Genomic DNA, 72,089 nt, shown 5'->3' with positions numbered 1-72,089 from the left:
GTCAACTTAAATCAACAAACCATCTATGATCCAATATAATCCTTAAGCCATCAAATAAAAAATTCAAGAAAATATCACTAATACCTCATAAATCTTAAAATCTAGGTTTTTTCTACCAAAAAGAGTGCAATAAAGCATACATATATTAATACCAGACCAACAACATCATACAAGACTTACACGATTAAATGTAGCAAATAATGTTTCAAAGCCACCGAATATTATCCACATAGGCCCTTACACGGACACATAAATAACCTAAACATATTTTTTATGATACAACTGCATATCCATAGTATGCTTTTACATTATTATTAACTACCCAAGTCAGTCTGAAGAAATTTATGCCATAACCTACCTCAAATATAAAAATCGAAACAATTAAGCCTTTATCACCAAGCTTTCACCTTATGCGTAGACTCAAAATTAGATAAAACACACAAATATAAAATCTACATGTCAAAAAAAATCAATGACACCCATATCTCCTGCTTTCAAATTGAGGTCAAAACGAACCCCCAAAATAGAATTTTTGAAAAAGAAAGAAGAACTGGAATTTTTATTCAAAAATATTTTTCTCAAGATTAAAGGAACTCATAGGATAAAAAACAAGTGAAAATGGGTAAAAAATGGAGTTTGAATTGACAAAATGCTAATTTGGGCCTCCCGGGCCAAAATCCCCAAATTCCACCTTTAAATCTGAGTTGAAACAAGATTTAAATGAAAGGACCAAAGAAAAGTAGTTGAAATAGGAGTTTGAGCTTACCCAAGCTTGGAAATGGAGTAAATCATATAAAAACCATAAAATTCAAAGCTCCAAGTCTCAAGAATGGTGAAGAAAATGAGAAGAATATATATACCCAGGTGCCAGGTTTTGCTAAGAGGTCAATTGACCGCTAAAGTGTCACTGCTTTAGCAATGCCTGGCAATGCGTGCCAGTGCACTAAAGCAGACAAAGGAGCACTAAATATGATAGCACATTGCAAAAATGCCCATAACTAGCTAGAGCCAACTGCTAAAGTGGTCCAACTGGCACTTTAGCGGCTAGACCAGTTGAGTGGTTTTCCAGCTGTAGAATTACAAGTCTCCATGGACCTCTCGGGATTCATATGAAGTCCTGAGAACACAAATAAACTATGATACCCTATAAAATTTAAAGCTTCATCTCAATGGCAATATTATATTTTTGAAAAAAATATTATTTTCACAAAATTAACCCCAAGACCTATATTCATAACTTTCCAAATGGAGGGTGGAAATGAAATGTAAAAGACGTAAAACCACACCAACTATTATACCAACCTAAAATATATATTCTGGATCTGCTGGTATAGTCCGTTGGTAACTCGATTCACCGATCAAAATATATTGACCAAAGTTAACTAATAAGCATTTAAGACCACCAAGAACCACAATCTTGCACGAACCACATCAAAATACATTGGGAATCATGCCAATCATTCCCACACCCAAGAAACACCACAATGCAACCACTGAAAAGGGTAAAATGGTCAAATTACACAAAAATAAATACATCACACAAATCACCAAAAATTCTGTCATTATAGTTCTAGTGGTTCGAGAGGGTTCTCTAGACTTCATCAAATGGACCATCTAATGGTTCATTGGATACTCTTATGGCTTTTAAGGTGTTTGATCACTTTTAGGATTTTTTGTTTTCTCTATAGATGAGCATATAGGATGTATCATCCTAAGAACCAATGGTTCGTTGTATGCATCATTGTCTCTGAAAGCTTGAAAGTGTTTTACTAAAATGGCCAAAACTTCTATTTAAGAAATTAAATGGATGAGCAATTAGTAGCATTGGATAAAAGACTCAAAAACCTTTAATTTGGTGGGTTTAGATGTACGACTCTTTATATTTTAGGATTTATGCTCATTTGAATTTGACCCTAATAAAATCATATACGAAATTCAATCGGTAAAGAAACTTTTACCTTAAATTTGGATAGAAGTTCCTTATGACCTTAATTCATATCTAAAGCATTTCCCATACTAATAAATCATTGGTATTGGTTCCATACACTTTTAAAGAATGGTTTTAATCTTATTTCAAGAATTTGAGGTGTTATATAAATCTTATGAAACCTTTTCATGGCCCACACGAGCTAGACAATTACAAGAAGAGATTTGGGAGTCAAAATGCAGTTGCTAATTATTTTTCTAATATCTAGAAATTTTGGAATAGTGGTTGGACTAGAAATATGGTGAAGAATAGTTTTCAGCATCTATAATTAAAATTCAAAAATTATAATGAGGAACTAATGATCATTGCAGTGTATGTCAGATGCAATGCTTTAGAAAGGTTGGGTTATGGGATAATCTAGAAGAAATGTAGAAGATCCTTAGATTCCATAGATTATATGAGAAAACTTTATTGTTATCCTCAATGTTGAAGAAAAGTTAGGAGGCTCCCATTTATTTAGTTTGAGGCAATGTATTTTGCCCAGTGCAAAAATAATTATGTTATCATATAAGTGAAAGTAGAAAGTAATATGTTTACTTTGTGTAATGGAAGAATTTAAGAATATAATATATTTATAAGGTCGAATAAAGTCTTTGGGAATTAGGAATTAATGAATCTCTTCCCCCCTAGTGAAGTGCAACACTTAGTAAGATAAGGCCCAGGTCATGCCTATTTTCACGTGGTTTGGAGTTCTGATGAAGAGCCATTGATTGGAATTTTTAAATTTCTTAATTTCTAGACCAAACATCACTAATTCAAAATCCTAATGTAGGATTATCAGAAAGCTGAATTCATAGGAAATCCTTTTATTGAATTCCAAGTAAAGATAAAAAAAAATTAAAAAACACTGGCAACATGGAGTGAAGATAATCTTGGAAATGTCTTTCGATAGATTTATATGTTGGAAGACAAAATAGAGGTCAAGTATATACAATTGGAAATTCAACTATTTACTAAAAATAGAGCCTCACTTAGTAAAGCAAAAGCAGATCTGAAGAGATACATGCATATAGAGGAGGAGTACTGGAAGTAGAAGTTAGGAATGAGATGGTTCAGTAATGGGGGGATAGAAATACTAATTTTCTCATTCATTTGTTGTGGGAAAATAAAATAAGTTGCACATTACTAAGATTCAAACTGCATATGGAAACTAGTGAGCACTAATAGAATATAGGGGATGAAGCTGTCTCCTTTTTAAAAAATTAGTTCAGGGAAGAAGACACAGTGGATAACTTTGATATTCTTAATATTATTCCACATTTGATCAGTTATTCAAAAAAATAAGACTTGGTGAATTTACAAACATGAAAGAAGTCAAGATGGTAATTTTTTATTCAATCAGAGATAATACTAGTGGGCCAGATATACTTTCAAGCTTATTCTTTTAAAGTTGTTGGGATATAATTGGGGAAGATATTGCAAAGAAGGTGAGAGCATTTTTCTGTGTACATGAAATTCTTAAGCTCATAACCTTTACAAATTTGAAACTTCTTTACAAAAAGGAACATATGAACAGCTTTGTAGATCTTAAGCCTATAAGTTTTAAGTACAGTTGCTAATAAATCCTGTCTAAAATGCTCTATGAAAGAATAATAGGTTTGTTGTGAACTATTATTTCTAAATATTAGGTAGTATTTGTGAAAGGTAAAAGTATCACTAAAAATGTATTACTAGCACAAGAGATTATTGGAGACATTAACAAAAGGAATGAGTTCCATAATAGTGTGATGAAGTTGGATATGGCTAAAGCATATGGCAAGGTTTCTGGGATTTTCCTAACAAAGGTTCCTAGAAGGTTTGGTTTATCTGAAATAATCGTAGACATGGTGTAGATATTGGTATCTAATAATTGGTACTCTATTTTAGTTATTGGATGGTTCTATGATTTCTTTCAATCTTCTAGGGGTTTAAAATAAGGAAATCCTCTTTCACTAATATTATTCATCATTATTGTTGAAGTCTTTCCAAGAGGTTTGAACAAATTGCTTGAAGATCTAGATTTTAAAAGGTATGGGTTACCAAAGTGGAGTTCGTATATGTAGATGATACAATACTCTTTTACTCAGGAAATAGGGCTTCAATTGTAAAATTAAAGTGGGTCCAAAAGAAACATGAAGTTATGTCAGTATAAATGATTAACCAAGTAAAACGTTTTTTCTATATGTATGAGAAAATACCTCTGATGTTGGCTAGAATATTATGAAGAATCACTAGATAAGTCAAGGTTTATTTTAATTTACCAACTTGGGTGTCTATTTTTCTATGGAAGGAATTATAAATCTCATTGTGAGGAGTTACTAACAAATGTATCAAAAAGAGTAATGTCATGGCAGAATAAAATACTAAATATTAGAGGAAGATACATCTAATTATGCTAGGCTACAATCTATGCATGTATACCTATTATTAGCCATGAATCCTCCTAAGACAATAATATATTAGTTGCATCAGATCTTTGGTAAATTATTTTGGTGTAAGACTGGAGGTGTTAAAGGCAAACATTTGGTGGCTTGGGATGACATTTGTTATCCCTAAAATAAAGGTGCATTGAGTTTAACATTACTTCATATTGTATCAAAAACGTAGTCTGCAAGGCTATAGTGGAATCTCATAGTGTGTACCACTTCTTTTTGTAGCTTATTTATGTGTAAAAAAAGTATTGTTAGAAATTACATTCTTTTATTATTAAGGGTCCGAAGTTTCTCGGGTATGGAGTAAAATGATTAAAGTTAGAGATGAGGTGGAACATGAGATTTTGTGGAAACTCAAATATGGAAATTCAACCTTCTGATATGATAATTTGACCAGACAAGTTGCATTATACTTTATCGAAGGAAATTGTTTAGGAAAAGAAGAAATAGAAATCAAAGAGTTCAGTCAAAATGGGGATTAGAATATGGAATGGTTGATACAAAAGTTTTTTGAGAAAATGAATGTTCATATTGTAGAGACCATAAGCCTTGTTTTGAAAATGGAGAAGAATTACAAACCACGGTAGATAGGGAACACCAGAGGCACTTTCAGTGTCAAGTTAGCATATGCATTGTTAAGACAAAAGAAAGGCGAGCATAGTTGGTTGAGTAACATATGGAAAAAATGGTCCCTTTTAAGATCATTTTTCTTATGAAGTATGTAGCCATGTAGAATTTCCACAAATGATAACCTAAGAGGATGAGGGTGAATGTAGTCTACTGATATTATAGTTGTGACAACCATTCTTAAAAGAAAATATCCTACTCTTTTCTAATAGCTCCCACAACCCAAAAGCTATGGAAATTCTTTACTACTTATGATGGTATGAACATTAATGGATTGCATATCTAATAACTAATCATTAGATTGTGGGATGTCTTAATACCTCCAAAATTGAAGGGCACTTTTAAAGCCATCCCAGCCATACTTATATGGAAGCTATGGAAGATAAGGAATGTAAAGAGGTATGGTGATGATATTACATAGCAAATGATGGTTCAACTTAGTCAGTAAATAGTTTACCAGTTTATTAGACTAAACTATCCATGGATGAAGGTCCCAAAAAAGTAGGGGAAAAGGGTGGTGTACTTACAGAATTATAAGCATGGACTTCACTATAGGTGTAAAGATCAAAACTATGAAAACAAGAATTAGAATACGTAAAGAAAAAATAGAATCAAGATAGACGAAAAATTAGACACAAGAAGAAGAAGTAACCAATAACGAAAGGATATATTAAACCCTAATATTCTCAATTAAAAACTTAATTTCACATCTAACCCCTATGGTGACTAAGAGGAAATTCATCTCTCTTAAAATCACTCTTTTGTAAGCCCTGAAGTTCAACAAAATTTCACCAAATTCTCTCACTAGAGAAGTGTCCATAAGCAATCAAGAAAAAACTAAAGAAAATAAAGCATGGATTGGGTATTTATACCCTTAGTCTAATTATTACAAACTTGGGCCCAAAAGAGACCTATTTTTACTTAAAATAGACCGTGCAACTGATTTGTCCCATCTTCTCGCACAGATGAGTATCTGCTCATGCATTTCATGGTCGCAGGTGTTACTATTTTCATTTCTGCATGCATAAGGCTCATCTATGGCCGCAGGTGAGCTCATAGGTGCCTCCAGTGGACTTTTTAGCTCTGTCTCACACTCCTTTGACCCCTTAAGGCCCCTTGATTCATAGTAGATACAATCAAAAGCACATAGCACCCTTGTGACGGTAATAGGATGTCTTCAAGTCCCTTTTGCTTTATGAAAACTCCTTGGAGTAGTTGAAGTTTCTATGCTCGACTTCTGGTGAAAATTTTGAGCACAAACAGATTGTAGCATCCTCTTTATCTTGAGAAAAATTTGAACTCAAATTTGTGGGGTTATTATCTTCTATCATGTCAAAAACTAAAAGATCACACATGTTGAAGGTATTGTGCACTTGGTATTCTGGAGGTATATCAACCTTGTAGGCATTATCATTTATCCTCTAAAGTACTTGAAATGCACCATCAACTTGAGGAATCACCTTGGCTTTTCTTTGGGTTGGAAACCTATCTTTCCTGAGGTGGACCTATACTCAATCACCCAGTTCAGGTACAAGTCATTTCTGTCCCTTGTTCACTGTTTTGGCCAACTTTTCGTTGTTCTTCTCAAGTTAAATCTCTCCTTATCATGCATCTTTTTCATTACCTCTATACTCTTATTCCCATCTAAGCTAATCATAACATCACTAGACAAAAAGAGTGAAATCTAAAGGGGTAAAGGGGTTGAAACAATAAACACATTCAAAGGGTATAAAAATAGTCGAGTGGATAACACGATTATAAGAAAAGTCAAATAAGGGTAGGTGTTCCTCCCAAGACTCTATTTTTTCTTTAACTAAGGTGTGTAGCATCAAACCTAAGGTCCTATTTAACACCTTAATTTTCCCATCGATTTGTGGGTGGCAAGACATTGAGAAAAGTAAATTGGTGTCAAGACTGCCTCACAATATCTCCAAAAGTCACTAAGGAACAAAGTGTAACTATCACTAATAATGGTCTGAGGGATTTCATGTATTTTGAAAACATGCGTTAGAAACAAAGAAGCAATATTTGGAGAATCATTACTTTTATGACATGGAATGAAGTGGGACATTTTAGAAAACTGATCAACTACTACAAAGATACTATATCTACCTCTCTTTATCCCAGGCAAACCCAAAATAAAATCCATTGAAATTTTAATTCGTGGGCGTAGGGAATGGGTAATGGGGTATATAATACTTGAGTGAGAAGGTGAGATTTATACTTCTAGAATCTATAAATTGACCATGAATTCTAGTAACAACTTGATGTATCTTGGGACAATAGAATTGTTCCTCTAGAATTCGAAGGGTCTTTTAATTCCAAAGTGAGCTATCATACCACCATTGAGTGCCTCTCTTACTAACAACTCTCTCCATAAACTATAGGGCATATACAACCTCTTTTCTTTAAATAAGAAACTATCAAACTTAGAATAGAGTGCAGAATTTCGATCCCTAATCCATCTTCCCTATCCCATTCCTTCAGTCATTAAAAATTAGAGCAAAAGTTGGGGTCCTTGGGGTACAAGGTTTTCAAGCATTCAAAACCAATCAATTTAGAAGACAAAGTAGAAATCAAAACATGCTTTTGAGATAAGGCATCCGCTACTACATTCTCATTTCCTTTATTGTATTGAATTACATAAGAAAAAGTCTCTAGGAATTTAATTCACTTGGAATGCCTCTTGTTCAACTTGAATTAGGCCCTAAGGTGTTTTAAAGACTCATGATTGGTTCGAATCACAAACTCTTTAAGAAAAAGTAGTGTTTCCAATTGCCCAAAGCTCTAACCAAGGTATACAAGTCACGATCATACGTGGAGTAGTTCAAGGTTTAACCTTTGATATTTTCACTAAAGTATGCAATGGCTTTTTGATATTGTATTAAGAAGACCCCAATTCCTACTTTTCTAGCATTATATTCTACTTTAAACATTTTTACAAAGTCGAGTAATTGCAATAAAAGGGCAGAGCAAAGTATTAGTTTCAAAGTTTCAAATGCCTTTTCTTGCTCTTCACCCTATTTAAAGGTCTTATCTTTTCATATTACTTTAATAAATGGGGCGTCTATGGTGTTAAGTCCTTTAATAACCCTTTTATAAGAACTATTCAATCCATGAAAACTTCTTACATCGCCAATGGATTATGGAGTTAGCCAATTTTATGTATTATCTCTCTTAGATTAATTGACTTTAACACCCCAAGAGATATTAACAAAGTCTAAGAAAATAACTTCATTCACAAACAAAGAGCATTTATTAGCAAATAATTTCTCCTTCCTGAGCACCTAAAAAACGTACCTCAAATGTGTAGCATGATCATCCAGGGACTTGCTATAAACTAAGATATCATCACAATACACAAAAATAAATTTCCCTTTAAATAGTTTAATCACATGATTCATTCACTACATAAAGGTAGTAGAAGCATTGGAGAGCCTAAATGGGATAACCATTTATTCATAGATACGAAATTTGGTCTTGAAGGCGGTTTTTCATTCATCCTAGTTTGATGATATCCACTTCTAAAGGTCAACATTTGAAAAAATATAAGAACTATTCAATTCATATAATATCCCAACAATCAACACATATGTGCCATGTCCCATCTTTATTTGGCACAAATAATAGCAAGACCATACATAAACTCATGCTTTCTTGATGTATCCTTTGTTAAGGAGTTCTTCAATTTGCCTTTGGAGCTCTTTGATGTCTGTTGGATTAGTTTGGTAAGATGGTTTGTTGGTCAACTGAGAACCCGACACAAATTCTATTTGATGCTCAATTACCCAAAGTGAGGGTAATCCTTGTGGTATTTCCTTTGGAAATACATCCTCAAATTCCTACAAAACAAAATAAATAGAATGGGAAAGAGGAAAAGTAGAGTGGTTAGTATGAAAATTATGGGATAGGAGAAACATGTGCGCTTCAACATCATGTTTGTTGAAGATATACTTGTTCCTAGAAAACATCACCATAGGACTCTTCCCTTTCAACCTCTTTTTGTCCTCTTCTTCATCCTTCTTCGTTTGGGTCTCTAACTCGCCGTCTTTCTTACCTTTTTTTCAACTCTCTTACTCATTACTGAACCTCATTTACTTGAGATGGTGAGAGTGGATGGATTTTGAACTTCCAACCATTCAACTCAAAAGAATACCGATTAGTCCTTCCATCAAGCTTGGTTGAACGATCATATTGTCAAGGACACCCAAGAAAGATATGATAAGCTTGCATAGGTATCATATTATAAAGTACCTTATCATGATAATTTCCAATCTTAAATTTAATCACCACTTGTTTAGTCACCTTTAACAATCCACATTCATTTAAACATTTGAGCTTATATATTGTGGCATGTTTGGTAGTGGGTAAATTTAAGAAATCAACTATTGTAGGACTAGCCATATTAGGACAAATCATACTATTAGCGACAAATAAGTAGACATTCTCTTTGATAAAACATTTAGTATGGAATAGATTATCTTTCTAAATAGGATTATCTAATGCCTTACTAATCAATTTTTGTCTCACAACAAAGTTTGGGACTTCAAACTCTCTGTCTTGAGACCAAGCAACCTTATTATTTTTCTCTACTTGCTCATCTCCTTCAAATGTTTTTCCATCTTGGGCATTTTATTATTCTCATTCTCTTGCCCTACCTCCTCTCTAAGGTAATACAACCTCCCTTATCTAATAGTCATATTCCTTTGGTTAGGATATTCACTTTCTTTGTGTTCCCACCCTTGATATTTAGGACATTAAAAGCCATTTGGATTGGGATTTGGATATTTGTTACCTTCAATTTTTGGTGGGTACTTTTGAGTAGTCTTTTCCATGGGTTTTTTGTCATAGTACTTGTTTATATCCTTGCCTTTATTCCACTCAGTTGATGGTTGAGCGACCTCTTTGTTCTTAATCCATAGATTAGTGAATAAATACCCTTTGTATTTACATGATGACCTCTCCTTGATATCTCTCTCAACCTTTAAAACCGCTTGAAAGATGCCTTTGAGTGTGGGAAACCTATTACAAGTAATGTACGAGGCAATCTCCTTGTTTAAACCAAACGTAAATTGGATGATGGCATGTTCCATGGTCTCATGATACTAAAGCTTCAAGATTAATTATCATAATTCATTATGGTAGGTCATTAAATCCTTCTCTCCTTTCCTTAGATTGTACAATTTGGCAGTAAATCATGCTTATACCTTTTTGAAACATACTTTTATGTCATGAGTCCCTTCAAAGCATCCCATGGTGGTGGTTGTCCCTTATTCAACATATTTCGAAACCTCTTGGCATAGTCTCACTATGTGTTAGCAAATCCCTCAAATTGGGCTATATCATAGCAACTCTTCTTGGCATTGATAAGATCATTGAATGGAAAGATCCTATCACAAGTGGACTCTCATGCTATATAGGCCTTGGGATCACTTTCTCCCTTACAAGTTGGAAGACTAGTCTTGATTGAGTTGATCCCAAGATCTCGATCACTATTGCCATATTAGTTTTTATTATAGTTCCATCCGTCATTGTTGGAACCGTTAGGGGTTACACCATAAAGTGGGGGACTAGGTCCCTTAGAGTCAATCATAAGTGATAGAACAGAAAAACAACTATGAGGTTTAAAAAAGCAACGCAACGTAGGAAAGTAAAGACACAAGATTTTTACGTGGAAACCCAGGAAGGGAAAAACTATGACTTTCCTCACAAGCACCAAAGAAATCCACTATAATCAACCTCTTAATTATAGTATAGATTTTAGCCTACCTCTAGGATCCTTTTTCTAGTAGTAACTCTATTACAAGCTTATCTTGGTAAATCTACCAAGGACACTCTTTACTGACTAACTCAAATCAACAACAATCTTAGGTAACTCTACCTAAGCACCTCTCTCAATAATAAAACACTACTCTTATAACATGAGTAGTTCTTTAAAAATCAACACTCAAGAACAACTTCAATTTAAGTTCACATAAATAACTAAGAACTTGAGCAATTTTGGAACTGGGATTTTGCTGCCTCACTTCAATCTTTGGAATTGCAAAAACCCATTTGATGAAGAGTCATATCTTCCCTTTTATAGCTTAGTGATGATTTAGGCTGAAAGATCATTGGACCAGTTGTCCAAGTCAGTACAAAATAGGACATGCAAGTTTATTACATAAGAGGACAAAACTATTCAGATGACACATGCTAGCTGTATTGTACCATGCACGTCCAGGGACCTATTCCCTTGCAGTTTAGCTGTTCATCATAAAAAATACATATAGAAAATTTCCCCTTTTTGATGATGACAAAACAAACCATACAATTTGAGCATCAGTATACATTTATCATATTTAATCAGTTTGATTACCACCTGAAGATGAATGTTCTCCCTATCATCATGCTTTCTCCATAATACAACACATGGACCTGGTACCTTGTTGTCATCTTGTAGAAAAACTTCTAAGAAATACTGAGCATATTTTCACACTTCCCTTATCAACATTACTCAATATCCTTATTCATTTATTCAACATCTATTCCTCTTGTCAGCATGCCATTAAAGTCTGCAACTCAATTACTAGACCTTCTTGATACCTATTACATGAACTTAGTATTCCCCCTTTTGGCATCATTGAAAAGGATTAATAGTAACCACAGGTTAGTTAACTTATAGCCACTAGGGAAATACTAACATGAAGAATATCTTTAAGATAGAACTAGATATAGGGCACAAAAGCAGAAAGACATTCATATATTATTTCAGTGCAAGAATTATATATCAAGTTCCATAAAAAAAACCATAGAAGTTGGGAAAAAGTGAAGGATTGTGAGAGAAGGTTTGGAGACATGAGGTCATCTAAGGAGAGAAGCCTCATCTTGAGTTCATCACTTTTCTGATTTTGCACCAGCACTCATCAATTTTTGCTTTTCAAGCATTTATATTTTATTTTACATGTTTTGAAAGCTCTTCTAGGTTTATAATCATGATTTTCTTCTTCTTGGGATTGGTCTTTTTAGAAATCTAGAGTTTTTTAGTAGACGTTTTCTTATTTCTGGCAGAGTAAGTGAGGGAAAGGATTTGTCTTTGGATGTCTGAATTGAGAAGGATTCATAGGGTTAATGCAAAGATGAAAATAATTTTAGTTTTTTCTTAGAAAAGTTTTATGAACATGGGGAGAGAGAATGTGGCCTTTTATAATAGAACAAGAAGAACAACATGCATATTCATGATACTAACTTGAGAGATGGGACCAGGTCCCTCTCTTTCTTTAAGTAATTTCTCATATTTGTTCATACTTCATACGTTTTCTTCCAAGGTTATTCTCGTGGGTGTATACCTAAAAAGGTATGATACTAAGTTAGATTAACAACTACCTACTTTACCAAGGATACCTATCTCCTGATCATAGCCAATTTTGTGGAGAACTGCTGATTCACATGGCAGATTAGGTCATTTTGATTAGGCCTAAGCTCATACTATACTTAAAATATTATTCTTTATGAAGTGCCTTAGTAAAGATATCTACTATCTAATCCTCAATCTTGTAGAACTTCATGTAGATTGCCTCTTTCTCAACATTATCTCTCAAGAAGTGATGCCTCGTATTAATGTGCTTAGTCTTTTTATGTTGCACCAGATTCTTGGCCATGTTTAGAGCACTTGTATTGTCATACAATAGAGGGATGGTATCTGAGATAATATCAAAGTATTTCAATTGCTACTTGATCAATAGCAGTTGATCAAAACAAGAAGTTGCAGCAATATATTCAACCTCAGTAGTAGATAGAGCAACTAAATTTTGCTTCTTTGAACCCTAGAAAATTAAGGATGAGCCAAGAAAATGTGCCATTCCTGAAGTGCTTTTTATATCTACTAAATATCCAACATAGTAAGTATTAGCATAGCCTACTAAGTCAAAACTGTCTCTTGATGGACAGTATAGGACCAGGTCCCTTATCCCATTCAGATACCTAAGAATTCTTTTTGTAGCTTTCAGATAGGACACCTTTGGGCATGCTCGAAATATAACACATATTCCACACTGAAAACAATGTCAGGCCTACTTTCAGTGAGATATAGCAAGGATCCAATAATCCCTCTATACATTATTTCATTCCCTGAATGACCTAACTTATCATTGTCCATTTTTGAGCTGGTTCTAATTAGGGTGTCAATTGGCTTGGCATCTCTCATGTTATATTTCTTTAGTAGCTCCTTGATGTACTTCTCCAAAAAAATCATTGTCCCTTGAGAAGTTTGCTTATCTGGAGACCTAAAAGTAAGCTTAATTCGCCTATCATACTCATTTCAAATTCACTTCCCATTAGTTTAGCAAATTATTCACATAGGGATTCAGAAATAGCTTCAAAGATTATGTCATCAACATATATCTGAACAATTAATAGACAGCTACCTCTGGTTTTTAAGAATAGAGTATGGTCTATTTTTCCTCTTTTGAAGCCATTTTTCCAGGAGAAACTTTGAGAGTCTCTCATATCAGGCCCTCGGTGCTTTCTTTAACCCATAAAGAGCTTTGTCCAATTTAAGTACACGATGAGGAAAATCTTTATCTTTAAAACTTGGAGGTTGTTTGACATATACTTTTTCTTTTAGGTTTCCATTCAGGAAAGCACTTTTGACATCAATCTGAAATAGTTTGAATCCCATATATACAATAAATACAACAAGAATTTTGATTGTCGCTATTCTTGCTATAGAGGCAAAGGTCTCATCATAGTTAATCCCTTCTTCCTAGTTATAACCTTGAACAATCAACCTTTCTTTGTTTATATTGATAGTTCCATCTTTATCTTTCTTATTTCCTTACACCTATTTGGTTCCAATAAATGTTCTGTAAATAGGCCTTGGGATTTGTCAACAGGCCTAGGGACCAGATGCCATACTTTTCTTCTTTTAAATTGATGTGGTTCTTCTGGCATTCCTTTAATCTAATCAACATCTTTCAGGGCCTCTTTTACATTCTTAGGCTCAATTTGGGATAAGTAGGCTGAAAATGTCATAGTATTCCTGGCTTGAGAACTTTTTTAGGCTCCTTTTTACAAGGGTGTAGTCAGGTTCTCTAGGGGGTGAGAGGACTTATGTCTCCGATTTTGACTTTTGAGATTGATACCACTGGGACTAGGTCCCTGTGAATTTTAACTAGCTTCCTCTGGTTGTTCTTCTAGTGGAGCTGCAATTTATAGCTGAGATCCTGGATCATCATTACTGTCATCCCTTTTATCTGCATCATTGATCCTTCAATCATCATCTTTAGTAACACCCTTTTGAACAGGAATGAGTTCTTCTTCTTTTAAGATTCCACCATCTTCAGTGTTTATTTGACTTCAAAACTCATCAAAGATCACATGAATACTTTCTTCAACACACAGAGTTCTTTTGTTGAATACTCTGTAGTCCTTGCTAGTTGAGGAGTAGCCTACAAGCACAACTTCATCATTCTTGTAATCAAATTTTTTCAATTCTCTTTTACCATTGTTTAGCACAAAACATTTGCATCCAAAAGGTCTGAAATAGTCTATCCTAGGCTTTCTATTGAATAGTAGCTCATATGGGGTTTTATTTAGAAGTGATCTAATCAAACACCTATTAGTCACATAACAAGCAGTATTCACTACTTCAGCTCAGAATTCTTTGGAAGACCACTATCAATTAGCTAGTCCTTGCAATCTCTATGAGAGTTGTATTTTTTCTTTCAACAACTAAATTTTGTTGTAGAGTTCTGGGAAAGAAAAGTTGTGACTTATTCCATGCTCAGTATAGAATTCATCAAATTTAGAATTCTCAAATTCATTTCCATGATTTGACCTAAATTCAACAATTTAGCCTTACTTGGATTTTCTTGACAAAAGCCACAAGAACCCCATATGTTTCATCCTTGGTTCTTATAAACATTGTCCAGGTGAACTTGGAATAGTCATCTATAATGACCAACATATATTTCTTCCCTCCTCTACTTTGGACTTTGATGGGTTCGAATAAATCCATATGAAGTATTTCAAGGGGTCTAAAAGTACTTACTTGCTTCTTTAATTTGAAGGAGGATCTGGTTTATTTGTCTTTAACACACGCATCACAGACTTTGTTGTCTGGGAATTTCACCTTTGATAGGCCACGGACCAGGTCTGAAATCAACTTGTTCAACAAGAAGGATCTCATATGTTCTAATCTTCTGTGCCGTAGATTTGCATCTTCACTTTGTGCACTTAAACACATTAATTCACCATCAGCCAGAGACTTTAGATGAGCTACGTACATGTTCTTCATCCTTTTAGATTTGAGAATAATTTTTCCAGATTTCATGTTTGATATAGTGTATCTATCAAATGAGAATTTAACCTTATTTCCTTTGTCACAGATTTTAGATACACTTAGAAGACTATACTTTAGCTTATTTACATAGTACATTTCTTCTATTGCATGATGAGGTGATTTCCCAATTTTTCCAACACCTTGGATATAACCCTTTTTGCCATTTCCAAAGGAAAGACCTCCCCCTTGAAGTTCCTTGAGAGTAAGAAAACAATTAACCCTCTCAGTCATTTGCCTAAAACAACCCTATCCATAAACCCATTTAGGTTGTCATTCTTTTTTCTATCATATTTTCTTCTCTATCTTCAATAGTGACAATTAGAGAGATACAAGAACCTAAGATTATCATCTTATCACCATATTTTAGCATGAAATGATCTCCATTCTTCTTGTCTTTATGAGATTTATTTGAGGAGTCTTCCCATGCAGCCAATAACTTCTTTATTATATCACTAACTAAATCTTTTTTTCTTGATTGTTTAGGATTTTGATCATTCTTTTTGCTAAGCTGACCAACCTTTTTTATAGATCTAATAATCTTCATTGTCAGAAGTGCAACTTTAGTGTCTTCTTCACCTATGTTTGATTCTATAGCCTTTAAGGTCAGTAATCTCTTTCTTCTTACTTCTTTTCTTTCCACCCCTAGTTTAGTTATAGCAACCATGATGACTAGAACACTATCGGTATGAACCTTTTAGAGTGAGCCTGCTCTGATACCAATTGTTGGAACTCTTGGGGGTTGCACTACACAGTGAGGGACAGGTCCCTTAGAATCAATCACAAAAGATAGAACAAAAAAACAACTATGAGGTACAAAAAAGCAAGGCAGTGCAGGAAAGTAAAGACACAAGATTTTTACTTTGAAACCCAGGAAGGGAAAAACCATGACTTGCCCTCACAAGCACCAAGGAAATCCACTATAATCAACCTCTTGATTACAGTCTAGATTTTAGCCTACCTCTGGGCTTCTTTCGCTAGTAGTAACTCTACTACAAGCTTATCTTGGTAACTCTACCAAGGACTCTCTTTACTGATTAACTCTAACCAAAAATAAGCTTAGGTAACTCTACCTAAGCATCTCTCTCAATAAGAAAACACTAATATTATAACAAGAGTAGTTCTTTCAAAAATCAGCACTCAAGAACAGTTTCAATTTAAACTCATATAAATAGCTAAGAACCTAAGTAGTTTTGGAACTGGGTTTTTACTGTCTCACTTCACTCTTTGGAATTGCAAAAAAAAACATTCAAGGAAGAAGCATCTTTTCTCTTTTATAATTAAGTGATGATTAGGGCTGAAAGATCATTGGACCAACTGTTCAAGTCAGTACAAAATAGCACCAGCAAGTTTGTTACATAAGAGGACAAAACTGTGTAGATGATGCATGCCAGCTGTACTGTACCTTGCACATTCAGGGACGTCGTCCCGTGTAGTTTAACTGCTCATGATTAAAATAACATATCGTAGTCATCACCTTGGGGATGATTTCCCAAGTTTTCTCTCTCATAAGGCACTATATCAAACCTTCGTCCTCGACCTCTATGACCTTCTTGACCCATTTGTCCATTTCTCTTGTTCTCCATCCACACATCCACTTCATCATTGGTGATGTCTAAGCTACACCTCCTCTTAAAAGATGATATGGTAGTTGCCAAATATAGTAATCCAACAAAGGTTGGGGTCAAATCCCAAGGGAATATGTGGAATCATGGATCTCGATTATAATAATTAATGAACAAAACTGGAAAAGTAAATAGGAGGTTTTGAGTATCAAATTCAGATAGTAGATAATATCAATATCGGTTGTAATCAGTCATAAGTGAACACTAGGGAAGTGTTCTCCCAGGCTTCCTAACTTCATAGGATTTTTGTGCTTTGTTGAACCAACCTGATATCTTGCATGCAAAATTATGTATGTTTTACAATATTTTGGATGAGTATAAGGATTTTACCCTTTACCTTTTAAGTCTCAGGATGTCACCTTACTAACCCTTATATTGATCCTAGTTAACTATTACCTTTTGAGTTTCTAGTTATTAGATGAAATCTAACCATCTTAGTAAGATAAAACATAGAAGTGTGGATCGACAATTAAATTCCAAATTACTGGTGTCTTTATCTTTTCCTAGTCACTGGTTCTCTTTGGGAGTAAGTAGCAATAATCTAAGTGGGACCCTAAACTGTGCACCCATTTAGAAAACTATTATATTGAAGATAAAGCAATGCATGCATGGGTATCGATTCAGAACAACCATATCACTTCCCCTACTTTGTCAATATACCAAAGTTTTCCCAACCCTTGCTATGGGTTTTTAGCCGCTCATACTTATGAAGTAATCAACAACATTCATGATCGAAAGCACAGATGGAATCATAATGATAAGAAGTAGAAAACGCACAACTGCAGTTAATACAAGAGAATCCCAAGATCAAAATCTAATCTTGGAATCAAAATATATTTGTGAATTTCAAAAGTGCATAACTTCTACTAAAAAATACATAAAAGGTAATTTATAGTACATGAGAAAACCCTTAAATCAAAGCCCGAATAAAATAGGAGAAAAAAGATTTGGTGGCCACTTATGATCGCGCCTTGTCCTTGGGCGTAGGTAGTACTTACAGCCAATAGGAAAGGCGTAAGTGGCAACCACAAGTGCTAGAGAAAAATTTCCTATAAGTCAGCTCTCAAAATTTTGGACTTTTGGCATTTACTTTGCCCATATGTGGTCCATAAGTACTACTTGTGGTCCACATATTGACTTAGCAAGTGCTGGGTGTTATCTTTTCAGCTCTTCTTCAATTTTCGCTCATGGTTTTATCGTGAACAAGACGAAAAGTGTTCCAAACATCCATAATTGCTCCAATAAGTAGCCAAAACACCTTTTTTAATCCTTTTTAATAAACTTAGTATCCAAAACATGATTTCCTACAAAACATACCCAAAACGCATCATATCTAACAAAACAACCTCAGAAACTTGTATATTTTCATATTTTTAAGTGTCAAAAGTTCTACATTTCAATAGCACATCAACTCTCTTAACTTAAAACATTTGCATTTCCTCAGGCAACAAAACACAAAAAAACAAAAATGATGCATAACTAAGAGAATCTAAGTTATTCAAGGCAGTCAATCAACAATTTAAGCTCAAAACATAACACCCCCTCCAATCTTACTTTTCTAAACTGACTGGTATGAACATGAAGCACAACTATGTGACAATATGGGATCAAGGTAGGGCATTACATTAGCAATAGACAACCATGCATATGTACAAGTTACATTATCCAAAACAAGCAAATAACTAGCATTATGACTCATGTGCCCTCACAACAAAGAGGTCCTAACTCACTCATATGAAATAATACATGTTAATAAAATGACAGTCAAGAGACACTCGCACTCAAAAGAGAAGTTCCAATCAATATGCATCAAATACCATAGTCTTGCCCTTATTTTCTTTACCTTAGTTTTCAGATAGTCTAGTTAGGATCACTATAGGATTTTTCTCGGCTTGTAATGTAGCTAAGAGGGGGGGTCTATTATGGTACATATGGACATATTAAGTGACTAAGCCTACTTGGAACTACACTAACCTTGGGGTCTCACTTATTATCTAATTTCTTTTTTATTCCACCCTTATTTCTCCCTTTTTATTCTTTGTTGCACATTCCGGTTGGGTGTGGTTGTTTATTCTTTCTTTTTTACTATTTTTTCTTTTTATTTTTCATATTTTTTCTATCATACCCAGCCCTACTAACTTTTTCTCTTATTTTACCCTTCTACATACCCATTTTACACTATGCACCCCTATGATAGTTACTCTCAACTTAGGTATTTTACTTGAGTTAAGGTGCATAATATCCAAGGAGGACCAGGGCCAAAATAGGTTCATTGTAATCTAAATAGGAAGTGAATAGTTGAAATATGAAAAATAGGTTATGAGGCTCAAAACAGGAATCAAGGGATATAATTCACACATGGAAGGTCATTTAGGGTAAAAGTGGACCAAAATAAAAAACGGCCTATGATCCTTTCCTAGCTGACTATTCTTCAACCTAAGCAAGACTAACTAGTCAAGTTTTGAATTCAACATACAAAGAGAACTAAGTAGCATCTCACACACATGGCACAAAGTTAATATTACCAACTACTACCTATCCGGTTCATGCAATTGTTAGCAAGTGATTATCATGTCCCTAATCCTAATGCCATAACAAGTTCCACAATGTTCACACATATGTACATTCACATAGAATTTTTTGAGGGGTATCATTTTTCTCAAAAATCAATAAAAATATAATAACTACCCTAAATACTTAAAAATCTCCAAATTACAAACAATATAACACAATACAAAATAAAATACAATACGACACAAATTATCCTAGACATGTCAGTTTTAAAACCATACCGAGGTCGATAGGAAAAGAAGCACGACAATAAAAACTCACGGTGGCTATGGTACATTTTACCCCCAGCTAAAAAAATATGCATTATTATCAATGCGCTAAAATAATACAAGACAACGGGAAGTGAGAACAAACCTGGGACACAGTAGGAGTCTATATCATAAGCATCCCCAGATGGGGGCATATCGATTATAGGAGGTGGTGGTGGTGGCGGTGTACCACTAGATAATGCACCAACTTCTGGCCCTATATGCGTCTATTTGTTAACCATTGCAATCTCCATCAAATCATGTCTGGCCCTTTTAACGGCTTGGTCATATGGCATATTAGGATTTTGTAAGTCTCCTATGTGACCTATCTTAGTCCCAACTGCTAGGACCTTCTCATCATCCTCCATGAAGAAATCAAACTATCTCGATGTGTGCAGAGGTGATATCTGAACTATTGAGGGGTATAATTAAGTGGCTTCTACATGGATTTTTATGAGAGAGCATACCTTTGATCTTAATATATCAAAATCCTTCCTCATTTGGGCTAGATCTGGCACATCTGTCTTTTTGAATCGGGTTGTAACCCATCTATCAAACTCATCAAGATATGCCTTGAAGTTATAATGTAACTTAGATAGTTCAGCTCTCTGTGCAGCCTCTCATTTGGCCTCTGCCTACTTAAATATGGTTTGAACCCCTAATATTATTTGCTCATAGATGGAAGTCATCTTGATCTGAAAAACCCTTAATGGAGAACCAGTGTCCCTCTGATTATCCACTAAGCTCTGCAAGAACTCTTAAGATATAGTGATCTCACCTATAGTAGGAGCAGTAGTGAATGGGTGAGTAGGCTCTAAAGATACTTCAACCGACTCTGAGATTAAAGCCGAGGCTGATAAAGAAGTAGCTAGTGTCCTCTTGCCCTGCGTACTTAAATCTGGAGCCTCTCTCTTCTCTTTTATATCTATATCAACACTGATACCAACATTGCCTCTATGTGTATCACCGAGCTCTGTGGAAATTGTTGGGCTTTTAGTTTGGGACCCAGGTACTGCATCTAGCTCTATAGATCTCCTAGGAAGACCTGGGCATGCCTGATCCTTTATACTCTTTGTCTATGTAGTAGATGTCATACGTACCCTCTCATATACTCCCAGTATCTCAGGTACATTGGCCTCATCGCATAATCTCAGAATCATGCAAAGGAATGGCAGTTTAGTTAGCTCCCCAAATGCTCTATCATAGATCTCTTGCCGGAGGATGGCTGCAAAATCAATAGCATATCCGGCCATTATAGTAGCAACCAGGGTGGCTTTCTCCCAAGTCAACAAAATATTTGAAGCTATAGGGAACAATCGATATCTGATTAGCAACTACCAAAATGTGGCCTCATATGTCAGCAGGACTTTCTTGATCACACAATAACCCTTAATCCATAGGGTCGCATCACCTAAAGGTAAAATATAGCCGGTTATCCACCTAGCCATCATGCCCTCTCTCGTCTGTGCTCAGACTCTTGTATAATATTTTGATCATGTGTGACTCTCAGTATGTAGCTATAATAAGCTGTAGATGTGGGAGTAATATAATCAAGACCAAAAATGACCTAACGAATAGTCTCTGCAAACTAATTAACTCTGACCCCTCTCACAAATGTATTATCAAGTTATGGCTGCTCTATGACTCTTATTGGGCCTGGCAACCCACGCATGGAAATATCTACTATGGCACGATATTATGCATAAAACTCAGGTACCATGGTCGGGCTGTAAAAATCGAGTGGTCTGATCATCCACTCTTGATATCAATCAAATGCAGCCCATAACTATCGTACTCACTTCATTCTAGATAGAGAGATCCATCGCCCCTCATAAATAAACCTCTTAGGCCTGCCAGTATCTGAGATACGACTGTCTATATCATAGAGATCCAACGCTCCTTATAAATAAGCCTCTTAGGACTGCCAGTATGTGAGATACGACTATCTATATTATAAACCTACCGCATATCCTCTACACACCACTTCGGAGGTGCCTTCATGGCATGTATGGGTGTAGGACTCTGCTCCTACTATACTGGTGCCTCAAGGAAAGCCTTCTTTATACCCTTCTCAGACTGGGGTACATTTGACAGCTATACATGTGTGGTGGTTCCCTCCACAAACTAGGGTATGTTGGCGTAGTCCATTTTGCCATATGATGCACAGAACAATAAATGTTGGTCAAAGTCAATTATAAGACTTTTTTACCATCTAAGAACCACAAACACACACAAATCATTCTGAATCACATTGGAAACTGTGTTAATCATTCCCATGCCCTAAAATATCACGTAGCAATCACGGGGAGGAGTATAATGGTCAAAATACATAAAAATAAAAAATTCATAGAATTAAGCTCTTATAGGATATTAAAAGTCCAAAGCAATTAAATAAGGTAAAATACAATGCTAGAAACGCTAATAATTGTTGAATTAGTAATTTTCATTGATGAATTTTAATAACCAGAATAATATTTAGAAAAGGGAAAATTTAGTCCCTAAAAAGGTATATAATGATCGGAGTCTATGTCATTGCTAGAGAGTTTTTAATGACCGATTTGAAAATCCCGATTGTTAACTTTTAACGTCAAAGCTTTTAGTGACAGGTGACTATCAATTTTTTCTAATCGTTATAAACCTCTAGCGACCATATTTGGACTTATAACGATCTAATTTTTTTCTTGCTAAAACCCTTTTTCCTTGTAGTGATATCTGTTGTGGTAGGTAGGGGTGTTCATGGATCGATTTGGGTCTGTTATAGGTTAAAACCATAACCAAACCAACTTAGTCAGTTTTTAAATTTCTAAAACCAAACCATTACAAGAAAATAACCATCGATTTAGTTCGGTCTCGGTTTATAAATTTAGCTAATGATACATATTAAATTTAAAAAAAAAATCCAATACAATATATGAGATGCCAACCAAGTATTATTCCTTAACCTTGAAACTAAAATGTCAATTCATTGTTATACTTAGGCAACGCCATGAACAACACCATATGAACGCTTCTACAAAAAATATTTAGAAGCTACATATAAGTGTATGATATGTGAACTCCCCAAACGGTGAACACATATTTTTTTCTCAATAGGGACCAAAAAGAAAGTTCAAAACTAGCGATTATCTATAGTCTAATGAAACTTACCTGTAAAATCTCATAGACAACAAGATAATTTTCACAATTACTATCATATGTCATTCAACGTGCAAAAATTATTTTGAATCTCATAAAGTACTGTCAATTAGATGGAGACATATGACTAAAGTGCTACGGCTAAATTTAAATTCATGATTAAAATTTAAAATGTAACAAATATTTATATTTTATTCATGAATAATATATATATATATATAAATTATCGGTTCAATTTGGTTATTTTATCGATTATTTTAGAGTAAAACCAAAACCAAACTACGTAAGTATCTCTTTTTAAAATCTAAAACCAAATCAAACCAAATGTCATTTTTTTTATCGATTTGGTTTGGTTCGTGGTTTGGTTTAGTTTTTAACCAAACCGTGAACATCCCTAGTTGTAGGAGGTGAGACGTATCTTATAAAATTAGTTGGGTGTGCACAGTGGATTCAAACAACATAGTTATTGATATATATAAGGAAAAGAGCTTGATATATCCCTCAACTTTACAATTTAGAGTTGATATATCCTTCATTTAAAAAGTGATTCATATATACCCATATTGTCACCCAAATGGCCAGATATACCTTTTTGGTTGATGACGTGAAAAAGTCAATTTTAAATTTATATTTTAAAATTTTTTATTAAAATAAGAGAAAATAGCCAAAGACACCCCCAACCTATATTCGGATTTCCAACTACACACTTACTTCATGGGAGTCCTATCACCCTCCTGGACTATTTAAAATTATAATTATTTTCTCCCTGAATGTTTATGTGGCATAGTGAGTGTATTTCCCTCTCTCAAAGACAGTGAAAATCAAAAAACAAATATTAAAACTATATTTTTTATTACTTTTTTTTCTCTAATTTCTTTTCTTCTTCTTAGCAACTTAATGTTCATCCATGGCATCTACTAAAATTCACCATCATTCTCTATGAAAATACAGTCGCCATAGCCGATCAAAACAACACAACTCATTGACAATAGTTTACCCAACAATTTCACTCTTTATAATCAAAATCTATGAACTCAAAATCTTTCAAATCAAAGCAAATTTAAGCTTGAATAAGCTTAATATAGTGACACCCAATTAATTTTTGTCAATAAATTTTTTATACTAGAAAAAAATTTGGTTCTATATCAATATCCGGCCCAACCCATTAGAAGTTTTGTTAATTGCATGTGTTGTGATGTAATTTCTCTCGGATTTGAAGCTCAAGCTCCTTCAATAGTGTTTTACAGAAGTTCTTCAAGTTTCACCTAACTAATTTAGTGGATAAACTTAAATTCAACTCCAAATAATATTCTCAACTATTTTTTACAACTCTTCATTTTCCTGTAAATATGAAATTGTAGAGGACTTACTTGTTTATTTTATATGTTTTTTCTGAAAAATTTGATGCAAAATTATCCCAATTCCTTTTCAAATCATTCCAGATTTTTATATGAACTTCCCTCAATATTTCAATTCTATTGATATATTATCCACTTAAAATGGAGCTCATTGTGACAAGTCAAAATTGAAATTCAAGCTTTAGAAGAAGCTTTAATGGTGATTTTCAATTGGCCTTCATATTTTCAACCTCAAGCTTCACTTTCAGTCCACAAAGAGCTCTAAACAATGATATGCTTTTCAAACCATCAACCAACTCATTTGCTCCCAATTCATGAATATAGATTCGAAAATTGCACATTAAAGCTCGTCGATTTCTATGGAGTTCCAACATTCTTCAGATCCCAAAATTGTTGCTATATTTTCGAACTCACTCAACTCAGTGTTTTCATCTTCAAGTAATTACCAACCAACAATGTAATCAAGAATTCTCAAATTTGAAGATCTAAAACTTCCATCAACAAATTTTTATATTTTGACCTTTAGTGGAGTATTAAAAATAATAAATTAAAAGGGAGAAAGAATAAAAAATATTTTAAATAAAATTTACATGTGGTAAATACGTGTCAAGCAAGTGGGTTTCACCAGACAATGTAAATGTGGTTGTGACTTTTTAAGAAAGTAATAATTTCAATTTTAAATAGCTTGAGGGGGTAATAGAACTCCCGTAAAGTATAAGTGTGTAATTGGAAATTTGGATATAGATTGGGAATGTTTTTGGCTATTTTCTCTTAAAATAAATCATATAGGGTATATTTGATTTTTCTTGCAACTTTCAGAGGTATATTTGATCCTTTGAATTTATGATTTGCATGATCAAATTTATTTTTTGACTATCTTCTTGTAAAATCTACCATAAATGCCCCAATATGTTTTACAGATACAAAAAATAAATTATACTTTTTTCTCTTTTATTCTTTTAACACTTTTTTCTTTTATTTATCTTATTTTTACACTAAAGATTAAAAGAAAAATAATAAAATAAGAATAAGAAATTCAGATAATGATAAGTAAATACATCTATGTGGAGATATCCAAATTAGCCGTTTGAATCAAAGACGTCAAAAAAAAGGTCCCGTATGAGAATGACCAATTATACCCAAGACCCATGAACTTTGTAAGAAGGCATAATACACAAATATCTTTTAACTTGAAATCAAATTATAATTATGTTCTTTAACTTTGTCAGTACACAAGTAGACCCTTTAACTATATAAAAGCTGAACAAAAAAATACTTTAATTCTGCAACTTACATGCGTGAAACTGATCACTCGTACGTGATTTATTAATCCACTCAGATGCTACCACGTAATAAAAAAGATACATTATAACTATGCCGTTTAACTTTGCCAGTATACAAGTAGGTCCTTTAACTATATATAAGTTGAACAAAAAACACTTCAATTCTAACTCTAACGTGCGTGGTTTTGAGTGTATACACACATTTTGTTAGGTAGGATTGAAGTATTTTTTTGTTTAGCTTTTGTAAATTTGAAGGACCTACTTGTGCACTAGTAAAGTTAAAGATCATAATTATAATTTGGTATCATTCTTTTTATGTATTATACCCTATAAATATATTATCCCTCGTAAGAATGATAAAATATACCCTATATGAATTTTATTTTAATTTAACTTAAAAAAATTTAATTGAAAATTAATTTTTTCAGAGGTTTTTTCTATTAGAGTGCCGTGAGCTAGTAAAATAACTAGGTCCCAATTTGGTGTGTTGTTATTATCTACAACTTGTGGAGGAGACCAACCACTGTCCAAATAATAAGTACTCCCTTTATATCATTTTATACGTCGTTATTTAATCGGGCATAAAATTTAAAAAGTAAAAAAAAAATTTAATAATATTTATTAAATTGTTCTTTATTAAAAAATATACTACTATCTTTTTTTAGTTAAGTGGAATAAATAAAAATAAAAAGGTAATTATATTTTTAAATAATTACTAAATAAGAAATAATGATAATTTTTTAAAAATAAATAAATAAAAAAACGATCACACATGGAACGAGGAGCAATACTTATTTTCAAAACAAAAACAAAACCAAAACAAATCAAATTATCAGTTGGTCAAGTTTTCAGGAAGCATTTCATAGGCAATTCTCCCCCTAGGACTGACTAGTCAGCAATGGTGATTATCTGCCGTGAAATATCTCCTTTGCCGGCGAACTGCATATCGTATTCACCTTTTGTTCAAGTGGATAGTTGTTTACCCAGTGCTGCTTCTTGTTTAAGGTTCCCACCCAAGAATTATTCACTAGTAGCTAGATGCTCCTTGAAACCATCTATAATGCGTGGAGCATTGGTCACTTCTACGCCTCAACAAGTGGAGGTCTCCACATATCCTGTTATTGGTGAAGCCAAAATTGGTGTTTTGTTGCTTAATCTTGGTGGTCCTGAAACTCTTGAAGATGTCCAGCCCTTTTTATTCAATCTTTTTGCTGATCCAGTAAGTTAGTTAAATCTTGTTTTTGAGTTAGTAGTATCCTTTCGAGCACATCCAATGATACAATTTAATCATGTCCAATTTAAAAGGAAAATGAAAGGCTTGAATTGAAATTACTAGTGATTCTAAAGGCATATTCAAAGGCAAATTAGAGTGGAAGCATCCTTTTTGTGATTTGGAAATAACACCTCCCACTCTTTGTTTAATGGTTCTTATAACTTGGATGTTTGGTTTAAATAGGATATTATTCGACTGCCAAGATTGTTTCGGTTTCTGCAAAGACCACTGGCCCAATTCTTATCTGTTGCTAGAGCACCCAAGAGCAAAGAAGGTTATGCTTCAATTGGTGGTGGTTCTCCTCTTCGACGGATAACTGATGCTCAGGCATGAATTTATATGGTTTGATGATTGTTGATTAATGGTGTGGTATTTAATAAGTAGGAATAAATGTTGATCCTGCAGATGCTTATGATGGTAGATTTCTAGATTTTCTTTTGTTAAGTGACAGTGTTTTACCTTAATGGTGAAATGTTTTGGACAGTGCTGAGTTCCAGTGCTTAATGATGGAAACACTTGCTAAGGCTATTCTTAATATGACTTTTGCCATTTATGTTTTACTGAGAGAAATCTTTTGCTGTTGGTGCTGTTTCCTGTGGTTGATTTGTATTTGAGCTGTACAATGTTTTTCTACATTTATTTTCATGGCTCCTGCATTAAATTCTGCCTTTTTAATAATTTAGGCTGAAGCCTTGAGAAAAGCTCTGTGGGAAAAGAATATGCCTGCAAAGGTGTATGTTGGTATGCGCTACTGGCATCCATTCACAGAAGAAGCCATTGAACAGGTTTCTTGTTTCTTTTATTTTCATTTGTAAACTTTTCCATTGACTTTTATGGTTGATTATATGATTTGTGGTACAATTAGCTGTTTTCTTGAGTCTACCATAGTCTCGTTGAGCAAAATAAGTGGTAGCATTTACACTTTCAACACTCTTGTCCCCTGATTTTGAAGTATAAGCTTGCTACAACTTTGCATAACCCCTTTGCCCCATGGGGGTTTACTGTAGGAGCTGTGTTTACACTACTACAGAATCATATCATATTAGGGGTTAGATGATGGATTCACGGTCATCAAATTTTTCCAACAACTATATCATAGGATCTGTAGAATCTTTTGGAGGATTATAATTCTAAAGCTAATTAATAAATAGGCTGATATTGGCCAGGCATGCATTCATGATCGAGTGTAATCAACAACAAATAATAACTACAAAGTTCTTAAGTGGAGCTTACGGTGGTACTAAGAAGTAAGAATGGTGGGGAACCGGGAAAAGATGGTTGAGGGTGTGTATGGCTGGGAGAAGAGGCTCGTATCTTCCTGAAAGGGATTAGGCCAGCTAGCCGTATCTCCCTCTGGAATTGTCCCAAGTTGAAGCGTACCAAGTGGGAAAGCTACTTAGGCCTCTCTTGTTTTTATTAAGATAAATACTATGTTTGTCTGTATCTAAATACATATTTGTGTGAAATAATGGAGAAAAATATTTTGCTGTCCTTGGGCTAGGCCATTGTGTGCTTTATATCGGCCTCAGTGTATTCTCACCTTGACCCTTAGTTCTGTATATATTTATTTCTTTATTTTTCTAGCATCTGGTGAGCTTGAATTCTGCTTGCATTTTGTGCTTTGAGTGTGCCTTTTATTGTTACTAACTTATTGCTGTTAGTAGCCTCCGCTGTACTTTGGGGTTGAGTAGTGGCTTAGGTGGCTCATGGTGGAATAGGGTCATGTCTTGGGGTTCCTAAGGGTCATGGGGGGCGGGGGTGGGATCGGGGGCTGGTGTTGGGGTAGGTCTGAAATACAGAGTGCGAGGTATAAAAGGAGGGGATAAGAGAGTTGATAGTCTGAGGATAGGGTCGTGGAACATAGGCACCCTTCAGGGTAAGTCCATAGAACTGGTTAAGATTCTTAGGAAGAGAAGGATTAATATTGCGTGTGTCCAAGAGACTAAGTGGGTAGGTTCCAAGACTAGGGATGTAGACGGATACAAGTTGTGGTATTCAGGTAGTGATAGACATAGGAATGATGTAGGTATCTTAGTGGACGAAGAGCTTCGGAAGCAGGTAGTAGAGGTTAAAAGGGTTAGTGATAGGGTTATGACTATCAAGTTGATCCTTGGGGGGTCACTTGGAACTTATGTAGTGCATATGCGCCACAGGTGGGCCTGGACGAGGAAGAGAAGAAGAGTTTTTGGGAGGTTTTGGATGAGGTGGTTAGAGGCGTGCCTAGTTCGGAGAAACTTTTCATAGGTGGTAATTTCAATGGGCACATCGGGTCTTTGCCGTTAGGGTACAATGATGTGCATGGAGGCTTTGGGTTCGGGGTTAGGAATGCTGAGGGAGCTGGTCTTTTGGATTTTGCGAGGTTGGTGGTAGTGAATTCCAGCTTTCCGAAGAAGGAAGAGCATTTGGTCACTTTTCGCAGTAGGATAGCCAAGACTCAGATCGACTTTTTACTGCTTAGGAAGGGGGATAGAGCTTTGTGTAAGGATTGTAAGGTAATCCTGAGTGAGAACCTTGCGACCTAGCATAGACTACTGGTGATGGACTTGTTATCCTAAAAGGCAGGATGAGGCGGGGTGGGAAGGGTCGGCCTAGGTAGGTGGGGCAGCCTGACTCCGGTTAATACTTTGGAGATTGGGGTGAAGTTGGAGGGGATGGGAGTGTGGGAGTGCAGAGGCGACGTGGATAGTATGTGGGATAAGGTTGCTGGTTGCATCAGGGCGTCTGCTAGAGAGGTGTTGGGTGTTTCGAGGGGCGGTTCTGGCCGGTATCGGGGGGATTGGTGGTGGAATGAGGAGGTTAAGAAGAAGGTCGAGACGAAGAAGGCGGCTTATGTTAAGTTGGTTGAGAGTAAGGATGAAGAAGAGAAGTGGATGAGTAGAGAAGAGTACAAGTTAGCAAAAAAGGAGGCTAAGTTAGCAGTCACGGCTGCTAAGACAATAGCTTTTGAAAGTTTGTATAAGGGGTTAGAGGAGAAAGGCGGGGAGAAGAGGATGTTTAGACTTGCCAAGGTTAGGGAGCAGAAGGATCGTGATCTCGACCAGGTGAAATACCTTAAGGGGGAGGATGGCAGAGTTTTGGTGGAGGACCACCTCATTAAGAAAAGATGGCAGTCCTATTTTCATAGGATCTTGAATGATGAGAGGGATAGAGGTGTTGTGTTAGGGGAGTTGGAGGATTTTGGGGAGGGTCGTAACTTTGGTTTTTGTCGGCGTTTTAAGGTAGATGAGGTCAGTGAGGCCATTCGCAAGATGCGGAGGGGCAGGGCGATGGGGCCCGACGAGATACTGGTAGATTTTTGGAAGTTCTCTGTCGGGTCAGGGTTGAAGTGGCTGACCAACTTATTTAACAATATTTTCAAGTCAGCAAAGATGCCTGAGGTGTGGAGATGGAGCACGATGATCCCTGTTTATAAGAACAAGGGTGACATTCAGAGTTGCAACAACTATCGGGGTATTAAGTTGTTGAGTCACACGATGAAGATTTGGGAGAGGGTGGTGGAGTGGAGGTTGAGGAAGATTGTGTTTATCTCAGCGAATCAGTTTGGTTTTATGCCTGGTCGCTCCACGACTGAGGCAATTCACTTTGTGCGGAGACTGATAGAGCAGTATAGAGAAAGGAAGAGGGATCTTCACTTGGTGTTTATTGACTTAGAAAAAGCGTATGACAAGGTCCCTAGGGAGGTTCTTTGGAGATGCATGGAGGCGAGAGGTGTCCCGGTGGCGTACATCAGAGCGAGAAAGGACATGTATGAGGGAGTGAAGACTCGGGTAAGGACAGTGGGAGGAGATTTTGAGCATTTCCCGATTTTGACAGGGTTGCACCAGGGATCAACTCTTAGTCCGTTTTTATTCGCTTTGGTGATGGATGTGTTGACGCGAAAAATACAAGGTGAGGTGCCTTGGTGTATGCTTTTCGCAGATGATGTAGTTTTGATTGATGAGTCGCGACAAGGGGTTAATGATAAACTGGAGGTTTGGAGGCAAGCCTTGGAGTCTAAAGGTTTCAAATTGAGTAGGACCAAGACGGAGTACTTGGAGTGCAAGTTTAGTGACTCGAGGCAAGAGCAGAAGGTGTTAGTGAAGTTGGATTCCCAAGCGGTTTGCAAGAGGGAGAGTTTTAAGTATCTCGGGTCTACGATTCAGGGAAACAGAGAGATAGATGAGGATGTCTCCCACCGTATTGGGGCTGGTTGGTTGAAATGGAGGCTCGCTTCAGGAATTCTATGCGATAAGAAGGTGCCCCTCAAGCTGAAAGGCAAAATTCTTTAGAGTTGCAGTCCGGCTTGCTATGTTGTATGGAGCGGAGTGTTGGCCAGTTAAGAATTCTCATATACAAAAGCTAAAGGTGGCAGAAATGAGGATGTTGCGTTGGATGTGTGGATTCACTAGAGTTGACAAGGTTAGGAATTCACTAGAGTTGACAAGGTTAGGAATGATATTATTGGGGAGAAGGTGGGAGTGGTGTCAGTGGAGGAAAAGATGCTGGAAGTGAGGTTGAGATGGTTTGGTCATGTGATGAGGAGGGGCACGGATGCCCCAGTTCGTAGGTGTGAGCGGTTGGCCTTGGATGGCTTCAAGCGGGGTAGGGGTAGGCCGAAGAAATACTCGAGAGAAGTGATTAAACGTGACATGGAGCAGTTACAGTTGACTAAGGACATGACCCTGGATAGGAAGATATGGAGGAATAGCATTAGGATAGAGGGTTAAGGGTGTGGTTGAGGCGTTGTCAGTATTTAGGTGGACTTTGGGGTCTTGTGTTTGGCAACGTGCAATTTTCTGTGGATGTCGTACCGTTGTTATTTTATTGTGTTCTAGGATTTTCATGCTTTTGTATGCTGTCTTCTAACTTGAGCTGGGGGTCTATCGGAAACAGCCTCTCTACCTCTTTAGAGTTAGTGGTATGGACTGCGTACACTCTACCCTCCCCAGACCCCACTATGTGGGAATATACTGGGTATGCTGTTGTTGTTATTGTTTACATAATTACATTGAGACCATATTTAGGGACACTGCATTACAATCCTTTTCCTAGTAGGATTTTATATACTATTTTTATTCCTACTCATATTCTGACACTCCCCCTCAAGCTGGTGCATACAAGTCATATGTACCTAGCTTGTTACAAATGTAATTAATACGAGGACTAGTGAGGGACTTGGTGAAGATATCTGCAAGTTGATCACTTGACTTCACTAATTTTGTAACAGTATCTCTCGAGAGTATCTTTTCTCTGTTAAAGTGACAATCAATCTCTATGTGTTTTGTCCTCTCATGAAACGGTAGATTTGATGTGATATGAAGGGTTGCTTGATTATCACATACAAGTTCCATCTTATCGGTTTCTCTAAATTTTAGTTCTCGCAGCAACTGTTTTATTTAAACTGGCTCACAAGTTGCTATATCCATTGCTCGATATTCTGCTTCCGCAGTAGATCGAGCAACCACTCTGTTTCTTACTCTTACAGTACACCAAATTACCTTCTACTAAAACATAATATTCGAATGTAGAACATCTATCAGTGCGTGATTCTCCTCAATCAGCATTTGTATGTATATCCAATGATATGCTCATGACTTCAATCCTCGAAGAGTAGTCCTTCACCTGGAGCTGACTTTACATATTATAGAATACAAACAACTGCATCCCAGTAACTATCATAGGGGAAGTCATAAACTGACTTACAACACTCACAGAAAAGGATATGTCAGGTCTAGTCACTATGAGATAATTCAATTTTCCAACCAACCGCTTATACCTTCCAGGATCACTGTGTGGTTTCCCTTGTCCTGGCATAAGTTTAGTATTTGGATCCATAGAAGTGTCAATGGGTCTACATCCCGATCATTTTTATCTCCTCAAGAATGTCTAAGGCATATTTGCATTGAGAAATAACAATACCTGATCTGGACTGAGCAACCTCAAAACCTAGAAAATAATTCAGTCCGCCGAGGTCTTTGTAAAGAATGAATCTTGCGCCTAACTCAACCTCAAACGCTAGTTCATGAGGGGAGGATTGCCTAAGTCCATATAAGGAGACCAATTACCTATCCCTTTTTCGATGTGGGATACTTAACACTCTCCCGCACGCTCAGGCCTCGTTAAGTAGAGCGTGGACAATATAATATGGGGGGCCCAACATTCGTGAATTAAGATTTGGGATGAGCCTAACTCTGATACCATCTTGATCATTGCCGGTGATAACAATATCCTCAACATAAACCACCAAATAAATACACAGATTTGGTTCAGAATGGCGATAAAACACTGAATGATCAGCTCCACTACGAATCATGCCAAACTCCTGAATCACTTTGCTAAACTTTCCGAACCAGGCTCGAGGGGACTGTTTCAGACCATAGAGTGACTTGCGCAATCGACATACAAGGCTACTAGACTCCCTTAAGCAACAAAACCGGGTGGTTGCTCCATATAGACTTCTTCCTCAAGATCATCATGCAGAAAAACATTCTTAATGTCCAACTGATAAAGAGGCCAATGACGAATAACAACCATAGAGAGAAAAAGACGGACTGATGCTAGTTTAGCCACGGGAGAGAAAGTGTCACTATAATCAAGCCCTAATATCTGTGTATACCCTTTGGCAACAAGGCGAGCCTTCAGTTGATCAACCTAACCATCTGGACCAGCATCTTTGACTGTATAAACCCAACGGCAACCAATAGTAGATTTACCTGCAGGAAGGGAAACAAGCTCCCAATTACCACTAGTATGTAAAGCAGACATCTCTTCAATCATAGTCTGTTTCTATCCTGAATAGGAAAGTGCTTCACCTGTAGTCTTAGGGATGGAAATGGAGGACAAAGATGATACAAAAGCATAATGGGGTGATGACAAACGATGATAACTCAAGAAAGTATAATATGAGTTAGCATTACGATTGGATCTTATACCCTTTTGAAGTGCAACTGATTGGCTAGAAGGAGGCAGGTCCGCAGTAGGGGAAGTGTCAGGTGCATGACATGAATTATATGGGACTGATGCTGGATGTTGGCAGCGGTGATAAGTCAAAAGTGGTGGCACTGTAGTTGGAGATGGAGAAGTAACCGTAGATTCCTCAAAGAATGGTATGGGGTTAGACTGGAGGTATGGACAAAACCTTAGAGATATTAAGATGATCAGAAGACGTATAGTAAGGTTCAGATTTAAAGAATGTGACATCAGCGAACATAAGGTAGCGACCCAGATATGGTGAATAACATCGATACCCTTTTTGAACTCGAGAGTAACCAAGGAAGACACATTTGAGAGCACGAGGGGCTTAATTTATCTTTTCCTTGGGCTAAGTTATGAGCAAAACATGTGCTCCCAAAAGCACGAGGGGGGATAAAGTAGAGATATGACTGAGGAAATAGTATGGAATGGGGAACCTGATTCTGGATTGAAGATAATGGCATTCTATTAATGAGATAGCAAGATGCGAGGACTACATCGCCCTAAAAATACAGCAGAACATGGGATTTAATGAGAAGAGTGCGAGCAGTCTCAATGAGATGCCTATTTCTGAGGGGTGTATGGACATGATGTCTGGTGAATGATTTCTTAATGAGTCAAACTCGTGAAACTGGGAGGATAAGTATTCTAAGGCATTATCATTACGAAAAGCACGAATAGAAACACCAAATTAATTTTGTATTTCAGCACAAAAACCTTTGAATATAAAGAAAAACTCGGAATGATCTTTCATCAAGTAAACCCAAGTACATCTTGAAAAATCATCGACGAAAGTAACAAAGTAATGAAATCCTAAGGGTGAACTGACTCTATTAGGACCCCAAATATCAGAATGAACTAATGAAAAAATAGACTCTGAACGACTCTCAATACTACGTGAAAATGCATCACAGGTGTGTTTCCCAAGTTGACACGACTCATACTCTAATGTGGATAGACTAGACAAACTAGGCACCATCTTTTATAGCTTGGATAGACTCAGATGTCTTAAATGTTTGTGAATAAGGTCGGAAGGATCTGTAGCAGAGCATGCTGTGAAGAAATTTGAAGAGGTAAGATAGTAAAGGCCTTGTGATTCATGTCCTATGGCAATTTTTTGTCTCGTTTTGCGGTCCTGCATTAGAAAAGAATCATCAAAAAAGTCATACTACAATCAAGAGCACGTGTCAAACGACTAACAAATGCAAGATTAAAAGGACAACCAGGGACATAAAGAACAGAGTCTAGAGTGACAAAAGATAGGGGTTTAGCTTGTCCAACTCCTTTTGGCTCTGTTCGAATTCCATTAGCTAAAGTAATAGATGGAAGAGATTGTGAATAAACAATATTAGACAGAATTGATTTGTCACCAGAAATATGGTTTGAAGCACCTGAGTCCACAACCCATGATCCAAAGGTAAGAGATTGTGCAGTTAAGGCTATTGGTAGAAATATATGCTTACTTGCTTGATACCGAAGATACTCATTATATTCCTGGTCAGATAAATACACCCGTTGATCATTTGTTGTGTTAGACTGAGCAATATGAGCATTTTTAGGTGGTCGACCATGCAAAGAATAACATATTCCACGAGTGTGTCCCATCCAATTACAATAACTACACTTAGGTCGAGAATAGCATACGCCGCGAGTATGTCCAAACCTTTTACAATAACTACACTTAGGTCGAGATCTTCCAAATCGACCTTCCACCTCGTTGATTCTTCATGAACTCTGACATCTGAGTTTCTGATCTCCTCATTAAGATTCAGATTTAATCATGAAAAAGAAATACTGCTGGAATATGGTCGGGAAAAAGAAAAGTCGTCGGATATAAGATTTGATGTCCGAAAGCTGCTCAAAATCAGAAAATTATCACATGAGCAGCCTTGAAATGAATAAGCGAGGCTACTGGAAAAAAGAAATTGCCAGAAAAGTCGCCGAAATTTAGGTTTCGGCGATCGGAATCTTGAAAGACTTGTCGAAATCTGGAAAAGAGTACCTGGTCGGAGTCAGAATGGATCGGTGACCCCAACGAAAAAGGGATGGGTAATTGATCTCCTTATATGGACTTGGACAATCCTCCCCTCATGAGCTAGTTTTTGAGGTTGAATTAAGCCCAAGATCCATTCTTTACAATATCAATAACTCTAGGAATCTCCGAAGTCATATAGGAGCCTTCTAAATACAATATTCCTCCCCTGTGGAGTCCAAAGCTCTTCAACTATAGCATTAGAAGAGGATGAAATAGTGAACAAATCATGGAATGATCTATTAACGACCTTTTCCCTAACCAGTTGTCTTTCCAGAAGGAGATTTTCTTCCTATTGCCCGGTCTAACCCCTGTATTTGCTATAAACACCTCCCAAAGCTTCCTGATGGATTTCCAATTCCCCACTCCATAAGCAGAAGTCCCTTGTTTAGAGTCTAGTGACCCATTTGTTAACGCCTGCACTGTATAACTTGTCGCCATAATGCTTGCTCCTTAGTTTTATATCTCCAAAGCCACTTCAATAATAGACTCATATTCTGTACTTTGAGATTTTTGATTCCTAGCCCTCCCATCTTCTTACTAGAGGTAAGAATATTCCACTTGACCAGATGCAAACTTTTGCTACCCATGTTCCCTTCTCAAATAAAATTTCTTCTCAGCTTGTCTATGTTTTTCCTCACCTTGTCTGGAATGGGAAAAAGAGACATTATGTAGGTGGGACGGGAGTCCAAACACTAATGACTAGACTGACCCTTCCCACTAATGACAAGTTTTGGGCTTTCCATCTTGCAAGCCTCCTTTCACATCTATCCAGTACCCCTTCTCATATATCAACTTTGTTTTTTGAGCCCAAATAAAGATCCAAATATTTGTAGGTAGAGCACCCAGCTCACAACCTAGAATTCCTGCTAGAATGTAGTAGTTTGGGACTTCTTTTGTAGGAAACATTTGGCTCTTCGTCCAGTTTACATGAAGTCCGAATATACCTTCAAAAACAGTAAGAATCAACTCAAATGCATCAGTTGGGAAGGTTCAGCATCGCAAAGTATCAAAGCATTATGTGCATAAAGAAAATGTGAGATCTCTAAACCGTTTTCCCTGTTTTGAATAGTGAACCCCCTCGAATCACTATTAGTTGTAGAGATTCTCAACATACTGCTAAGTCCTTCCATGGGTATGATGAAAAGAAAAGGAGAGAGCAGGTACTATTGTCTTAAACCCCTTTCAGATTAAAAAAATCCTTTAGGGGATCCATTAATAAGATTAGAAAACTTCATTGTACTGATGCAATAGTAGATCCATTTAAGCCATTTATCCCCAAAACCCATTGCCCTTATAATATTGATCAAATACTTCTGGTTAACATGATCGAAAGCTTTCTCAATCTCTAGTTTACAATGGATGCTGGGTTTCTTATCCTTCTGTCTAGTATCAACACATTCGTTTGCAATAAGGGAAGCATCAGTAATATGTCTACCTTTAATGAAGGTCATCTGATGTTTGCGTACTATCTTCTCACTCACTTTCTTCGTTCCTTCCGCTAAGGTCTTGGAGATAATCTTGTTCATACTGCTAATCAAGCTGATTGGCCTATAATCTCTCAATTCTTTGTCTTCGGTTTTCTTTTGAATAAGAGCCACATATGTAGCATTAAGACTTTTCTCAAAAAAAGCATGAGAGTGAAAATTCTCCGTAGTCTGGAGAATGTCTACCTTCAAAAAGTCCCAACAAACATTGAGAAGTCCCATTGAATAGCCATCAGGACCGGGGGCTTTGTCTTCTGGACATAATCTGATACCGTGGAGCACGTCCTGCTCTTCGAAAGGCCTCTCCAACCATACTTTGTCCTCATTGGTGATTGTGGGCTTATTCTGGATGATGATGCTAGCCCTCCATGATTTAGATTCATAATACATCTGTTTATAGAAAGTGATGATTTATTCTTTGATGACATTTGAGTCGCTGACTTCCTCTCCATGGATCTCCAGTTTGTCTATAGTGTTTAATCTCCTATGAGCATTTGCCATTCTGTGAAAGAACTTAATGTTCGTATCTCCTTGTTTTAACCATAGAATTCTTGATTTTTGCCTCCAAGAAGACTCCTCATATTTGGAAACTTCCTCGAAGTCCATTGATAAATTGGCGTTGTGAATCAATTCATCATCAGTAAGGTTTCTTTGTTCCTGCAAAACATCAAGATTTGTTAGATGGGCCAGCAACTTTGATTTTCTCCTTGCCAGATTGCCAAATTTGTCGGCATTCCACTCCTTTAGTTTAGCTTTCAACAATTTCAGCTTTGAAACTAAAACAAAGTCCGGATGACCATGAACTGCAAAAGAGAGCCACCAAGATTTAACCATATCTTTGAACCCCCCTACCTCCAACCACCAAGTAGCAAACTTGAAATAAGACTTCCTTTGATGTCAATCCCCATAGGCGAGTTGGATTGGACAGTTATCTGAAACAATTTTGTAGGTATATATACATATATATACAAACATATACACCATTTTTCCGAAGTTAATGGGTGCACGTGCACCCGCCTCTGATGGTGACTGTATGAAAGGAAGATTAGAAAATGAAATTGTTTTGGATTCATATAGCCAACCCCAACTTGTTTAGGACTGAGGCGTAATTGTTGTTGTTGTTCTAAAAGATAGTAGTAGATCTACACAAAATTAAGAACTGTTCAATGTCCTCATGTATCTATGGTGTAACGAGAACATTGTAGAAAATGCTGAATCTTCACTAGACTTTTTGGAATCCGTAACATTGTTCTAGTTAGTAGTCCTTGTAAGATGAACAAGTTTTTTGTTAGAGGATTTGTAATTATGGATACTGTTACCTTCATAAAATAAAAATCGATCTTGTTACTGTAGTTGACTTGATGGAGAATATTCTGCTATCTTTTCTTTACCCTAATGAAAGAATTAATAACTAAAGCATGTAGAGGGATGACATGAATCATGGATCTCAAAACATGCTGATTTTGCTACGGAAGAACTACATAGGAATTCAAGCAAGTAGTTTCAGTGGTAAAAGGAAAAGAATATAGTTGTTTTTGAATATCAGAACTGAGACTAGTTTAAAGAATTGTTGAATAGAATCAATGTGGTGATAAGTGATATCTTTGTGTTACATATTGTGATCCTTTATTCAAAATACTTACTTTTTGTTTCCTGATGCCTTCAAGATATATGGGTACCCCTTAAGATGTGAATCACCTTCTTTTGCATTGTCGAATAGCTTCTTATTTATGGTGGGAAATTCTGAGATGGTTCAAAGTTGAGTGGGTGATGCCGAGCACTATGAAAGAAACAATGGTTAGCTGGGCATGTAGAAGAGGGGAGAGAATATGCAAGGAATGGGATACCGCTTATGTGGACCATATGGCGAGAGGAATAGAAGAGTTTTGAGGGAGTAGAGAAAGACTTTGTACCCTTTTTTTTTAATAAACCGACGTGAACCATTACCATACCATCATAAATTTGCAGTTTTACAATCTAAGAGCATCCCATCACCCTTGCCCCTTTGTGCAAGGGTGAATGAGACCTCTACCATAGCCACTACTCACTCAAAACTTTGTATCCATCTATGACTCCTCCTATACTTTTGGACCCCGAAATACCTGTACACTCTCACTCTTTTATTTTTATCTATATTTGCATAAACACAATCTCTTTATCTACACTTTGTTGCTTATAGATCTTTTGAGTCCGTGCTTCCCAAGTGTGATATATGAGCGCACCTATAGTAGCAACCATGATTCCTTCATCTTCCTCCAATGTTTTTGTTATGATCTTTGGGGAAGGATCGATTCACAGGGTGATATATAAATTCAGCTCGTTAAAGGAAGACTGAAACCTTAGAGTTCTATGGAAGAGAGAACTCGATCTCTTCAGCTTGTTTAAGGGAGGCGGAAACCTTAGAGTTCATTGGAAGAGAGAACTCCAATCTCTTGCTTTTTTCTGAAATTTGACTTATTGATTTATTCTTCAAATACCTTTTTAAATAGGAGTCATGTTACATCATCAATAGTCTAATCCCTATGAAAGTAGAAAACTTAAAACCCTATTCAATAAAGTCTAATCCTTATGAAAGTAGGAAACATAAAACCCTAACCCTAATCCTTATGAAACTAGGACACTCTAATCCTATTCTAGAATAATAAAGAAAGCTGGAAAGACCTATCTATATAGAGAGAAGTTCCCGTATCAGGAAGTAAACTCATCAGTAAGAACTCTACTTCAAGGGCTTCCGAAAAGTTCTTCCATTTAGTAATGGAAGTCATCCGTTGTCACTCCCCGATCTCGATCCATATCCAGATCATCCAGTCAGTTCGTTCGGAAGCTTTGAAGTCAAGCTGGAAATGAAACACTGTCTATTCCGATCTTTCAGTCAATCAACCCGAGACTGTTGCCGGGCGAGGTTCTATCTTTTCCTTGTTCGACTGGTCATATAATAGTTGCGTCGTTGCGCCTAAAGTCTTATGGCCGAAGGTCTCCGGAGCTTTAAGTAAAAATGAGCCACCAAAGCTTATATTAGCACCCCTTCTCCCGAAGTTACGGGGTCATTTTGAACAGAAGAAGAGCTTTTACTTTTTCATTATATTATATTAGTAAAGCGTTAGCACCTCCATAGAGTAAGGCTGAATTTGGTCTAGCTATATTACAAGCTTCTGTTTTTACGAGGTGCTCTAGGTTGGTTAAGCCTATGAGCATAAAGAAGGAAGTCTGCACCAGCCCACTAGCAAAACAAAAGGAACCAGGGGTATTCGAGCCTGCTGCGTACGATTAGCCAGCCTTGCGGCGGTTTAAATAGGCTTCCAACTGTGTTGGAGTTTCAGACTCACTACTAACGAATGGGCTTCGAACAGCTCTTACAATTTGATGTTGGATGATTTCGACCGGGGATTTAAACAGCTATACCGACCACATTCATCAAAAAGATATGGCCATCTCTCTAGGTTGCACAACCCCTTTAGATTGTCGAATCTAATTACGGTTTAAATCCGACGGATCCACCGTAATTTGCAGGTCAAATGAGGCCTCGACGGAGATGATGGATGGGAACTCCTACTCTGACTATAGTTGCGATCTACTTAAAATATAGTTTGATACTTAATTAATTGAGTTCCATGCATCCACAACATTACTCCCCTCATGTTGAAAGAGCTTGTCTTCAAGCTCGAATTTCATGGCAGTTATCCTGAACTTCTGGAATAGTGTCAACTGAATCATCCAATTCCATCCCTAGCTAACTTATTTTGAAGTTGACTTTGATAACTTTCAATTGTACCAGTTTGCTGGGGCATGGTTAATTTGCCCAACCATTCCAAAAAATTGTTAACAATGATCTACCCAAATTACTGGATCGTTGTTGTTGTTATAGGTAGAAAAATCCATCTTTGCATACCTTGGTACGGTTGAATGGGAATTACCACTTGTTGGTTGATTCTGATCAGCTAGTTGAATAGGCGATGTATTGCCTTTAGTAGAAGAAATTGTTGATTTGCCAATTGTTGGGGTGTTTCTTGAAGCAAATCTGTGGATTGCTGGTTTTGTGAAACCACTTCCCAAGATAGAATTGTTCTTGGATGACTTGGACAATTCTTTCATAGAGGCGTTGTTCCATTGCAGCAATTTTAGAGTCCATTATGGTTTCTGTAATCGCACGCTCTTTCTGAAATCTGAAATTGATCTCATCGCCCATTGTGTTAGGCTCTGATACCAAATTGTTATGATCTTTGGGGAAGGATCGATTCACAGGGCGATATATAAATTCAGTTCGTTAAAGGGAGACTGAAACCTTAGAGTTCAATGGAAGAAAGAACTCCAATTGATACAATAGCAAGTAATTGAAGTGGGACTTGTTAATCTAGGAGTAAAATACTCGAAGAAGATGAGCTGAAATCAGGGCATTAGCCGAGAAAAATCAAAGAAGAAGAATTTAGGGAGAAATTGAATGAATTGTATTATCTGAATGAATGTTACAAATGAATAAATCAACTATTTATAGTGCTCACTTAGCTAAGATCAGTTACACTTAGCAGCTTAACAACTAACTGTCTAACAACTAAGTAACTAACTTTGTGAACAGAATAGTAGTAACTAAATTTGTAACTGCACAGTAATAACTGGTTTTCAATTTCTCTGCACTGCTGTAACTGCTTCTTGTTACTCTATCACTCTTTTCTTCTCATCATTGTATCACCAATCTCTTGCTTTTTTCTGAAATTTGACTTATTGATTTATTGTTCAAAAACCTTTTTAAATAGGAGTCATGTTACATCATCAATAGTCTAATCCCTATGAAAGTAGAAAACATAAAACCCTATTCAATAAAGTCTAATCCTTATGAAAGTAGGAAACATAAAACCCTAACCCTAATCCTTATGAAACTAGTACACTTGAATCCTATTCTATAATAATAAATAAAGATACTTAAAATATAATTTGATACTTAATTAGTTGAATTCCACGCATCCACAACAGTTTTCTAGCTATTATTTCCAGCAGATTCTATGTTTCTGCCAGTAATATCCTTTGCCCAATCCATTGCATAATAAGCTCCCCGAGTCCTCTTGTCCATATGCAGTTCAGAAATAGGTGCTCAGAGCTCTCCAGTGTATCCATTCCACATAAGAAGCAGTTTGTGCTCTCACATATAATTCTTATTCTCATTATTCTTGCCTTTTTTCGGAGCCTCTTTTGAGTGGCAAGCCAAGTAATGAACTATGTTTGGGTAATAGAAGAGAGCTCTATACAAGCTGAGCAATTTCCTGGTGGTGTGGCAGGCCAACCAACCTCAAGTATCCAGCAATCATTGAGAACTTCCTTTAGCAGTGAGTACATAATTTCCCTGTGTGTACCTTTCTACCATACCCTTCTTCAGTTTATTCAGTTTCCTCCCATACTGTTTTGTGGTGGAGTGTGAGACGATATCCTTGTTCTATTTCATATAAGTTCCATAGATCCATTTCACCCGAAGTCCCTTCTTCCCTCCATTTAAAGTCCAGATCAGTTCCCAACTGCTGCAACATTCCATGTTTGACAACTTCTTATGCTTAATCCTCCATATCTCTTTGGTTTGCATACTTTCTCCCAGGTAACCAAGGCAACTTTTCTCTTGGTTTCTGTGCTTCCCCATAAGCAATCTCGACATAGTTTGTCTACCCCTTTAAGCATACTTTTGGGAAGAATGAAAACTGTCCCCCAGATTTTTTTCTTGAAACGGGTGACTTTGTATATTCCTCAAAAACTGTACTGAAACTGTACTGGTCAGTATTTACAACATGTACTTCAAATCCTACTATCTCTTCCTAAATTGAGTCAAGTACATCGATTATGGAGATAGTATCATTTGAGTATATCTGATTGCACCAAAAACATAGTAGCATAAGACAATTTAATTTAACAGTTTGCATTCTATTCTCTATGCTATCAGAAACCCTAGAGTTCCTCTCCTTCCATATTGCCCACCATATGCTAGCAGGGACAATTCTCCATCTGTCTCTGTTCTTTAACTGCTTCCCTGCTTCCTCCCCACTTTGAATTGCTTCTGTGATCTTGGCAGGCATGGTCCATGATATACCCTTAAGATTCATGAATAACCTCCATAGTTGGCCAGTAACCTTGCAGTGTAGAAAAAGATGATTAACTGTCTCAACATATTCCCCACAAAAGAAACATCTAGAACATAATGGTATCCCCTTTCTCATTAAGTTGTCTTGAGTCAATACGGCTTCTTTGGCTAGCAACCAGACAATCAAGCCACTTTTAGTAGGATTTTTGACTTCAAGATTCCTTTTCGTGGCCAGTGACTTAGTGGTTGGTTTGGGTGGTTCAACCAGATGTATGTTAAGTTGCTTGGATTCGGGTGCGGGTATCCGATATGGGTGCGTATCCGAGAGTCGGCTTCGTCAAAATTTAGATTTTAAGATTCGGGGGTGCGAATTTGAGTATGGATACGGATGCGGTGATTCGGCTAAAAGAACCAAATATTATAAATATAGAGTTATAAAAAAACAAATATTTAACTTATATTTACCCAAAAAAGTTAAAAATTAAGTATAATTAGTACTTTTCCCTTTTTAATGCTAGGGTAACTGCTGTCAAAATATTATTAACTATGTAAATTATATATTGATTGTTTTTATATTATAAAGAATTAAATAATAAAACGACACAATGAACCGACATGTTGGAATAAATATAACGCTGTGTCGTCGCCTACTCTTTCTTCGAAAGACAACATCGACTACTGTTTCTTCCCACCTCAGTCATCATCATCAGTAGTCGCCTGTGTTTCTTCTTCCCCAGCCGTCTCTGTTTCTTCCCCAGTCGACAATCGACATGTCTCTATTTCTTCCCAAGGACATCGACAAATGAAAATTTTCAGTTGCCGGTGAAGTCTTCGGTTGGAATTTTTTCAGGTAAGTCGCCGGTCTATTATCCAATGTTTCTCGTCAATTTCTTTTGAATTTGGTCAATGTATCCGAAATCGTTTGACCGAATTTGAGACGGAGGAATCACCCGCACCTGCGTTAGTCTCGTGTCGATACGGGTTCAACAGCAAAACCAAAGGGTCCACGCAACATAGGGTGTATGCAACTACTCACCTTGAAGTTGCCCTTCTGATTGTCTTTCCACCACAGAATGTCTTGACCCCCTTTTAGTCTATTAAATTGATCGATGGTGTTGAAGAAATATGCTACCCTCTGAATCTCCCAGTCATTCATTTGTCTTCTAAAGTTGAAGTTCCACCCTTGATGAATCCAGTGGTTTGCTATGGACTTATATTGGTGGGATACTAGAGATTATATATAGGAAACAAAATATCTAGCCTACCTACTTCATGCCAAACATCTTTCTAGATATCTGTTCTCTCTATTTCCCACTTTGATCATTGTATTGGCCTTAAACTAAGGCCACAAAGATCTGATGGATCTCCATACACTGACCCCATATGGCGTAGTCATATCTTTGGTCATCTGGTTTGTCTTCTTCTAAATATTTTTGCCTTAATGACTTCCTTCCAGTAGGTCAATTCTTTAGTACTGAATTTCCTCAACCATTTCATTCTAAGGGCTTTGCTCTGTATCATCAAATTCTTTACTCCCAGTACTCTATATTTCTTTTCCACTATCTCAGCATCTCATTTAACCAAATTGTATCTTTTTCTCTCACTATTTTCTTGCCAGAGAAATTTTCTTGTGATTTTATCAAACCTGTTGCCGACCCTCTTGCAAATTAGGAATATTTATATCATGTAGGTTGGTAGTGAATCAAGAACCGAGTTAATCACAGTCACCCTGCCAACCCCACAAAGATATTGGGATTTCCATCTTGCTAGCTTCATCTTACATTTGTCCACCATTATATTCCAGATTTCATATGACTATTATTTGACCCCAGAGGCATCCCAAGATATGATGTAGGCAGTACTCCAATTTCCCCTCCTAAAACAACATTTAAAACTTCCATGTTATGTACATCATTAATAGGATAGAGGTAGCTTACCTCCGTTTAATATGTAGACCAGAGAACCCTTCAAACAACACTAGGATCACCGTCAACATCTTTAGTTGGCCTTCATTAGCATCATACAGTATCAAGGTATCATCAACATATTGTAGATAAGTGACTTTCACATTGTGATGCAAGCCGAGCTTCATCAATATCATGAATAAAGAATTAAAGCTCGAGAACATGCTAAAGTGGAAGTACAAGGAAGAAAAGGAATAAAGAGGCTATGGACGCAAATGACTATTTTTGACATACAAGCCTGATGCTTAGAAGACCCTTATTTCATTAAGGATATTTTTGTAATTAGTATTATAAGCGATAAATTGTTAAGATTAGCTCATTTTTAGATAGACTATTTTGATTATTGATATTTTATTGAGAGAAACTCTTGTGAGTGTTGAGGCTATGACTTTTGTTGCTATTGAGTGTTGAGGTGATTGCTTGCTTGAGGATATCATTACTCTGGAGGGTATCTCGATAGTATAAGTCCTTATTTGGATTCTTATTAGGAGGTCTTGGTTTTAGTACAACCATGATTCCTTATTATATCTCATTCTTGTTCTTGCTTCTATCTTTTATCTTAATTTCTTGTTCTTAGTGTTAGGATTTCGAATTCGTATTTTTGTTTATTGTTGTTTTTGGTGTTGTTTCGTTTCCGCGTGTTCCGTCTTGTATCATTTGGTATCAAGAGCATAGAGTAAGGTTTGTTTTCACAAATCTTAATCTTGAGATTTTGATCACTTTTAAAAAAATCCAAAAAAAAAGAAAAATTCAAAAATTCCAAAAAAAATTCGGCAAAAATTTTGTTTTGATTTGTTGTTTTTGACACTAGATCTTGATTTCCTAGTGTTTTTTGTGCCCAGGTCTCGAATTTCGTGTGATTTAAAGGTGTAGAATTGCAGATACCATTAAAAGATTTTGAGCTTTTAAACTTTGTGTATTTTGAAAAGTGGGTTTATTTTTGGCTTGATTTGGAAGACTAAAAATTAGTAGGGTTTGTTCATGGCATTGAAAGGAGCACGTGGGCAAAAGTTTCGTTGAATTTGTCATAGGGCACAGTAGGGGTGAGTACGATCCACTTGTCATAGGCTGACTGAGCAAAGTAGAAAATAAAGCATATAAAATACACACTATGGGCACGTCACGTGCAATTAGAAAATGTTCCAAACAGTAGCCCACACTATCTCCACTAACAGTTCTACAATATACCCATATACCATTCATAAATACGAGAAAGAAGCACAAATATACACATATACCAAAAACAAGTATAAGAAGTACAAATAGATAGAAATCACATCAAGGACAATAATACAACACAGAATGAACACAATATATATGAAATGTAATGAAGAAAATGATGATGTGATGCTCGAGGTTGTTGCACAACCTCCGTATAGACCTACTGAGCTGTTCTTCCAGGTAGGACCCATGGGGGTTCGCAACCCATATACAATCCAAGAGCCAATACCAATATCCATGACTCATCTCCGGCACATCCCTCGGTAGAAGGTCTATAAAGATGTCACAAGCCAATGTTTTCAGTATTCCCACGCGGTACCAATGTTTCACAAGTGCATATATATATGGATGCAATGCTCCTGACCAACCCGAATGAAAAATTCCAATAACCAACTCATATAACAACCATGTGAGCCAAGATCCACTCAATATGCCAACTATTCATGAATTCAATGCAATCCATATGCCAATAGAGTAGTATACATAAAGTTATGCCATTGATACTACATAAATTCCAATTTAGGCTTTTCACCAGAAAGATACCACCAAATGTACATATATAAAGGCCAACGACATCATATATAAGACCCCACACGGTCACACATAACAAATAATGTCTCGAAACCACCAAATAGCAAGACCATAGGCCCCCACACGAGCACATCACAATAATATATCCATTTCGATGATTGGTTCCCACATCCTTGACATGACTTTTATTCCATTATTAACTACCTAGCCCAGTCTAAAGAAAGTTAAGCCACAACCTACCTCAAAGTCGAGAATCTATGCGTTAAAGTACAAACAAGCCTTCCTCACCGAAGCTTTTCCTCCCGAACGGACCCGGAACCAGCTAAAATACACAAATATAGAATCTATGCATTAAAAGAAAGCCAAGGATACTCATATTGCCCATTTTCGGGTGGAGATCAAAATGAACCCCCGAAACATGCTCTCGAAAAGAAAGGGTAAAACCAAAATTTTAGTCCAAAAATATATTTCTCATGATTAAAGGAACTTATAGAAGAAAACCCAAGTGAAAACGGATTGGAATTGGGTTTCAAATTGAAGAATTCCAATTTCAGGCCTTATGGACCAAAATCTCCAAATTCCATCTTTGAAATTAAGTTTTGAAAGGATTTAACTGACAGGAATCGAGGAAAAAAATAATTGAAATAGGAGTTTTGGAGCTTACCCAGCTAAAAATAGAAGAAATCGCCCAAAAACTTGAATCCCCAAGCTTCAAGTCTCGAAAATAGTAAAAACTCACGAAATTGGGGGATTTAACCCACCCTGGCATCGCCTAAACGACCACCGGGTCGCTTAAGCCGCCAGGCGTCGCTTACGCGATGCCCGCCTGGTCGCGTATGTGACTTGGCTGTCGCTTAAGCGACTGTCGCCTAAGTGATGGGGGAGTCGTTTACGCAATACCCCCTGTTGGCTGCCAGTCGCTTAAAAGACCAACAGGTAGCCTAAGTGAGTGCATCAGCCGGGAACTTGGAGAATTTCAAGTCTCCGTGGACCTCTCGGGATTCATTTGGAATCTCGAGAACATAAACGAACTATGCTACCCTATCAAATTTGACGTTCTGGACTCAATGGTGATATCAGATTTTCAGAAAAATATCATTTTCACAAAGTTGACCCTCGAAACCTAATTTTTCAATTTTTCGACGAGGTCGAAATGAGATATAAAAGCCGTAAACCACACCAACCATGTTGCCAAGCTAAAATCGACGTTACGCATCTGCTGGCGCAGTCCGTTTTACCATTCAATGCACAAATCAATAAATATTGACTAAAATGAACTAATACTCCCTTCGTTTAAAAAGAATGACCTACTTTCCTTTTTAGTCCGTTTAAAAAAGAATGACCCCTTTCCTTTTTTGACAATACTTTAGTTTCAACTTTTCACATGGCATGTTTAGAACGACAAGATTAAAGGGCATTTTGGACATTTGACATAACTTTAATCTAAGGTCACAAGAGTCAAAAGTTTCTTTATTTTCTTAAATTTTGTGCCAAGTCAAAGTAGGTCATTCTTTTTGAAATGGAGGGAGTAAGCCTTTTTAACTACCAAAAATCACAATCTCGCACAAATCACCCTGAAATGCATTGGCAACTGTGCCACTCATCTCCACATTCCAGGGATACCACAATGCAACCACGGGGAGGGTTAAATGGTCAAATCACACAGAAATGAATAATTCACATAAATCACCAAAATAAGGTCATTACGATTGCTGGCACTGCTTCTGTCCTAGTCTCTTCTTTGTCGACCCTCCTATCCTTTCCTCATTCTTTGTCCCGGATCATACTTCTTGCAGATAGTACACACTGAGGTTTCCAATCATACTCTACCCTTTGATCCAATCATATCCCTTTGTTGTTTGCTTTTTTTTTTTTGTTATACTGTTATCTGTCCTGAGCCGGGGTCTATTGGAAACAACCTCTCTACTTCATTTGAGGTAGTGGTATGGACTGCGTATACTTTACCCTCCCCAAACCCAACTTTGTGGGAATACACTGGGTATGTTGTTGTTGTTATTGTTGAGCAATCTTGCCAAATTGAGCCCATTCTTCTTCTCAGTGTTGCTGTCTACAATCAAAGGCTTTCCAATCAGGCTACCTATCTTGCTCAAACCTCTTGCACTCCACTACTTGAGGTCGAGGCTCAGTAGCCTGACCCATATTGGAATTGAATTCACCTCCTCCTTTGTGAATTCCATATCTGCCGACCAAGCTTTGACAATAAAAGATTTATTGTCAAAAGTGGTAGATGCCACACCGCAAAACTCCATTCCTATCCCCCTCAATGTGAAATCGTACTAGAATGATCCCATTCTTCATCATTACTACTTTTTTGATCCCTATCTTCCCCATAACCTTTGTATGTACCCACTCAATACCATAAACGGATGGTGTGCTCAGAGGACGTAGCATACTATAACAGTATTCTAATATCCTTTTTTGAGCCGATGTCATCTAGCTCAATTTCACCTATTTGTTCTACACCTTCCTGCAGTGGTTTAACATATTCTTGCTTGAAGCTTGCATTTGTCATTTTTGCTATGTCAAAATTATCCCATACAGAGGCCTTTGGCCTGGCTGACTGACCCCCACTTTGTTCATGAATTTCTACTTCATCCCCCTAGGATTTGCGATTCTCTGCTGTGATTTGTAGCCATTACCCTACTTTTGCCTTTTCTTGGGCTGCTTTGCTTAAATCTGCATATCTGCATCCATTAATTTATCAAACTGCTTGCTCGTTGCATCTGAGTCCACACTCAGTCTGTGCCTTCCTCGGGGTTCTTTGATCCTCTCCCCAGTCACTTCAACTTCCGTGGTCCCATACTCAGAGTGTCTTCTTTTCTTCCCTTCTGTGTGTCTAATTCCTGCCTCTTAGGATTCCCTGGTTGTGAACCCTGACCCTTCTCCCCCATCACTACATTTTGCTGTGTTTTTGCCATCTCTTTCAGAGGTTTTGCCTGCCCACCCATGTTGGGCGCAAGATAGTGCTAACGTGAACCGGGTGAGCAAACCCTTCTTCGAGCTAAATATGTTTAGGCCGCTTTTCTTTTTGTACACTCAAGGAATATTCTATTTTCTTCCTTTGTACACTTATGAAGGAATAGTCTATTTTCCCTATTTCTTTTTGGTGCACCCGTAGGATTCACACATGTATTGGTGAGTGGGTGTCATTTGTAGAAAACATGTCCTCTTGTAAGGTTTTCTACTTTTGGTATACTGTGTATATGGGCAAGTTTTTTGCCCTTGTCTAATGAGATTTATTACTTTATCAAAAAAAATATATGGGTACCCCTAAAAAAAGATGAAACTATGATATGATTTCTCGCTATTTCTAGTTTTTTTCTTGAAGCACATTTGAGTTACTTAGGATAGAATTGAAGTTGAGCTGTTGGTTTTCATATCCTCTTCCCTTTTCTGTTCATTTTGCAGATTAAAAGGGATGGTATCACAAAGCTTGTTGTGCTCCCGCTTTATCCACAGTTTTCAATATCTACGAGCGGTTCAAGCCTTCGTCTATTAGAGAGTATATTTAGGTAGTAAACATACCCTGTGTTCGTGCTCAAAAAATACATTCCATTTGCGATTGTCAAACTAATATATGGAGCTATGAGTATGTTCTTCAGGGAGGATGAGTATCTTGTTAACATGCAACACACAGTAATACCCTCCTGGTATCAACGGGAAGGATATATCAAAGCCATGGCAGATTTGATGGAAAAAGAGTTGAAAAGTTTTGAACGTCCTAAGGAGGTAGTATTTTCTCTATTTTTTGATATCTCATGCTATGCTTACCTTGTGAAAAGAGGTGTTCTTTTTCCTAAATCTTAATAAGGTCCCATCTTTCCTGATAGTATTATACATGAGGCAAGTAAAGTATTTGGCATTTTCATTTTTGTTTTCATTACTTAAACGAGAACTTCTCAAAGTAGTTTTTGTTTATAAACTATGTCTGACTGCCTTCTCAGTTTTGGTTTCTTCTGTAATAAATGCTTAAAGATTTTATTTTACCAATTAAAAAAAATGCTAAAAGATTTTTGTCATGAATATTGTGATACTCTTGATTTAGTGTATCATTGTCCATGAAGTGTTATCTTCTCTTGAAGATCTATAGAGTTGGTTACAGTAGAAATAGAGAGTCGTGAAAAGATCTCTATACAGTGGAAGATATTAAGGATCAAAAACAAAAGGAAACCTGTAGCACTCTGTAGCAAATATTTCTCCAGATTTGATGCTGTTCTGTTCCTGCCTCTACTCATTTACATTTCATATTTATGAAATAATTTCAGAGATTTTATAATGAAAATAATAGCTGGCTCCCAAAGAATTACAAAGTCCATCTAACTTGTGTCCTGCCTTATTAACTAGCTTCATATACACAGGTGATGTTATTCTTCAGTGCTCATGGTGTACCACTTGCATATGTAGAGGAAGCAGGTGATCCGTACAAGGCTGAGATGGAGGAATGTGTGGACTTGATAATGGAAGAACTTGAGAAGAGAAGGGTACATAATGCATATACTTTGGCCTATCAGGTACCTTTGCAGATCTGTTAGAACACTTACATTTTACAAATGATTATATTTAAACACACTTGCATAGACAACATTGTCTATGTTTATGCATTAAAACATTCTTGTACAATAACAACAAACCCAGTGTATTCCCACAAAGTGGGGTCTGAGGAGGGTAAGATGTACGCAGTCCATACCGCTACCTCCGAAGAAGTAGAGGGGTTGTTTCCGATAGACCCCCGGCTCAAGATAAAGAGTAATAAACAAGGGGATGGATGACATAACAGAAATAAGGAATAAGAAATAATAAAATAGAGATTAGAGAAATACGAAATACGAGAAATAAGGGCAACACGAAAAGAGAAAATAGGAACTAAGACATAAGAAATAGGACACCCATCTAGTAGTGACATACACTCACATATCAAAGTGTCACGACCCAAAAGGACATAAGTAGCACCCACACTAATCTTCTTGTGGGAGAACCATCTAAACCGAACCTTTACCCAAGCACTTAGTCAATATTAAGATGATGATATCATAAAATCAACATAGTACTAATAATTCAGGACTAATTATTATTATTGCGGAAGTCAAATAAAATGCTTACTAAAATCCCCAAGACCCAAAAATCATCGTACAAGAACTACTAATAAATCATGTCTGAAGAAATCTCTGAATAAAGTAAATAAGGAATGTTTCATTGCCCGAAAAATGGACAATAACAAATAACATGACCCGTGGCAGCCTGAAAACGGAGTGCTCACCCTTCGGATCAAGATCTGCTATCAACTCTAGAGGTGAGGTCGTGTCTGAGCCTCTAGAAAACTTTCTGCACTCAACAGAAGAAGAGTGCAGGATAGTATCAGTACAAACCACTATGTACTGGTAGGCATCATAGGCCAACTCAACTTAATAACATGTACACAACATTATTAGAAAAACAAGTAGACATGCATCATCAAATAACAAATTCTCATCGAATCAACAATACAGCAATAACAGGTCAACATTGCTCACAAACAAGCCGCATAACTATCAAGAGTATCAATCATACGGTAAACATCCACAGAATCAACACAAGTATGTACACACATGCTATGGGACTTATTTTTGCCCAAATAGTCATGACTTGCAGGGAATAATCCATGTTCATGTACCTTACCGGCATGGTACCCGATCCAACATATACATATCTGTACCGGCGTGGTACTCGATCTAACATAAACATATCCGTACCGGCGTGGTACTCAATCCAACATAAATATAAACGTACCGGCGTAGTACCCGATCCAACATAAATATAAACATACGGGCATGGTACCCGATCCAACATAAATATAAACGTACCGGCGTGGTACCCGATCCAACATAAATATAAACAAGTATTATCAATATCAATTTACACAACCTCACAGCATACAACACTATGTGCCAAGTTTACAAGTACACTTAAAGTCATAAGACAATTCCATCAAGTCAATTTTCAATAAATATTTATACACGAATCAACAATCCAAACATCAACCATTTCAAGCATGCTTGAATACCAATCCACAAGTATCCAATTTAGGAGTATACACACAATTAAGTCGAGTAACTCTAATTAAACCATAACCTACCTCAATCGAAGAGCTCAAATATCACTAGTCAACAAGTGTCTTGTCCTTCCTCAAATTTTCGAAACGTTCAAAGTCTGTTCAAACATATAATCCTCTTAAGAAATATGAATTTAATAACACCTGTTTATAATTTCTTACTCTAAAAATTCTAAGACTAAACCTTAATTTTATTCAGTGATAGAGTAATTGATTCCACAGAAAATTCTCTTAGAAAAGTATACAAGAAACAGTGGCTGCGCCACTTTTAGTTTCCCTGGAACAACATAGCCACATTATCTTTATTTTATTAATAAGTCCATAAGTCTATGAAGATCTGTGCAAACCATCAATTGTATGATAAACTTGCTAATTCTGTAGTGTGTCATCATTACTAAATGACAAAATTGGTTTCTTTACTTTATTCAAATTGTAAAACCACTTCATATGGTTTCATCCGAATTCGTCCACTGATTAAACAATTTCCCTTACTGATTCACGTCCTTATAGTCATAACTAGGAAACTACTATTCAATCAAAAACAATTTCATTAAAAGCAACTCGTACATTCACCTGATGATGCTCCAAAGCCGTCGTCCTTTTATTTTTCTTCTATGCTGTGTGAGATAACCTAAGCATAACTTCTGTACTCCATCTCTCAATTTATCTGACCTTATTTTTAATAAATATGCTAAATTCTTTCCACTTAAATTAATTCTTTTATTGACCACATAAGAAAATAAACCACAACATTGGCCCATTAAATCACTAATTATTCTAAAATACCCAAAACGTTAATATATCCTCATAAATCTGTACTACTCATCCCGTGAGTCATAATCTACGTATACAAACCGAGCGCTAAAATAGAAAAGATGAGAAAATTCCACAAACGACCGAAAGGATCGTTACATCAGATACCAATTAAACAACCGTTCATCCCTGAACAGGCAAACATAGGACAAGAAGGGAAAACAAAGAATTACCTGAATCAGCAAAAAGATGCGGATACTTGTTACGTATGTCTGCTTCGGTCTCCCAAGTGGCCTCCTCAATAGGAGGGTTCTTCCACTGGACCTTCACAGACGCAATCTCCTTAGTCCTCAACTTACGGACATCTTTATTAAGAATAGCAACAGGTTCCTCTTCATAAGAAAGGTTTTCATCTAACAAGATCGAATCCTAACGAATTATGTAGTTACCATCACCATGAAACTTCCTTAGCATCGATACATGAAACACAGGGTGAACTCCTGACAAACTCGGAGGCAAAGCTAATCTATAGGCCACTGGCCCCACACGCTAAAGAATCTCAAATGGTCCAATATATCTAGGACTGAGCTTATCTCGCTTCCCAAAACGCATAACACCCTTCATGGGCGAAACTTTGAGCAACATTTGCTCACCCTCCATAAAGTGCATATCTCTAACTTTTCGATCTGCATACTTCTTTTGCCTACTTTGAGCCGCTATAAGTTTCTCCCGAATGAACTTGACCTTCTCTAACGAGTTCCTCAACAGATCAGTACCGCATGGTCTTACCTCAAATACATCAAACCACCCAATGAGAGATCTATACCTTCTCCCGTATAATGCCTCAAACGGCGCCATGTCAATACTCGAATGATAACTGTTATTATATGTAAACTTGGCCAAAGGTAGGAACTGATCCCAATAACCTCCAAAATCCATCACACACGCACGGAGCATATCCTCCAATAACTGAATTGTCCGCTCGGACTGCCCATCGGTTTGAGGGTGAAAAGCTGTACTAAGGTCCAACCTTGTGCCCAACTCCTCGTGCAACTTCTTCCAATAGGTAGAGTAAATTGAGTACCCCTATTCGAGATAATAGAAACGGGGACCCCATGCAACCGAACAATCTGCTTAAGATAAATCTTGGCCAACTTTTCTGCATTATAAGTCACCTGAACTAGAATGAAATGTGCAGACTTCGTCAACCTATCCACAATAACCCATATAGAATCATACTTTCCCAATCTTGGGAAGACCAACAACAAAATCCATAGCTATCCTCTCCCATTTCCATTCAGGAATGGGCTCTGAAGAGTACCACCAGGCTTTTGATGCTCGTACTTTATCTGCTGACAACTCTGGCATTTAGCAACACAATCAACTATGTCATGCTTCATCCGACCCCACCAGTAATGCTGCCTTAAATCACGGTACATCTTGGTTGCACCAGGATGTATGGAATACTTCGAACAATGAGCCTCAACTAGAATAGTAGAAATCAAATCATCAACACGAGGTACACAAACTCTCCCCTTAATCCGCAACACATCGTCACCATCAAGAATGGCCTCCTTGGCGTCACCCTGCGAAACCTTATCACGAATTTTGCTCAACTTAGAATCCTCAAATTGTTTAGCCTTGATTTGATCAAGAAATGTGGACCTTGCCTCAATGCTGACCAGAATTCCTTCTTTCTCAGTTACCTCAAGTCGAACAAACTTGTTAGCTAGAGTCTGAATCTCTCTAGCCAACGGAAACCTGCTAGCTTTCAAATAAGCTTTCAAATAAGCCTAACTACCCATACTTGCTGACTTCCTACTTAGTGCATCAACGACCACATTAGCTTTCCCCGGATGGTAGAGAATGGTGATATCATAATCTTTAAGCAATCCCATCCATCTACGCTGTCTCAAATTCAAATCCCTCTGTGTGAACACATACTGTAAACTGCGGTGATCAGTGAACACTTCACAACGAACCCCATACAAGTAATGCCTCCATATCTTAAGAGCACAAACTACAGCAGCTAACTCCAAATCATGAGTGGGATAATTCTTCTCATTGGGCTTCAATTGCCTCGAAGCATAAGCAATAACATTCCTTTCCTGCATCATCACAGCACCTAAACCAGAACGTGAGGCATCACAATAAATAATGAAATCCTTACCTTTTACCGACAAGGAAAGAATAAGAGGTCTTGAGTTTTTGAAAGCTCTCCTCACACTTATCAGACCAAATAAAAGGCACATCCTTCTGAGTCAACCGTGTCATATGAGTGGAAATAGAAGCAAACCCTTCACGAACCTACGATAATAACTTGCTAAGCCAATAAAGCTACGAACCTCCATCACTGAAGTAGGCCTAGCCCAATTCTTAACCTCTTCAATCTTATGAGGGTCTACTGCCACCCCTTCCTTTGAAACCACATGCCCCAAAAAGGATACAGAAGCCAATCAGAACTCACACGTAGAGAATTTTGCATAAAGCTTTTTCTCTTTTAACAAACCCAAAACAATCCTTGTGATCCTCATGCTCCTCTTTACTCTTAGAGTAAACCAGAATATCATTAATAAAGACAATCACGAAAGAATCCAAGTAGGGTTTAAATATCCTATTCATCAAACTCATAAAAGCAGCTGGGGCATTAGTCAGCCCAAAAAACATCACAAGAAACTCATAGTGCCCATACCTGGTTCGAAAAGCAGTCTTAGGAATATCGTCAGGCCGAATCTTGAGCTGATGATACTCAGACCTCAAATCAATCTTAGAGAATACGGATGCACCCTGCAACTGGTCAAATAAATCATCTATATAGGGCAAAGGATACTTATTACGGATTGTGACTTTGTTCAACTGCCTGTAATCTATACACATACGAAGACTACCATCCTTCTTCTTTACAAACAAGACAGGAGCACCTCATGGAGAGGCACTCGGACGGATAAAACCCTTACTCAACAAATCCTGCAACCGAGCCTTTAGCTCTCTCAACTCAGCCGGAGCCATCCTATAAGGAGGAACGGAAATTGGACGCGTACTTGGCTCTAGATCGATACAGAAGTCAATGTCACGGTCTGGCGGCATACCAGGCAAATCTGCAGGAAAAACCTCTTAGAACTCACACACTACAGGAACTGACTCAATAGCTCTGTGGAAGTATCTCGAAGATGTGCTAGGAAGGCCAAACAACCTCTCCTAATTAACCTCTTTGTACGCAGAAAGGAAATAAGTTTCATTGGAGTAGGACTATAATCCCCCCCCCCCCCCCACCACTTAAGTCTATCTATTCCTGGCATAGCCACAGTCACTGTCTTAGGATGACAATCTAATAAAGCATGATACGGGGACAACCAACCCATACCCAAAATTATATCAAAATCTACCATGTCTAGAATTACTAAATCTGCCCAAGTTGATACCCTATAAACATAACAGAACAAGAATGATAAACTCTATCAACAACAACAGAATCACCAACATGAGTAGACACGTGAATCAGAAAGTCAAGAAAATCACACACACTGTCCAATCCCACAGCAAAGTTAGCAGACACGTAGGAAAAAGTAGAGCCGGGATCAAATAATACAGTGTCCATTTTGTCACAAACAAGAATAGTACCTATAATAATGTCTGATGCGTCTGCCTCGGGCCTGCCTGGAAAGGCATAGATATGGGCCCTACCACCAGTTTGCACGTCACCCCTGCCAAGCTGAGAACCACCTTGATAGGGCTGATTACCACCCCTACCTGCTTGATGACCACACGACCACCCTATGAACGACCTCTACCATTACTACCACCTCTCCTACTTGTCCAAACGAGAGCTCCAGGAGCCTGCTGTGGGATAGACTGACCAAACTGCCTTGCATTAGGACAAAACCTCTTATCATGACCCACTTCGCCACACTCGTAACATGTACGGTCCAAGGTAGGCCGTTGAGCTGACGAAGATGAAGCGAGGTAACCACCAGAGTATGGAAATGGCTGGATAGCTCCTGACGGACCACCCACAGACACCGGCATCGCTGACTGAATGGGGCGGGTAGGGTATCCCTGTGAACCCTGACCCCTAGAATAAGAACCACTAAAGCTGCCTCCTCTGCGGGCCTTCTTTTTTAATGCTTTAGCATAACCCTCTTGCCTTACGCCCTCCATCTTTTTGACAAAATCAACCATCTCCTGAAAAGACCTACCTGACGATGTCATCTGAAGAGCAGAAATTTGAAGACCTGTATTTAACCCCTTCACAAAATGACGGATCCTCTCCTCTTCAATTTTCAACAAATGAGATGCATACCGAGACAATGAATGAAATTTGGCCTCATAGGCCGCAACTGACATGTTCCCCTTCTTAAGATTAGCAAATTCATCCCTTTTTCTATCTCTCAAAGTACGAGGCACGCCCTTTTCTAGAAAAACTGTGTAAAACTGTGTCCAAGTCAAGGGAGGCAAAGCTGTGGATCCCTACACTCAACATAGGGCCTCCACCACATCTTAGCATCCCCCTGGAATTGGAAAGTAACCAGTTCTACGCCATACCTCTCAACCACCCCCATCTTATGTAGCCTCTCATGACAGTCAATAATAAACTCGTAGGCATCCTCCGACTCAGTTCCGTGAAAGACAGGGGTCTTCATCTTGATTAACTTACAGAACAACTCATGCTCATCTCCGGTCGTCACTGGACCCACAACCTGTCTTGGAAAAACATCTGCTCCTAACTCTTCTTCCATCCGAGGGGCTACAGCAGCAGCATGCTGCATCCCAGGTTGGACTACAGGTGCTACGAGCATAGACCTTGACCCTGCCAAACCACTCAGAAAACTCAGAACCTGTTGAATCACGGCGGGAGACATCTGAATCGGAGCTGCACCTTCCTGAGCTGGTGCAACCCCATCATGAGCCGGCACTCGTTCTTCCTGTACTGGTATAGCTCCATCCTCTACAACCTCGGGCAAATCCTCATGTGGGGAGGAGATATTGGCCTCTCTCTAGCTGGCCCCGTAGCTTGAGCTCTGCCCATGGCGGGCGCTGCTCTCCTTCCTCCGCCACGTCCTCCTCTTGCCCCATTCTTTCGTGTTCTTACCATCTGCGAGAATAAGAGTGAAAGAAGTCAGATACCAATTGAAATCGTCAGATACCAATTGAAATCAAGTAATAGCATGTAAGAAAGAAGAATTTGAATTTTCCTATTTCCCTATAGCCTCTCGAAGAAAAGTACAGACGTCTCCGTACCGTTTCGCAAGACTCTACTAGACATGTTTTTGTACTACGAGATCGATGAACCTAGGCTCTGATACCAACTTTGTCACGACCCAAAAGGCCATGAGTGGCACCCACACTAATCTTCTTGTGGGAGAACCATCTAAACCGAACCTTTACCCAAGCACTTAGTCAAGATGATATCATAAAATCAACATAATACTAATAATTCAGGACTAATCATTATTAATGCGGAAGTCAAATAAAATGTTTACTAAAATCCTCAAGACCCAAAGATCATCATACAAGAACTACTAACAAATCATGTCTGAAGAAAACTCCAAATAAAGTAAATAAGGAATGTTTCATTGCCCGAAAGATGGACAATAACAAATAACATGACCTGTGGCAGCCTGAAGACGGAGTGCTCACCCTTCGGATCAAGATCTGCTATCAACACTAGAGGTGAGGTCGTATTTGAGCCTCTGGAAAACTTTCTGCACTCAACAAAAGAAGAGTACGAGGTAGTATTAGTACAAATCACTATGTACTGGTAGGCATCATAAGCCAACTCAACTTAATAGGATGTACACAACATAATTAGAAAAACAAGTAGACAGGCATCATCAAATAACAAATTCTCATCAAATCAACAATACAACAATAACAGGTCAACAGTGCTCACAAACAAGCCACATAACTATCAAGAGTATCAACCATACGGTAAGCATCCACAGAATCAACACAAGTATGTACACACATGCTATGGGACTTATTTTTGCCCAAATAGTCATGACCTGCAGGGAACAATCCATGTTCATGTACCGTACCGGCGTGGTACCCGATCCAACATATACATATCCGTACTGGCGTGGTACCCGATCTAACATAAATTTAAACGTACCGGCGTGGTACCCGATACAACATAAATATAAACGTACCAGTATGGTACTCGATCCAACGTAAATATAAACGTACCGGCGTGGTACCCGATCCAACATAAATATAAACAAGTATTATCAATATCAATTTACACAACCTCACAGTATGCAACACCAAGTTTACAAGTACAGTTAAAGTCATAAGACAATTCCATCAAGTCAATTTTCAATAAATATTTATACACGAATCAACAATCCAAACATCAACCATTTCAAGCATGCCCGAATACCAATCTACAAGTATCCAATTTAGGAGTATACACACAATTAAGTCGAGTCTAAACACCAATTAAACCATAACCTACCTCAATCGAAGAGCTCAAATATCACTAGTCCACAAGTGTCTTGTCCTTTCTCAAATTTTCGAAACATTCAAAATCTGTTCAAACATATAATCCTCTTAAGAAATATGAATTTAATAACACCCGTTTATAATTTCTTACTCTAAAAATTCTAGGACTAAACCTTAATTTTATTCAGTGATAGAGTAATTGATTCCACAGAAAATTCTCTTAGAAAAGTATACGAGGAACCGTGGCTGCGCCACTTTTAGTTTCCTTGGAACAACATAGCCACATTACCTTTATTTTATTAATAAGACCATAAGTCCACGAAGATCTGTGCAAACCAGCAATTGTATGCTAAACTTGCTAATTCTGTAGTGTGTCATCATTACTAAATGACAAAATTGGTTTCTTTACTTTATTCAAATTGTAAAACCACTTCATATGGTTTCATCCGAATTCGTCCACTGATTAAACAATTTCCCTTACTGATTCACATCCTTATAATCATAACTAGGAAACTACTATTCAATTAAAAACAATTTCATTAAAAGCAACTCGTACACTCACCTGATGATGCTCCGAAGCCGTCGTCCTTTTATTTTTCTTCTATGTTGTGTGAGATAACCTAAGTGTAACTTCTGTACTCCACCTCTCAATTTATCTGATCTTATTTTTAATAAATATGCTAAATTCTTTCCACTTAAATTAATTCTTTTATTGACCACATAAAAAAATAGACCACAACTTTGGCCCATTAAATCACTAATTAAACTAATTATTCTAAAATACCCAAAACGTTAATATATCCTCAAAATCAGTCCACAAACGACCGAAAGAGTTGTTACACAAAGGCCTATGTACAGTCCTAGGATTACTAACCCGGCTACACAAGATCTCTTCTGACTGCTTGCTACATCCCAGACACTCACACTAGCCTTCTGCCCTTATCCGCGACCTCCACACCTTCCTATCTAGGGTCATGTACTCAGTAAGCTGAAGCTGCTCCATGTCATGTCTAATCACCTTCCTCCAGTATTTCTTCGGCCTACCTCTACTCCTCCTGAAGCCATCCAAAGCTAGCCTATCACACCTACGAACTGGGGCATCCGTGCCCCTCCTCATCACATGCCCAAATCATCTCAGCCTTCCTTCCCGCATCTTGTCCTCCACCGAAGCCACTCCCACCTTCTCCCGGATAATCTCATTCCTAACTCTGTCCCTTCTAGTAATCCCACACATTCAATGCAACATTCTCATTTTTGCCACCTTCAATTTTTGGACATTAAAACATTCTTGTAATGAAGATAAAACTCTATTTTACTACACATTTTGTTTTTTGGGCTCAACATTACAATTTTTATAAGAAAGTTAAAAGTTTAGTTGATGTGCAATTAAAGACTATTCCGTCCCTCACCACTCGAATGTGATGTTTTCTATCAGCAAGATTCCCATGTATGAGTTATTAGTTTCCTAACCCTCTTTGCTTTTCAAACATGGAAACGATTTGTATAATGGTATCATGCTAAGTTGCTCAAATTCTTCATTTTCGGTGCCGCACCCATCGAAACGACATAGGTGTGGGATCCGTATCCAATGTGATCAACCTATTTTGGACACTTTGACCAAAATCGACAAGAAATTCCAGACAGATTGAATGATTTTTGTAATCAAAACAAAAGATAAAGATGAATTTGAAGAAAATGGAATATCTTGTAGGTAGAAATTTTATGTTACTCCTTTCCTTTTATTGCCTTCCAAGATTCTCCTTTTTTGTCAATATTTTCTAAATTTTTTCACATATATATCATAGTTTCGGTTTAATAACTCTATTCTTAGATATTTGAATTATTTTTAGCTGAATCCTTGTACCTGTACCCCCGAATCTTAAAATTTAGAGCATTAATAGATCCGTACCCATATTGCTCACTAGCAGCCGGGTCCGAGCAACTTAGGTATTATGCATGACAAATAAGACAATTAATTTATATGGTAAACTTGAGGATAACATATTAAAGCATTCCATCTTTCATTGAAAAGGTGGTACATGCATAACTAGTGTTCTGAAGGTGAAGAAGCTTTTTTCTTTTGTCCACACTTTTTCCACAACAATAGGTGAGGGGACTAAGTACTACTTTCTATTGAAGTATTATGAGCCACATGAACTTTCTAAGTTGCCATTACAAATATAATTAGCTAATATGCAGTGCGAGACACGTGTACTCAACACTTTTATGTTTTAAGCCTAATGCCTCTATGTATTAAAGGTAATATAGCCCTTTATTGATGTCAGTTTTATGAACTTAGAGGGGGCTCCATTCATCGTCTTATAATGTGTTCTCATCTGGACAGAAATATTTTTTATTTGGTGCTTACTATTATTTGATTAATACATTTTTTATCTGGACAAAAATATTTTTTATTTGGTGCTTATTATTATTTGATTAATGCATTTTTTTAAGGGAAAGGCAGTTCGTATTCATGATGTTGTTTTCAAGTGATACACTATTGGACGAGAAGCATAGATGAGGCTCAGATGCTCATTTGCTAGCATATAACATACAGATTTTGTTACATTGATTCTCCTATTTGCTTGGGCAGTAGAGTATGTGGTCAAGTAATTTTGATGCTATCTGGCATTGACAAGTTATTTTCTTGGATATAAAAAAATAACATAGCTTCAAGTAAGTTCTTTCCATCTACCTAAACCTTGTTGGATAGAGTTAACCGGCACCTGTGCCAGTGGGAGGTAGCAGGTTCCGGCGGAATAGTCGAGGGTGCGCATAAGCTGGACGGACACCACTGTCATAAAAATGAAAGTTATTTTCTTGGACGAACTGCAAAACAGAAAAATGGCATTTTGGATACATGATTTCCTGAACTGATGTGCTTTACTGTGATTCTGTATGCATATGGATGCGCCTTTTTTCACTTAGATCATCATGATTGAGTTTTGTGAATGCTGTTTACGTGGCCATTCCATGAAGTTTTGCTATGATGCAGAGTAGGGTTGGACCTGTTGAATGGCTGAAACCATATACAGATGAGACAATAATTGAGCTTGGGATGAAAGGGGTAAAGAGTATTCTTGCCGTGCCAATAAGGTAGGCAAAGTTGTCTGTTTAAGCAGTACAAATGACAACGCCTAGTTTGTCTTGATTTTCATTTAATTGCTTTTATTCTCTAATTTTAAATGTTTTCACAGTTTTGTAAGTGAGCATATTGAGACATTAGAGGAAATTGATGTTGAATACAAGGAGCTAGCATTGGAGTCTGGAATTCAGAATTGGGCACGTGTTCCTGCCCTAGGTGTTGAACCCACTTTCATCTCGGATTTGGCAGATGCAGTGATTGAAAGTCTTCCATATGTAGGAGCAATGGCAGTCTCAAATCTTGAAGCTCGCCAGGTGCTTTTTAACTCCAGAGCTGTGATTAAGAAATTTTTAAAATTTCTGTTAAGAGTAGATGGCGCTAATGACCCGAAATACTTGAAGCATGTAAACATTTAATTGAAGGGATTACCTAACATAGGCACTAAGCACTGTAACTTGGATGGTATATGAAATGGTTAGTGATAGATGTTGGAAAAGGTTCTTGAAAAAAGAAAAGGTTTATAAAATTTGTTTGATACAGGAATTTTTATATAATTAGTTCATGTTTAGCTTATTAGTTAGTTCATGTACTAGGAAAAAAGAGAAGAGTATAATGAAAGTAAGATACATGTGCAGATGCACTAGACTAGGTACATATTAGGGAGACCTATAAATACCTAGATACCATACAATTTTATATAAGCAAGTCGAGTGAAGTAAAGAAAAATAATTTCCTTCTTGTCTTCAAGAGAAATAGTTGATTGATAATGCTCATTCTTCCCAAATTTTCCAACATTTGGTATTTGTTGAAAATATGTCTCAGAAATAAAGTAGGAATAGATAATTTTAGTAGTCTTAAATTATTAGAGTCCTATGTGACTTAGGAATTAGTTGTCCCTTTATTATTTGAATATGAATTAGTTATCTTAATTTAAATTGAAGTGTAGTTAGAAATTTAGCTATAAATATATGTTTTGAATTATTAATAAATTGTCTTTGATAATACAATTGTAGTATTTTCTCCTCTCCAACTCTTTCTCTGTTATTTCTCTAATTTCAAAGCTAAAAACCAACAATTGGTATCAAGAGCCAATTTCTTGAGGGATCTGTGAGAGAGATGAATTCTGAAAACAACTTTTCCCAAATAGCTCCTCCTGGTTTTGATGGTGAGAATTACCATCTTTGGGCAGTAAGAATGGAGACTTATCTTGAGGCTTTAGATCTTTGGGAGGCCGTAGAGGAGGATGACGATGTTCTTTCGTTGCCCGATAATCCCACGGTAGCCCAGATCAAAAGTCACAAGGAAAAGAAAATCAGAAAATCAAAGGCAAAAACAACTTTATTTGCTAGTGTTTCTCCAACAATTTTCACGAGAATTATGACCTTTAAATCAGCAAAAGAAATTTGGGATTATTTGAAGGAAGAATATACAGGAGATGAAAGAATACGGGACATGAAGATGTTAAATCTAATAAGAGAATTTGAATTGCAAAAGATGAAGGAATCTGAGATCGTCAAATAGTAAACCTTCTTCTTGGCATTGTTAATAAGGTAAGATTGCTTGACACAAAATTTAAAGATTCGAGAATTGTTGAAAAAATTGTTACAGTGCCACTGAAAGATACGAAGTATCAATAACTACCTTGGAAAACACAAAAGACCTGTTCAAGATTACCTTGGCAGAATTGTTAAATACGTTGCAGGCACAAGAGCAAAGGAGGCTTATGAGGCAGGATGGTATGGTTGAAGAAGCTTTGACAACCAACCACAAGGCTCAAAGAAAGGGTAATAATTCAAGGAAAAACTACCCACCTTGCCAGCACTGTGGCAAAATAGGTCATCCTCCATGCACAATGCAAGATTTGCAATCAACTTGGCCATGAAGCTGTGATTTGCAAAAACAAATCTCAAAAATATGAAGCAGAAGCCAAGTCACCAAAGAAGAAGAAGAAGATCACTTATTTGTGGCAACATCTTCAACCAAGAAATCTAATTTTTCGATGATTGACAGTGGTTGTACAAACCACATGACATATGACAAAACTCTTTTTAAAGAGTTTCTGCCTTTAGAAAATAAGAAAGTTAGAATTAGGAATGGTGATTATATTCAAGCAAAAGGAAAAGGGAATGTTGCAATCAAACAGTTTCAGGTACAAAAATAATTTCAAATGTCCTTTACGTACCCGATATTGATAAAAGTTTGTTAAGTGTTGGCTAGCTAATGGAAGAAGGATTTAAACTATTGTTTGGAGATAAATATTGTTGAATCTTTGATTCCACTAATCTTGAGATTTTACAAATTGATATGAGAGGCAAAAGTTTCTTATTTAATCCAATAGAAGATGCACATAAGTCATGCAAGAACAAAGATGAATTGACAGATTTATTCAAGAGGTCAAATTCAGCCGAAGCCGAGGCAATTTCTGATCCAAGGAGGAGTGTTGAAAATATGTCTCAGAAATAAAGTAGGAATAAGTAATTTTAATAGTTTTAAATTATTAGTCCTATGTGACTTAGGAATTAGTTGTTCCTTTATTATTTGAATAGGAATTAGTTATCCCAATTTAAATTGAAGTATAGTTAGAAATTTAGCTATAAATATATGTTTTAAGTTATTAATAAAATAATTCTCTTTGACAATACAATTGCCGTATTTATTTTTCTCTCCAACTCTTTCTCTGTTATTTCTCTAATTTCAAAGCCAAGAACCAACATTATTAGAGCCTATTTTCTCGAGGGACCTGTGGAAAATCCAAAATTCTTGAAGAACTGGAAATATGAAAAATTATCCTTTGCCAGCAATCAAGACAAAAGACAAGTCATTTAATGAGTTTGAAGAAGAGAAGTGACAACTCTGGAGAAAGTTACTTTCAGATGAAAATGATTTTGAGGATGAATTTGAAATACAGGAGAAAGTGTGTTGCTAATCTAGTAATGAGCTTTGATGAAGAATTTTAAGAAGTGGCCCCTAAAAACTCATTTTCTGTTGTAGAACCAAAAAAGGTTTGTGCATCTGCTCAGTAAAGATGATATTTGAGAAAATGATGAAAAAGAATCACTCCTGCAATTTAGAAATCTCCAAAACAGGAGAGCAGCATTGAAGAGGAAAGTTCTGATGAAACAGTTGGTGTGCTTTCTGAAGCACAATCAGGAAAAATGACAACCTCAATCTCAGGAAGAAAACATCTTTTGAGAAGATGAGTCTTTCAAATAGATGATGCAAAGCATCCAAACTCCTAAGATGAATGTCGATGTGCAATCTTGGTGGAGTTTAGGAAGAAAAATTGAAGTACACTGCATCATCCATATTGATTTTTTAGTAGGCCAAATACATCGACAGACCCCTCAACTTGGCACAACCTTTCACTTTGGCACCGTAAGTTGATTGTGTTCATTTTAGACACCTGAACCAGCCACCAACTATATCATTTTGAGACGTTTTTTACAATCAGCTACTATTATAAAGTGTGTGTAATACACACGTAGCTGACATGGCATAACGACCAATTAAAAAAAGACACGTGGCATTCTTATATAAAATAATAATTTAAAATAAATTATTATTAGAAACTGGAGATCGAGCAACATTAATGAAGAAAAACTGGAAATCGATCAAGCAACATTAATGAAGAAAAACTGAAAATCGAGAAAAATCGATGAAGAAAAACTGAAAATTGAAGCAAGATCGATGAAGAAAATCTGAAAAAATGGAGCTAAATCCATGAAGAAAAACTAGAAACCAATCAAAATCGATGAAGAAAACTGAAAATCGAAGCAAAATCGATGAAGAAAATCTGAAAATGGAGCTAAATCCATGAAGAAAAACTGGAAACTAAGCAAAATCGATGAAGAAAAACTGAAAATCGAGCTAAATCAATGAAGAAAAACTTCACCATTTGTTTCCTACATTGAATTTCTCAAAAGCAGCAGTACAAATATTCTCTGAACTTCACATTCAATGTTCCCTAATAAGCAAAATCTTTTCTTCACCTAAGCAAAATTCATCACCATGATTCTTCAGGAAATATACCCTCTTTCTTCCCCTTTCGCCGGTTTTCATTTTCCAACTCTGACGCCGTTACAATCCCCATCTCCTCTCCAGTTTCTTTTTTTTTTTCTTTTGTTTCTCTTCTTCTGTTTCCCATCAATTTTATTCTTGAATCTTGCAAAAGATGAGGACAATTTGGTGAAGGGGTTTCTTATTAGTTTCAGTAATTGCTTGAAGTTCTAACTTCTCATTACTAGAAGAATTTGAATTTGAGAATTTGCAGAGTTTGGTTGGAGCTAAAATTTCGATGGGGGAGTGAAGAAAATGGTGATACCAGCGAATTTATGTAAATGAGGTTAGACAATTATACCATCAATGGCGATGGTGATGATGATTCCGGCGGATTTATGGTGTGAGAAGACCTAAATATGATAATGAAGAAAAGAGGCCAAAAAATGAAGAAGAAACATATTTTTTTTAATTATTTTCGGATAAATAAGAAGCTTCCTGCGCTGGACTCGTGTGCCAACTCGCCATGCCATGTCAGCTAAAAGTGTCAAAATGACACAGTTGGTGGCTTGTTCAGTTGTCTAAAAGGAACACAGTCAACTTAAGGTGCCAAAGTGAAAGATCGTGCCAAGTTGAGGTGCCTGTCGATGGGTTTGAATGAGTGCCATTTGACAAGGATGGATTATTCCTACTTTGTTAGGCAGGATCTACACTTCTGAGGCCTTTATTGCGTTAATGATTCTTTGGTTTGACAATTTCATTTCTCAGTCTGAGCAAAGTATAATTCATTGTCATTTTGAGTTATGACACAACTTTTTCTGCTTGGGCGACGTACGATTGATTTTCCAACTTAGTCGGGCAGCATCTACACTTCTGAGGTTTATTGGATAGATTTGTGGGAATACACTGAGTATGTTGTTGTATTGTCACTGGTCTTACAATTCCATTTCTTCTTTCTGGGAAGAGTTCAATTCATTCTCATTTGAGTTATTATAATTATTATTCTGCTATGCTAAAATGTGGTTGGTTGTCAAAATTATATTATTAGGATTTATGCCTTTTTGCTGATCCTTGTTTCTGATTCATTAGTTTTCCCAAATGTAATTTATTTTGTTTTAGTTGATCGTTACAAGTGAGGCTTTGTCCTACTTGTCAAGCACATTGGTTACATTATGAGAAAAGCGATCAAATCTTTACACTTCTATGTACAACAACAACAACAACAACAAACCCAGTGTATTCCCACTTAGTGGGGTCTGGGGGGGTAAGATGTACGCAGTCCATACCTCTACCTCTGATGAAGTAGAAAGGCTGTTTCCGAAAGACCCCCGGCTCAAGTCACGAGATATCACACAAACACATAGTACAGCACAGCAGCAGATTACATAACATAGATACGGCACCCATAGGGAATATAAAACAGAGTAAAGCAGGAATACAGGAATAATAAAGCAGAGGAAAGCACACAGATTCGTAATAAACATGGAACACGGAACACGAAACACTAAATACAGAATCATAACAGGAATACACCCCCACCAATTAATTCCCTACACTAGCGACCCGAACTGGCCCTAATCCTCTGCCGTAATTCGCATCTTCCAGCCCTTCCTATCTAGGGTCATGTCCTCGGTGAGCTGTAACTGCTACACTTCTATGTAGCAAGTGAAAAATTAAAAACAAACTTTTCAGCCTTAGGAGGTTGATCAACTAACACATTCCATTGACATCTCGTGACAGTGGTGAGGGCTCAGCTTTGCTCAAATGTAAGACTTGCTCCAGTTTCTTAGTCAATTTGCATACTTCCTGGTTCTTTCTTTAACAACAGAAAATCATCGTACCTGGCTTTTATGATGCACCAAAAGTGATCGATATAAAGGCCAGCCCCCCCCCCCCCCCATCCCCCAAAGTTTCTGGTTGAATAATGTTTTTAGAGTTTGAAAAAAAAGTTCAATGCTTTTTTCAAAGATGCATGGCTACATGAAACTAATTTTTACTGAGGTGAATATCTGCAGTCATTGGTCCCTCTTGGCAGCGTGGAAGAGCTGTTGGCAGCATATGATTCACAGCGCAGGGAGCTTCCACCTCCTGTAACAGTCTGGGAATGGGGTTGGACAAAAAGTGCAGAGACGTGGAACGGAAGAGCAGCTATGTTGGCAGTTCTTGTCCTGCTGGTGCTAGAAGTAACAACTGGAGAAGGATTCCTGCACCAGTGGGGTATACTGCCCTTATCCCGCTAGCCCCTTACATCGTACTCTCTCGCTTGTCCTCTTTGAGAAGAAAACGTTCTTCCCTCCCGTCCCTGCTGTCTTGCACATGCATTATACAATTCACAATAAGGTGGCTGGCTGTTGAGATGTTGAAAAAGACAGAAATCAGGAATGAATTAAGTAGTAATAGAATAGCTAATCCTTAGAATGTGCATCCACTCTTCTCTTCTGTTACCATATCGTTCTTCTTTAGTCTATTTGGCAAACACAACCTCCATTTCATTCCCTAAGAGGCCAAGAGAGCAGGTTTTGTGAGATATACAGTACATTGAACTGAAACAGGTATTCTGATGGATAGAGAAGGGTGAGGAAGATCGTAGGTAAAATGAAGAAAAGAAACAAAAGAACAAATTCATCTTCGAAGGTTTGTCATCCCTCTGTAATTTATAGCATCTACATTTCAGCTGTAAATTTTCCTCTTTTGCTCAAATCTGTCATATGAATTCCAAATCCATGTTGTAACAATTCTATGTATAAGTGCATATCGATTGAATCCCTAAGAAGCAAGAACAATACTGTGGCAGATGTCTACCATCATCTTTCTGCCTTGTATTTGCATTATCTAGATGCTGAAGGTGTGAACAACTGGCTTCAACATTGTTCACTTTGCCATGAAAGACTGATGCTGCTGCATTGTGCTGGATTTAAGTATTGTTCCTAGTATCGCTATCTCTTACATGATTAGGGATAAAATTGATCACCCTCGTATAGCTCAATGATCTTGAATCAGATGAATATCATGAATAACAATATATAAACTATCAAATCAAGTCGTCGTCGAGAATTGCGTGATTTGAATGTCAGTTTACTGAAGACTAATTATTTGTTCGAATCGAGTGTTTGGATTATGGATTTTGTCAGCCGCTAGTATATAGTGTTCCCACCATTTCGATTTGTTTGATCGACTTTCAATTTTAATCTGTTTGCAAAAGAATGAGACTTTTCCTTTTTAACAACTCTTTAGTTTCAACTTTTCACGTGATATGTTTAAGACCACGATGAATTTTAGTGTCTCAGTTAATAAACTACTTGAACTCTCACCTTGGTGAGGGTTGTATTCCCACATTGTAATCCCCTCATTTACCCTTCTCTTACCTCCAATTTTAAAAAGAAGAAAAAAATGTTTAAAACCATAAACTAAAGACTGTTTTGGCATAATATTCTTAATTCAAGCTCCTATATTTTCTTAATTGACGTATCAAGTCAAAATTGACCAAACAAATTGAATGGAGCATCTCGTTCAAAATGAGCTACTTTTTGGCACAAACATCTTTCTCTCGAACTTTTGCACCAGAGACATTGAAGAGATTTCGTCATTTTGGCTATTTGTTGTTGCCTCTTTTTTCTTAACTCTCTTCCTTATCCGAAAAGGTTTTATTTAGTTTAGATCTCGCATAAATGTAACTCTCAGGGGCGTTTGGTGTGATAGATAAGAGAAAATGTCTTGGAATAAAATTTTAGTGACAATCTCTTGTTTGTTTGTTAATGATTTATCCCTCTTTGATGGTATAGTAATATTAGGATAATTTTTCTTGAAATAAAGTAATTAATATAAAAAAATACCCCCCCCCCCCCTCCAAAAAAAAAATCCTTTTTTATATTCACTTCACATCTGTTTAAAAGTGTTTTGCTGCTTGGTTGATTCCTCCATGTGGACAGATCCACTCAACCACACTGCAAAATTTAACTAGAGGACTTTTGAGAGGCAAAAGTAGTAGATCATGAGGAAAAAGTTGCACAACAGGCGCATGTTATTCCATATATTATTCTATCAACATCTATATAATTCTTTTAACATTAAAGTATTGCTCTTACATAATTAGATTACTGTTGTATGTTGATTTGACATCCAGGTGCTATTACCAAACTTGAGCACTTTGTGTACTTTTTATTTTTTAAAAAAGCACTTTATGTTGGTTTTTATGCAGAGAGCATACCCATTGCGCTGAAAATTGTAATAGCTTGATATTATTTTCAAGCCAAAACCTCCGATTATATGTACCACCTTAATTGGCACATAGTTAAACACACAAAAATCATGAGAATGTACACATAAAAAAAGTTAAATAAGGTAGAGATTTTATTTTTAAGAATGAATAACTAAAGCTCTAAAAATATATATATAAAAAGTTAAAAAAGGTGAGGGCTTTTTTTTTTTTTTTTTTAAACAAAACAACTTATTCTTAGGAAGTATGCAATACATATTATTTTACTACAACAAATCAAACAGTCAATAAAAACATTAACAAGATAACTAATCTTAGGATAACGAATATTAACATTAACTTTTCTCAGTATAAATAATTCCAGCATAACTTGTCTTCAAACCAAACAATTCCTAAGATTCAATGAAAGGTT

At 36.9% G+C, this 72,089-nt stretch overlaps 1 protein-coding gene across 1 annotated transcript; it reads left to right on the top strand.

Annotated features, from left to right (window-relative positions):
• Positions 1-26,118: 26,118 nt before the first annotated feature.
• On the top strand, positions 26,119-70,254 carry LOC107870727 (ferrochelatase-2, chloroplastic). Its single transcript, XM_047413105.1, is given in 12 exon segments — positions 26,119-26,782; positions 27,020-27,163; positions 27,520-27,621; positions 50,510-50,613; positions 50,704-50,830; positions 51,460-51,612; positions 63,376-63,476; positions 63,578-63,779; positions 69,477-69,597; positions 69,600-69,688; positions 69,691-69,744; positions 69,747-70,254. Coding segments are annotated over 12 exon segments (1,572 nt in total). The 5' UTR covers positions 26,119-26,461; the 3' UTR covers positions 69,801-70,254.
• The last annotated feature ends 1,835 nt before the right edge of the window (positions 70,255-72,089 follow it).

Source organism: Capsicum annuum, chromosome 5 (genome assembly GCF_002878395.1).
Source record: "Capsicum annuum cultivar UCD-10X-F1 chromosome 5, UCD10Xv1.1, whole genome shotgun sequence".
NCBI classification, from domain to species: domain Eukaryota; kingdom Viridiplantae; phylum Streptophyta; class Magnoliopsida; order Solanales; family Solanaceae; genus Capsicum; species Capsicum annuum.
This window is presented reverse-complemented; position numbering and strand designations above follow the sequence as displayed.